We start from the raw sequence: 66,051 nt of genomic DNA, 5'->3' as shown, positions 1-66,051 counted from the left end.
GTCTCATGGCCTTCTCTCTCTTCACCATCCTCTGCACCATCGGTATCCTCATGTCGGCACCTAACTTTGTAGAAGCCATTTCCAAAGACTTCTTTACCTGAGAGCTTGAAACGTTCACATGCTTTAGCCAATAAATACACTACATTGTTTTTGAAATCTCACATTACAAGACACATACTTATATAAAATGATTGAATATTTGTCTGTGATATAGAGAGAGAATACATTATGTCTGCATAAATATTCAATTTACAAGATGTACAGTTTTTTCACATTCAACTATTTCCCTGCAGGATGTCATCTGGTGGAAAATCGTGTTGTATGTAACTGGCTTAGAGGAATCTAGGCCTTAGATGTTAAAGCCAAACAACACAGAAGAGGTAATAGCCAAGCCTTGTATAGCTTTATAAATACCAAGGTTACTTCAGTTGAATCCAATGTGTTTTAGTCCACTTGAGTAATTGTTTATTGGCTTCCCTTTATAACTCTCTCAGTTCAAAACGTTCCAAAGCTTTTCTCTGATGTGGTGTAAAGAACAATTGATGGATACCTTTGGGTTCAAGGTTTCTGTCAAAGTTATTGTTGGTTTTGTGTTTGTAGATCGTGTGGTGATATGTAGTGTGTAGTTTTCTGTGATTTGAAAATATCCATCACAAAACACCTTTTTGAGTTTTGCCAACTTTATTTCATCATCATCATCATCATTATGTCTACAAGAACAAAACACCATACTCCATCAGCATTATGTCTACATGAACAAAACACCATACTCCATCAGCATTATGTCTACATGAACAAAACACCATACTCCATCAGCATTATGTCTACATGAACAAAACACCATACTCCATCAGCATTATGTCTACATGAACAAAACACCATACTCCATCAGCATTATGTCTACATGAACAAAACACCATACTCCATCAGCATTATGTTTACATGAACAAAACACCATACTCCATCAGCATTATGTCTACATGAACAAAACACCATACTCCATCAGCATTATGTCTACATGAACAAAACACCATACTCCATCAGCATTATGTCTACATGAACAAAACACCATACTCCATCAGCATTATGTCTACATGAACAAAACACCATACTCCATCAGCATTATGTCTACATGAACAAAACACCATACTCCATCAGCATTATGTCTACATGAACAAAACACCATACTCCATCAGCATTATGTCTACATGAACAAAACACCATACTCCATCAGCATTATGTCTACATGAACAAAACACCATACTCCATCAGCATTATGTCTACATGAACAAAACACCATACTCCATCAGCATTATGTCTACATGAACAAAACACCATACTCCATCAGCATTATGTCTACATGAACAAAACACCATACTCCATCAGCATTATGTCTACATGAACAAAACACCATACTCCATCAGCATTATGTCTACATGAACAAAACACCATACTCCATCAGCATTATGTCTACATGAACAAAACACCATACTCCATCAGCATTATGTCTACATGAACAAAACACCATACTCCATCAGCATTATGTCTACATGAACAAAACACCATACTCCATCAGCATTATGTCTACATGAACAAAACACCATACTCCATCAGCATTATGTCTACATGAACAAAACACCATACTCCATCAGCATTATGTCTACATGAACAAAACACCATACTCCATCAGCATTATGTCTACATGAACAAAACACCATACTCCATCAGCATTATGTCTACATGAACAAAACACCATACTCCATCAGCATTATGTCTACATGAACAAAACACCATACTCCATCAGCATTATGTCTACATGAACAAACACCATACTCCATCAGCATTATGTCTACATGAACAAAACACCATACTCCATCAGCATTATGTCTACATGAACAAAACACCATACTCCATCAGCATTATGTCTACATGAACAAAACACCATACTCCATCAGCATTATGTTTACATGAACAAAACACCATACTCCATCAGCATTATGTCTACATGAACAAAACACCATACTCCATCAGCATTATGTCTACATGAACAAAACACCATACTCCATCAGCATTATGTCTACATGAACAAAACACCATACTCCATCAGCATTATGTCTACATGAACAAAACACCATACTCCATCAGCATTATGTCTACATGAACAAAACACCATACTCCATCAGCATTATGTCTACATGAACAAAACACCATACTCCATCAGCATTATGTCTACAAGAACAAAACACCATACTCCATCAGCATTATGTCTACATGAACAAAACACCATACTCCATCAGCATTATGTCTACATGAACAAAACACCATACTCCATCAGCATTATGTCTACATGAACAAAACACCATACTCCATCAGCATTATGTCTACATGAACAAAACACCATACTCCATCAGCATTATGTCTACATGAACAAAACACCATACTCCATCAGCATTATGTCTACATGAACAAAACACCATACTCCATCAGCATTATGTCTACATGAACAAAACACCATACTCCATCAGCATTATGTCTACATGAACAAAACACCATACTCCATCAGCATTATGTCTACAAGAACAAACACCATACTCCATCAGCATTATGTCTACATGAACAAAACACCATACTCCATCAGCATTATGTCTACATGAACAAAACACCATACTCCATCAGCATTATGTCTACATGAACAAAACACCATACTCCATCAGCATTATGTTTGCACCTGTACATAAAAAAAACTCAAACTGATTTAATTGCCCTTTTGTTTATTTACTGATCATTTCAATACGTCGTAGTGCTTGGCCTTATAAAGCATCCCTAGAAGATTAGTGACAGGTGCAACATGTCCTCCATCAGCCTGGTCTCATAGACTAGACGTAGCATAGTCAATATACATCCGGGACTCTCAAATGAGTATATGTTATGTTTGGTATGGTGACATAAGACTGTCTTGGATTTCCGTAAATAATCATATGAAATGCTCTAAGACCAGGTGGCCTCCATTCATGACATTCTCACTAAAGTGTTTGTTACCACTTGTTTTTGTTGTTGTTTATTTAACAGTTTTACGGTAGATGTTGTACATGGAGTTTGAGGACTGATTATGTCAGTGCATTCTCCCTCTCTAAAACACATGAATGGAATTGAACCTGTTTTGATTGAAGCTTCATCTTCTTTTATTCTATTATCAAGTATCTGTGCCACATACAGTTTATGTTTTGTGGACTCTCACAAATAAATGTATTTTTCTAGATGTGAACTACAATGTATCTTGATTTAATTACAGTTTCTTTATCACTTACTAAGTATGTGTAAAGTGGGATATTTACGCAGTATATTACAGTATATTGCTATACTTTCAGCACTTCAGTTCATCAATAAGAGCATAAACTTTATTACAGTATCACCTACATAACATATAATGGCCATATTGTCTTCAAACAGCAAGAGCAAACCTGATATGCTTCTATACCTGCATTGCTTGCTGTTTGGGGTTTTAGGCTGGGTTTCTGTACAGCACTTTGAGATATCAGCTGATGTACGAAGGGCTATATAAATACATTTGATTTGATATGGTGATCCCTCAGAAATGTAGTCATTGCTTATATGGGTATTCAAGAGCAGAAATAATGATCAGTAAGATATAAATTTACTTTATCATGACTTGATCTCCCATTTTAGGCTAATATTACAATGTTATGATTATGAATAGATAAAGCTGTTGGCAATCTACTTTTTGCAGTATATAGGATGAAAACATATTGCTATCAGGCTGTTGTGTTATTTTCTAATGTAATCCATTTTAAGAATCAGACTAAGTATAATGATTCTGAAATACAGCTCTTAAATGTCATTGTTTACAACATTGGGATGTCATTTGTAGCCAGCAGCATGTTATTTATTACATATAAACCACCTTTGTCAGATAGTCAGTGCTTGACCTGGGAAGGAGCTCACTGGACTGAGGACCGGCACCTAAATCTTTCTACTGCTGGAGCTCCTGTTCCTCTTATAGAATATTATCTCAAAAGTACTGTGGAGCTCCTGTTCCTCTTCTAGAATATTATCTCAAACGTATTGTGGAGCTCCTTGTTCGTCTTATAGAATATTATCTCAAAAGTACTGTGGAGCTCCTGTTCCTCTTCTAGAATATTATCTCAAACGTACTGTGGAGCTCCTGTTCCTCTTATAGAATATTAGCCTAAAAGTACTGTGGAGCTCTTGCGCCTAGATATTTAACAGTACCGGCACCCAACATTAGTACTGACACCTATTTCAGTCCAAGTCAAGCACAGCAGATAGTCAAGATTTCACTTGGAGCTCATTCAACAGAGCCATTATGCTAAGAAGGAAACTAAGTGGATTGTGCTAAATATTTGCTGAGTGTGACAAACCACCAACACCCATTTCTTAAATAAATCTTTGTTATCAAAAGAGCATTTGAGCACTGGATAATTTAATGCTGCAGTAATGGATAGGCATATTCCACTTAGTATTTTGGCAACCCTTTCCATAATCATACTGGCAGTATAATGTTGAACAAATCAGACTTGAGGTACTGGAACTATGGCCCATAAAAGGCATTGTAAAGAGTATTTGGTATCTACTATATAACAATGACATGCCTATAAAGTTTTATTCTCCCTGCAAGTACAATGATGAAGTTGAAATGTTGTCTATTGATTTCAGATTGAGGCCGAGGTGGGTCTACGACTGACAAACTTTATTTAGGCCTAGTTACTTACTGTATAAACATTTGTAAAGGATGATTTTTAAAATGATATTATTTGTGGCTATTTGATGTTCTCCGGTTAACTTTAGGTGAGCTAAACTTCTACATACGCTAGAAATGTGTATCTAACTACACCTAACTCAATTTTCAGGGAAAGTAGGGTTGCTTCCCAGGCTCCCACATGCTTTAGGTCTTGGATTGAGAATACCTATTGCATGCATTTGATAGCAGTTCACTGAGATGTTCATTCCATAGAGATGTATAGAGGACTCTAGTGCCCAAAAGCCTGGTTAAAAGTGGGCAGCACCATAGAGGACTTTCAACATTAAGTAGTCAACTGGATGGGACTTCCTATGGGTTCAGGAAGGATCACATAATTCCATCCAGGTCATCAGGAGGGATCAGCCAAATAATTATACTCCTGAGCAAACATTTCATAACTGCAGGTGGCATAAAATTGCTAACCTTGACTGTATACCTGTTGAGACAACACACTCCAGGTGGCAGTATGCACCCTTTCAGTTTATTTACCAAACGTTTATTTGCCCATGCTCTCACAGATGCCATAATGGGGCAGATACAATGTTGCAATCTCAATACATCTCTATGGGTCATTCTCACAGAGGTTTTGTCAATTCCTAAACTGCCACCTAGTGACTGTAATGCTGAATCAAGCTTATAGGCAAACGAGGCACGTGACTTGCTGTAATAAGGGTGGGGTGGCTAAAACGTACATTGTTGTTGCTCTGTATGATTGAAATGTTCACCTTCCGTGTGAATTGATTATATGCTGACATTTTCTAATTATTCGTATTGTGTGAAGTCATTGACATAATTTTCTGTCAAAGTTGGGAGGAACCTTCAGTACACTGTTTCTGGTGGGAAGGGATTCTTTGTTGCACCCTGCGTGCGCATTTGTTATTCAACCGGCTTATAACAGGAGTAGCTAACATCCTTATACTGAAATTGCCATATTAAAGTTGTTTTAACTTACATAATGTCGGATGCCTTGATTCAATGGTGTGTGGACCAGTTGCACCACAACTTTGGCTTGGAGGCCAGTGAAGACATAGTCCAGTAAGTAGCTAACGTTAGCTAAATGTTGATTTAAGATAGTGAGTTAGTCATTGCTAGCAAGCTAGCTGTCTGTCTTTTGACAGTTGCCCCTCTCTTGTTAAAGTTAATAAAATTGTCAACGACATCATTATTACTATTAGGTCTGTAAACGTGTCAATCTTTCCAGTTCATTCAGCTAGCAAGATATGTAGCCATTTGCACTTGCCTGCTAGCTAGCTAGCTTTTCCAGGTGGCCATATCTTAATGTCACTTCGTCAAAATCATAGTATAAGTTACTAAGCCAAAGCATGGACTGAGTGACTGACTATGAGATGGACGTAAATCAAGGTTTACCAAAGTAGGCCTAGCTGTCATAGGGCAACCTTTCAACAACGAGCTCCACTATCTAGGCTAGCTATAAAAGCGTTTCATTGACATTCTTCTCACTATCAACAGGTATATTCTGTCCATCGACAATGCGGACGAGATAGCGGAGTATGTTGGGGACCTCCTTCAGGGCACTGATGGAAGGAAGAAGCAGTTTATAGATGAACTCCTGGACAGATGGCAGCGGTCTCAGACACTGACTCCTGACAGCACTGGCCTGTTCCCCATAAACTCTCTGTCAGGAACAGGTAGGATGCCTTCCGTTGCCACATTGGCTCTGACCTGTTGTCTTATTGTTTGATATGTTTATTTTTAGAGTTATATATATATATATTTTATAAGTAGTTTTCTTGTCAGGCTATATGGTTCCTAATGCACAATGCCAACAGTACAATGGGAGTGAGTGTGAAGACTGTTGTAATGTCCATCCTGTCCTTGTTAAGTGACTGTCCAAACACAGTAACAAGTACATGCATGACAGGGAAAGCTAACCAGTATATGCTTCTCTAGATGCTCAAGACATGTCCAAGGACTCCCAGAAGAAATCCAAGCGCAAAGGCAGGAACAAGCAAGAGGTGATGGTTGTTAGCCAAGCAGAGCCTGAGCCTGAGGTGGTGAAAACTCCCATTGACCTAATGAAGGCCCAGGAGAGCGGCAGCTCCTCGTCACAGAAGAAGAAGAAGAACACATTTGTGAGCCTCTACAATAAAGAGGGCCAGGACAAGCTGGCTATCCTGCTGCCCGGGCGCCATTCCTGCGAATGTCTGGCCCAGAAGCACAACCTCATCAACAACTGCATGAGCTGCGGACGCATTGTGTGTGAGCAGGAGGGATCAGGGCCCTGCATCTTCTGCGGAAGCCTGGTGAGAAAACAACCCGTTTTAGATCACCTCTAACTTTATGTTTGTTTTATGTTTCCCCAGTAAGTTATTAGAATGCATGTTACTAATACAAATTCAATTTGGCCTCTTAGAGAAGTATTTTCCCCTGGTTTCGCATGTTCTTCTATGAATTAACCAGGTATGCACCAAAGAGGAGCAAGAGATTCTGCAACGAGACTCCAACAAAAGTCAGAAACTGCGCAAGAAACTTATGGGTGAGACAAGCCACCAGTAGTATCTATCTACATAGCATATTAGAGAGTTGTTGAAGTCGGAAGTTTACATACACCTTAGCCAATTACATTTAAACTCAGTTTTTCACAATTCCTGACATTTAATCCTTGTAAAAAGTCCTTGTCTTAGGTCAGTTAGGATCACCACTTTATTTTAAGAATGTGAAATGTCAGAATAATAAGAGAGAATGCTTTATTTCAGGTTTGATTTCTTTCATCACATTCCCAGTGGGTCAGAAGTTTACATACACTCAATTAGTATTTGGTAACATTGCCTTTACATTGTTAAACTTGGGTCAAACGTTTCAGGTAGCATTCCACAAGCTTCCCACAATAAGTTGGGTGAATTTTGGCCTATTCCTCGTGACAGAGCTGGTGTAACTGTGTCAGGTTTGTAGGCCTTCTTGCTCGCATACGCTTTTTCAGTTCTGCCCACACATTTTCTATAGGATTGAGGTAAGGGCTTTATGATGGCCACTCCAATACCTTGACTTTGTTGTCCTTAAGCCATTTTGCCACAACTTTGGAAGTCTTTGTCCATTTGGAAGACTCATTAAATACCAAGCTTTAACTTCCTGACTGATGTCTTGAGATGTTGCTTCAATATATCCACATCATTTTTCTCCCTCATGATGCCATCTATTTTGTGAAGTACACCAGTCCCTCCTGCAGCAAAGCACCCCCACAACATGATGCTGCCACCCCCGTGCTTCACGGTTGGGATGGTGTTCTTCGGCTTGCAAGCCTCCCCCTTTTTCCTTCAAACATAATGATGGCCTAACAGTTCTATTTTTGTTTCATCAGACCAGAGGACATTCTCCAAAAATACGATCTTTGTCCCCATGTGCAGTTGCAAACCGTAGTCTGGCTTTTTTATGGTGGTTTTGGAGCAGTGGCTTCTTCCTTGCGGAGCGGCCTTTCAGGTTATGTCGATATAGGACTCATTTTACTGTGGATATAGATACTTTTGTACCTGTTTCCTCCAGCATCTTCACACGGTCCTTTGCTGCTGTTCTGGGATTCTCAAGGAGACAGGGATTCTCAAGGAGACAGAATGCAGCTCCTTCCGGAGCGGTATGACGGCTGCATGGTCCCATGGTGTTTATACTTGCGTACTATTGTTTGCACAGATGAACGTGGTACCTTCAGGCGTTTGGAAATTGCTCCCAAGTTTGAACCAGACTTGTGGAGATCTTCAATCATTTTTCTGTGGTCTTGGCTGATTTCTTTTGATTTTCCCATGATGTCAAGCAAAGAGGCACTGAGTTTGAAGGTAGGCCTTGAAATACATCAACAGGTACACCTCCATTTGACTGTCAAATAGCCTATCAGAAGCTTCTAAAGCCATGACATAATTTTCTGGAAGTTTCCAAGCTGTTTAAAGGCACAGTCAACTTAGTGTATGTAAGCTTCTGACCCACTGGACTTGTGATGCATTGAATTATAAGTGAAATAATCTGCCTGTAAACAATTGTTGGAAAAATGACTTGTGTCATGCACAAAGTAGATGTCCTAACCGACTTGCCAAAACTATAGTTTGTTAACAAGAAATTTGTGGAGTGGTTGAAAAACAAGTTTTATTGACTCCAACCTAAGTGTATGTAAACTTTTGACTTCAACTGTATCTACATAACATAGTAAGGAGTTGTTTGAATTCTATGTAATGTCTGTGTCTCTCAGAGGGGGCATCGGAGAGGGGCTGTCTTCCACACCAAGAGGCAAAGATGAAGGCAGGGTTAGAAAAGGCCCTTCAACATAAAGACAAACTGCTGGAATACGATACGAACAGGTTGGGATGTAGTGTGCATGTAGCATTGATGTGATTTCACTCTCTCTGTTTAAAGTCTAATTCTTTATACTTTCTTCCTGATGCATTTGGAGGCTATGTCCTTTATATGTGGAGGCTGGGCCCTTTATATGTGGAGGCTGGGTCCTTTATATGTGGAGGCTGTGTCCTTTATATGTGGAGGCTGGGTCCTTTATATGTGGAGGCTGGGTCCTTTATATGTGGAGGCTGTGTCCTTTATATGTGGAGGCTGTGTCCTTTATATGTGGAGGCTGTGTCCTTTATATGTGGAGGCTGTGTCCTTTATATGTGGAGGCTGTGTCCTTTATATGTGGAGGCTGGGTCCTTTATATGTGGAGGCTGGGTCCTTTATATGTGGAGGCTGGGTCCTTTATATGTGGAGGCTGGGTCCTTTATATGTGGAGGCTGGGTCCTTTATATGTGGAGGCTGGGTCCTTTATATGTGGAGGCTGGGTCCTTTATATGTGGAGGCTGTGGGCTTTATATGTGGAGGCTGTGGGCTTTATATGTGGAGGCTGTGGGCTTTATATGTGGAGGCTGTGGGCTTTATATGTGGAGGCTGTGGGCTTTATATGTGGAGGCTGGGTCCTTTATATGTGGAGGCTGGGTCCTTTATATGTGGAGGCTGGGTCCTTTATATGTGGAGGCTGGGTCCTTTATATGTGGAGGCTGGGTCCTTTATATGTGGAGGCTGGGTCCTTTATATGTGGAGGCTGGGTCCTTTATATGTGGAGGCTGTGGGCTTTATATGTGGAGGCTGGGTCCTTTATATGTGGAGGCTGGGTCCTTTATATGTGGAGGCTGGGTCCTTTATATGTGGAGGCTGGGTCCTTTATATGTGGAGGCTGTGTCCTTTATATGTGGAGGCTGGGTCCTTTATATGTGGAGGCTGTGTCCTTTATATGTGGAGGCTGTGTCCTTTATATGTGGAGGCTGTGTCCTTTATATGTGGAGGCTGTGTCCTTTATATGTGGAGGCTGGGTCCTTTATATGTGGAGGCTGGGTCCTTTATATGTGGAGGCTGTGGGCCTTTATATGTGGAGGCTGGGTCCTTTATATGTGGAGGCTGGGTCCTTTATATGTGGAGGCTGGGTCCTTTATATGTGGAGGCTGAGTCCTTTATATGTGGAGGCTGAGTCCTTTATATGTGGAGGCTGAGTCCTTTATATGTGGAGGCTGGGTCCTTTATATGTGGAGGCTGGGTCCTTTATATGTGGAGGCTGGGTCCTTTATATGTGGAGGCTGGGTCCTTTATATGTGGAGGCTGGGTCCTTTATATGTGGAGGCTGGGTCCTTTATATGTGGAGGCTGGGTCCTTTATATGTGGAGGCTGGGTCCTTTATATGTGGAGGCTGGGTCCTTTATATGTGGAGGCTGGGTCCTTTATATGTGGAGGCTGGGTCCTTTATATGTGGAGGCTGGGTCCTTTATATGTGGAGGCTGGGTCCTTTATATGTGGAGGCTGGGTCCTTTATATGTGGAGGCTGGGTCCTTTATATGTGGAGGCTGGGGTCCTTTATATGTGGAGGCTGGGTCCTTTATATGTGGAGGCTGTGTCCTTTATATGTGGAGGCTGGGTCCTTTATATGTGGAGGCTGTGGGCTTTATATGTGGAGGCTGTGGGCTTTATATGTGGAGGCTGTGGGCTTTATATGTGGAGGCTGTGTCCTTTATATGTGGAGGCTGTGTCCTTTATATGTGGAGGCTGTGGGCTTTATATGTGGAGGCTGTGGGCTTTATATGTGGAGGCTGTGGGCTTTATATGTGGAGGCTGTGGGCTTTATATGTGGAGGCTGTGTCCTTTATATGTGGAGGCTGTGTCCTTTATATGTGGAGGCTGTGGGCTTTATATGTGGAGGCTGGGTCCTTTATATGTGGAGGCTGTGGGCTTTATATGTGGAGGCTGAGTCCTTTATATGTGGAGGCTGAGTCCTTTATATGTGGAGGCTGAGTCCTTTATATGTGGAGGCTGAGTCCTTTATATGTGGAGGCCGTGTCCTTTATATGTGGAGGCCGGGTCCTTTATATGTGGAGGCCGGGTCCTTTATATGTGGAGGCCGGGTCCTTTATATGTGGAGGCCGGGTCCTTTATATGTGGAGGCCGGGTCCTTTATATGTGGAGGCCGGGTCCTTTATATGTGGAGGCCGGGTCCTTTATATGTGGAGGCCGGGTCCTTTATATGTGGAGGCCGGGTCCTTTATATGTGGAGGCCGGGTCCTTTATATGTGGAGGCCGGGTCCTTTATATGTGGAGGCCGGGTCCTTTATATGTGGAGGCCGTGGCCTTTATATGTGGAGGCCGTGGGCTTTTATATATGGAGGCCGTGTCCTTTATATGTGGAGGCTGTGTCCTTTATATGTGGAGGCTGTGGGCTTTATATGTGGAGGCTGTGGGCTTTATATGTGGAGGCTGTGGGCTTTATATGTGGAGGCTGTGGGCTTTATATGTGGAGGCTGTGGGCTTTATATGTGGAGGCTGTGGGCTTTATATGTGGAGGCTGTGGGCTTTATATTTGGAGGCTGTGGGCTTTATATTTGGAGGCTGGGTCCTTTATATGACAGGAGTGAGATTACCTTCATATCCCCTCCCCCTGTTTACATCGACAGTACGCGACGAACGCAGGTCCTGGATGACGAGTCAGACTACTTTGCCACCGACTCCAACCAGTGGCTGTCGCCTAGCGAGCGCGAGCACCTGAGGAAGAAGGAGGAGGAGCTACGGGAGCTTCGCCACGCCTCCAGGAAGGACAGGAAGATCACGCTGGACTTCACAGGCCGACAGGTGCTTGACGAGGGAGAGAACAACAGTCATTACTACAACAAGTGAGTGAATGACTTGAAAACATCTCAATTCACACCACAGGAGGTTGGTGGCACCTTAATTGGGGAGGACAGGCTCGTGGTAATGACTGGAGAACAATAGGTGGAATGGTATCAAACACATGTTTTCCATGTGTTTCAATGCCATTCGCTTCGTTCCAGCCTTTATTGGGAGCCGTCCTCCCCTCAGCAGCCTCCCCTAATTCACACCCTACTTCTCATATAGTTTACTACTGCAGACCGGAGCACCATGGACTTGTTGATAGGACAACATGTCAGGTAGTGCAGAAACAGACTTAGTCCCAGGCTTAGTTATGTGAGTGCTTGGGTTACATAAACAAGAGTAGGTTTTTAATACACCCTTCAGACATTCACAACACAGTGATAACCTCCATTTCTCCTGGTAATGTATCCACACTGTTACAGCTAGAGGGGTTCACGTGTGTGTAGTTTGAAACGAGGCATCTAAAAAGCATCCTACTGACCACACTCCTTGGTGTTTTTAGGTTTGACGAGACGGTCAAGGCCCTCAACACAGGCACCAAGGGGAAAGCTCCCCAACACCCTGAGGGACCAGCGGGGCGGCAGCACCTGAGAGAGCTGGTCAACCCCAACATCGTACAGGCTGCACCCAAGGTAGGACACACACACACACAGTATTTTCTCATGACATGGTGGCGTGTCTGTTTACCCTGGTAAATCCCTCTAAATCAAAATCAAATCAAATTGATTTATATAGCCCTTCGTACATCAGCTGATATCTCAAAGTGCTGTACAGAAACCCAGCCTAAAAACCCAAACAGCAAGCAATGCAGGTGTAGAAGCACGGTGGCTAGGAAAAACTCCCTAGAAAGGCCAAAACCTAGGAAGAAACCTAGAGAGGAACCAGGCTATGTGGGGTGGCCAGTCCTCTTCTGGCTGTGCCGGGTGGAGATTATAACAGAACATGGCCAAGATGTTCAAATGTTCATAAATGACCAGCATAGTCCAATAATAATAAGGCAGAACAGTTGAAACTGGAGCAGCAGCACGGCCAGGTGGACTGGGGACAGCAAGGAGTCATCATGTCAGGTAGTCCTGGGGCATGGTCCTAGGGCTCAGGTCCTCCGAGAGAGAGAAAGAAAGAGAGAAGGAGAGAATTAGAGAATGCACACTTAGATTCACACAGGACACCCTACAGCTGCTAACATTTTGTCAACATAATTCTGTGAATCTCTACTAATTTCTTTCTTTACCATGCATCTCCAGTGGGTGGACGTGGGCAGTGGCCCTCGGAGATCTCATGATAAAGGTGTTGTTGGTACAGAGGGAGACGGCGCTGTTGGCCCAGAACGCTCCAGACTCCGGCTGCAGGACAGAGAGCTGCAGGAGATGGCAGACGGGGGCTGGTGCCTCAGCATGCACCAACCATGGGCCTCGCTACTGGTCAAAGGAATAAAGAGGTACAGAACACTCCAATAATGGGCCTCGCTATTGGTCAACAACATCCCTACTGGCCATGCTGTTGGTCAAACGCATCCCTACTGGCCATGCTATTGGTCAACAACATCCCTACTGGCTATGCTATTGGTCAAACACATCCCTACTGGCCATGCTGTTGTTCAAACACATCCCTACTGGCCATGCTATTGGTCAAACGCATCCCTCCTGGCCATGCTATTGGTCAAACGCATCCCTCCTGGCCATGCTATTGGTCAAACGCATCCCTCCTGGCCATGCTATTGGTCAAACGCATCCCTCCTGGCCATGCTATTGGTCAAACGCATCCCTCCTGGCCATGCTATTGGTCAAACGCATCCCTCCTGGCCATGCTATTGGTCAAACGCATCCCTCCTGGCCATGCTATTGGTCAAACGCATCCCTCCTGGCCATGCTATTGGTCAAACGCATCCCTCCTGGCCATGCTATTGGTCAAACGCATCCCTCCTGGCCATGCTATATCAGGAAGCACATAACACACTAACAATAGGCCCTGCAAAGACATTGAGTAGGAACAAAACACAACAATTATTGGTAAAAAGCATCACTATTGGTCTTGTTATTGGTCAAAAGGCAGCCTTTTTGACTAGCCATTACAAAGAAGTGTTACAAACTCATGTATGTAGTCCTCCGTAGCTCAGTTAGTAGAACCTGGTCCTCTGTAGCTCAGTTAGTAGAACCTGGTCCTCTGTAGCTCAGTTAGTAGAACCTGGTCCTCTGTAGCTCAGTTAGTAGAACCTGGTCCTCTGTAGCTCAGTTAGTAGAACCTGGTCCTCTGTAGCTCAGTTAGTAGAACCTGGTCCTCTGTAGCTCAGTTAGTAGAACCTGGTCCTCTGTAGCTCAGTTAGTAGAACCTGGTCCTCTGTAGCTCAGTTAGTAGAACCTGGTCCTCTGTAGCTCAGTTAGTAGAACCTGGTCCTCTGTAGCTCAGTTAGTAGAACATGGTCCTCTGTAGCTCAGTTAGTAGAACCTGGTCCTCTGTAGCTCAGTTAGTAGAACCTGGTCCTCTGTAGCTCAGTTAGTAGAACCTGGTCCTCTGTAGCTCAGTTAGTAGAACCTGGTCCTCTGTAGCTCAGTTAGTAGAGCACGGTCCCCCCCCCCCCGTAGCTCAGTTAGTAGAGCACGCCCGGTCCCCCCCCCCCCCCCCCCCCCGTAGCTCAGTTAGTAGAGCACGCCCCGTCCCCCCCAGTAGCTCAGTTAGTAGAGCACGCCCCCCCCCCCCCCCCCCCGTAGCTCAGTCAGTAGAGCACGGTCCCCCCCCGTAGCTCAGTTAGTAGAGCACGGCCCCCCCCTGTAGCTCAGTTAGTAGAGCACGGCCCCCCCCCCTGTGGCTCAGTTAGTAGAGCACGGCCCCCCCGTAGCTCAGTTAGTAGAGCACGGTCCCCCCCCCCGTAGCTCAGTTAGTAGAGCACGGCCCCCCCCCCCCCCCCCGTAGCTCAGTTAGTAGAGCACGGCCCCCCCCTGTAGCTCAGTTAGTAGAGCACGGCCCGCCCCTGTAGCTCAGTTAGTAGAGCACGGTCCCCCCCTGTAGCTCAGTTAGTAGAACACGGTCCCCCCCTGTAGCTCAGTTAGTAGAGCACGGTCCCCCCCTGTAGCTCAGTTAGTAGAGCACGGTCCCCCCCTGTAGCTCAGTTAGTAGAACACGGTCCCCCCCTGTAGCTCAGTTAGTAGAGCACGGCCCCCCCCTGTAGCTCAGTTAGTAGAGCACGGTCCCCCCCTGTAGCTCAGTTAGTAGAGCACGGTCCCCCCCTGTAGCTCAGTTAGTAGAGCACGGTCCCCCCCTGTAGCTCAGTTAGTAGAGCACGGCCCCCCCCTGTAGCTCAGTTAGTAGAGCACGGCCCCCCCCTGTAGCTCAGTTAGTAGAGCACGGTCCCCCCCCTGTAGCTCAGTTAGTAGAGCACGGCCCCCCCCTGTAGCTCAGTTAGTAGAGCACGGCCCCCCCCTGTAGCTCAGTTAGTAGAGCACGGCCCCCCCCTGTAGCTCAGTTAGTTGAACATGGCGATTGCAATGCCAGGACAGTGGGTTTGATTCCCGGGAACACCTGTATGTTAAAATGCATGACTGTAAATCAGTCTGGATTAAAGTGTCTGCTAAAAGGAATATGATGTGTGTCCAGGGTGGAGGGGAGGAGCTGGTACACATCCCACCGCGGCCTCCTGTGGATAGCAGCTGCAGCCAAGAGGCCCACCCCTGAGGAGGTCACTCAGGTGGAGAACATGTTCCTTCAGATCTACAAGAGAGGTACACACACACACACACACAATCTACCACTTTCTCTGGACCCCCCCCACACACACACGCGGTTACACACACACTGTTACACACAGACAGTCTACCACTTTCTCTACCCCCCCCCATACACACGCAGACACCAATCAATTAAAATATTTATTAGGATGTATGTAAACATACTGTTGACTCTCACCGACCACCTTCCTCTCCCCAGATCTTAAGTTTCCTAAAGACTACCCCACCGGCTGCCTGCTGGGCTGTGTCAACATGACGGACTGTCTGTCTCAGGAGCAATACAAGGAGCAGGTTAGTGTGACCACGTACCTTCCTACACACACGCTTCTGTACACTGGTACGCCTACGAACATGCCCGGACACTCCGAGCACTTAGCTCTCTGTGAAGGCTATGTGATATTCTCCTGGTTAGTGTAGGAACCACAGACACTTCTAACAGACAGACAGGACATAGTTTCATCCTGGCTGGCGTGACACGCCCAACACATCCCAACACACGTCTTTTCCCTCCCTCTCAGCCAAGAAAACAAACCAAGAGTCTGGAAAAATGTATGGAATTTTAAACTGTCTGTTCCCGGAATATTGTTTTTGACTGACGAGTGGCTCTTGTTCCAAGCGGTAGTCATCCTCTTAGATTAAACTGGGATGAAATGCTTTGTTCCAAAAGAATCCTGTCATTATTGTTTAAAGCAATGCAGAATTGGATTTTCAAAGTCAACATAATTACAAGGTAATAGGTGTCAGGTAACAGTTCCTGTGCCCCAGAATACCAAGGTAACCTGCCTGAATGACTACCAGTAGCACTCACATCTGTAGCCATGAAGTGCTTTGAAAGGCTGGTCATGGCTCACATCAACACCATTATCCCAGAAACCCTAGATCCATTCCAATTTGCATACCGCCCCAACAGATACACCGATGACACAATCTCTATTGAACTCCACACTGCCCTGTCACACCTGGACAAAAGGAACACCTATGTGAGAATGCTATTCATTGACTACAGCGAAGCATTCAACACCATAGTGCCCTCTAATCTCATCACTAAGCTAAGGACCCTGGGACTAAACACCTCCCTCTGCAACTGGATCCTAGACTTCCTGATGGGCCGCGCCCAGGTGGAAAGGGTAGGTAACAACACATCCGTCACTCTGATCCTCAACATAGGGATCCCTCAGTGGTGCGTGCTCAGTCCCCTCCTGTACTCCCTGTTCACTCATGACTGCATGGCCAGGCACGACTCCAACACCATTATTACATTTTCTGATGACACAACAGTGGTAGGCCTGATCACCAACAGCGATGAGACAGCCTATAGGGAGGAGGTCAGAACTTCATACCAAGCGGTGTCAGAGGAAGGCCCTAAAAATTGTCAACGACTCCAGCCACACTAGTCATACACTGTCCTCTCTGCTACAGCACAGCAAGCGGTACCGGAGCGCAAAGTCTAGGTCCAGGAGGCTTCTAAACAGCCTACAGTCTCTACACCCAAGCCATAAGACTCCTAAACAGCTAATCAAATGGCTACCCAGACTACCCAGACTTGACTCTGTACCGGTACCCCCTGTATATAGCCTCCACATTGACTCTGAACCGGTACCCCCTGTATATAGCCTCCACATTGACTCTGTACCGGTACCCCCTGTATATAGCCTCCACATTGACTCTGTACCGGTACCCTCTGTATATAGCCTCCACATTGACTCTGTACCGGTACCCCCTGTATATAGCCTCCACATTGACTCTGTACCGGTACCCCCTGTATATAGCCTCCACATTGACTCTGTACCGGTACCCCCTGTATATAACCTCCACGTTGACTCTGTACCGGTACCCCCTGTATATAGCCTCCACGTTGACTCTGTACCGGTACCCCCTGTATATAGCCTCCACATTGACTCTGTACCGGTACCCCCTGTATATAGCCTCCACGTTGACTCTGTACCGGTACCCCCTGTATATAGCCTCCACATTGACTCTGTACCGGTACCCCCTGTATATAGCCTCCACATTGACTCTGTACCGGTACCCCCTGTATATAGCCTCCACATTGACTCTGTACCGGTACCCCCTGTATATAGCCTCCACATTGACTCTGTACCGGTACCCCCTGTATATAGCCTTGCTATTGTTATTTACTGCTGCTCTTTAATCATTTGTTTTTCTTATCTCTTTATTTCCTTACCTGCATTGTTGGTTAAGGGCTTGTAAGTAAGCCTTTCACTGTAAGGTCTACACCTCTTGTATTCGGTGCATGTGACAAATAAAATGTGATTGAACAAGGCTAGTTAATATAATCTAATTCAGTTAGTTACTGTATGAACATGTAACTTTAGATTGGTGCTAATAGGTACGTAGCCTCACAGTTAAAGCATTGGGCCAGTAACCGAAGGGTCGGTGGTTCGACTCCCCAAGCCGACTATGTGAAAAATCTGTTGTTGTGCCCTTGAGCAAGGCACTTAACCCTAATTGCTCCTGTATGTTGCTCTGGATAAGAGCATCAGCTAGATGATTTAAAATGTAAATGTATCTGGTACAAAGCATAGCTTTTTTATAGCTTTGTTTGCCTTTTCCAGTCTTGACGTATTTATTTCATCTCAGCACTAACACACCTGATTCAAATAGTCCACTAATAATCCAGCTGAAGCAGAACACGTGTTCACCGGCTGGGCATCCCATAGAGAAACAGATTGTCAGAGGTACGAAGTAACTAACTACTCTTGTTACTGTAATTTAGTAGCTTTTCAGAGTACTTGTAAAAATATTTGTTGTAATTTTAGTTTTATTTCCCAGAGAGGAACCGGTTGGTGATTTAGGCTAGGGTGTAATTGATTCTACTACAATGACATCATTGGCTTTCCTCTTTTCCTCCCTACTGCTATACAACTTCTCACCAGCAGAGGGCGAACTGCACCACTTCAGCATCAACCCACAGCCAGCCATTTTACACTGACTGGAGGCTACAGCACAATCACCATAAAAGCACTGCTGAACCACAACACAATTCAACCCACATTACTCCCCTTCTCTATCGTCTAAAACACAAACGTGATCAACCAAACCCACATGGTATTAAGTTAACCCACGTTCCCATTACGTCTAGAGCAGTTAGATGAGATGGAGAGAAACGCTGTATTTCAGGGAGGCAGATTGACTCGCATCACCCTTTGATGTATAATGAATCAATCGGGTGCGCTGGTGCTCTCGGTGGTCTTTAATCTTTTGCCTTTCATGCTGTTTAAATGTGGAGATGCCTCAATGCCTGGATGGCCCAGTAAGGCCGTACCACTCCACCCCAAACCACTATGACTGAGGCTGCCAGCAGCTCTTTGAACATTGTACTCTTTCTAACATGGATTGATTGAAAGCTATGTCTGTTTTGTTTTAACCATGAGGAATGGGCATCTTTGTTGTTTTGGTTCGGTTTATTTAGAATGGTTTGGTGGTGGGGGGGGGGTTCCATCGGCTCCCTGTTCCTATGGAGGTTTACCACAGAGGTTTTGAGCTGGTTCTTTTCTATTATGTCAGCCATTATGTTGACCAGCGAAATCACTGTCTTAAAAAACAGGATGCATGTTGTTTTGTGTTCCGTGCGTGTCTGGGTGATTCCTTGAACAGTAAAAGACCCTGAGTTTAGGGATTTTCACAAAATGTAATCCATGGAAGGGTCCTTTTGAGGAATATGAATATCTGTCAAATGAGTGTGACCATTTAAAAATATAAACATGAATATTGAAAATATATATATTTTTTAGATTAGGTCATTTGTGTGTGTGTGTGTGTGTGTGTATGTATGTATGTGTATATATATATATATATATATATATATATATATATATATATATATATATATATATATATACACACACACACACACAGTGGGGCAAAAAAGTATTTAGTCAGCCACCAATTGTGCAAGATCTCCCACTTAAAAAGATGAGAGAGGCCTGTAATTTTCATCATAGGTACACTTCAACTATGACAGACAAAATGAGAAAGAAAAAAATCCAGAAAATCACATTGTAGAATTTTTTTAATGAATTTATTTGCAAATTATGGTGGAAAAGTTTATCTCAATACTTTGTAATATAACCTTTGTTGGCAATGACAGAGGTCAAACGTTTTCTGTAAGTCTTCACAAGGTTTTATCAGACTGTTGCTGGTATTTTGGCCCATTCCTCCATGCAGATCTCCTCTAGAGCAGTGATGTTTTGGGGCTGTTGCTGGGCAACACGTACTTTCAACTCCCTCCAAAGATTTTCTATGGGGTTAAGATCTGGAGACTGGCTAGGCCACTCCAGGACCTTGAAATGCTTCTTACGAAGCCACTCCTTCGTTGCCCGGGCGGTGTGTTTGGGATCATTGCCCTGCTGAAAGACCCAGCCACGTTTCATCTTCAATGCCCTTGCTGATGGAAGGAGGTTTTCACTCAATCTCACGATACATGGCCCCATTCATTCTTTCCTTTACATGGATCAGTCGTCCTGGTCCCTTTGAAGAAAAACAGCCCCAAAGCATGATGTTTCCACCCCCATGCTTCACAGTAGGTATGGTGTTCTTTGGATGCAACTCAGCATTCTTTGTCCTCCAAACACGATGAGTTGAGTTTTTACCAAAAAGTAAAATTTTGGTTTCATCTGACCATATGACATTCTCCCAATCTTCTTCGAACTGCTTTGCTTTATCTTGGCCAGGTCGCAATTGTAAATGAGAACTTGTTCTCAACTTGCCTACCTGGTTAAATAAAGGTCAAATTAAAATAAAAAATAAACATTCTGGATCATCCAAATGCTCTCTAGCAAACTTCAGACGGGCCTGGACATGTACTGGCTTAAGCAGGGGAGATAAGTGTTTCCAGTTTCAGAGATTTTTGTAGTTTGTTCCAGCAGAGAACTGGAAGGAGGTGGTGAAAGGAGGAATTGGCTTTGGGGGTGACCAGAGAGATATACCTGCTGGAGAGCATGCTACAGGTGGGTGTTGCTATGGTGACCAGCGAGCTGAGATAAGGGGGGACTTTACCTAGCTGGGTCTTGTAGATGACCTGGAGCCAGTGGTACTGACTGGTTTTCTGATCCATGCCCCTACCTTTTTTTTATGGTATCTGTGACCAACAGATGCATACTGTATGTACAGTGGCTTGCAAAAGTATTCACCCCCTTGGCATTTTTCCTATTTTGTTGCCTTACAACCTGGAATAAAAAATAAAAAAACACACTTGGGGGGGATTTGTATTATTTGATTTACACAACATGCCTACCAATTTGAAGATGCAAAACTGCTCCAGCTCCTTCAAGTTGGATGGGTTCCGCTGGTGTACAGCAATCTTTAAGTCATACCACAGATTCTCAATTAGATTGAGGTCTGGGCTTTGACTAGGCCATTCTAAGGCATTTAAAAGTTTCCCCTTAAACCAGTCGAGTGTTCCTTTAGCAGTATGCTTAGGGTCATTGTCCTGCTGGAAGGTGAACCTCTGTCCCAGTCTCAAATCTCTGGAAGACAAACAGGTTTCCCTCAATTTCCATCCATCATTCCTTAAATTCTGACCAGTTTCCCAGTCCCTGCCGATTTAAAAACATCACCACAGCATGATGCTGCCACCACCATGCTTCACTGTGGGGATGTTGTTCTCAGGGTTATGAGGTGTTGGGTTTGCGCCAGACATAGTGTTTGCCTTGATGGCCAAAAAGCTCAATTTTAGTCTCATCTGACCAGACTACCTTCTTCCTTATGTGGCTTTTGGCGAACACCAAACTTGTTTGCTTATTTTTCCTTTGAAGTAATGGCTTTTTTCTGGCCATTCTTCTGTAAAGGCCAGCTCTGGAGTGTACAGCTTAAAGTGGTCCTATGGACAGATACTCCAATCTCCGCTGTGGAGCTATGCAGCTCCTTCAGGGTTATCAGTCAAATGTATTTTTAAAGCCCTTCTTACATCAGCTGATGTCACAAAGTGCTGTACAGAAACAGAAGTCTAAAACCCCAAACAGCAAGCAATGCAGGTGTAGAAGCACGGTGGCTAGGAAAAATTCCCTATAAAGGCCGGAACCTAGGAAGAAACCTAGAGAGGAACCAGGCTATGAGGGGTGGCTAATCCTCCTCTGGCAGGGCCTGGTGGAGATTATAACAGAACATGGCCAAGATGTTCATAGATGACCAGCAAGGTCAAATAATAATAATCACAATGGTTGTAGAGGGTGCAACAGGTCAGCACCTCAGAAGTAAATGTCAGTTGGCTTTCAGAGTATCTCTACCGCTCCTGCTTTCTCTATAGTTGAAAACAAAAGGTCTGGGACAGGTAGCACATCCAGTGAATAGGTCAGGGTTCCATAGCCGCAGGCAGAACAGTTGAAACTGGAGCAGCAGCACGACCAGGTGGACTGGGGACAGCAAGGAGTCATCAGGCCAGGTAGTCCTGAGGCATGGTCCTAGGGCTCAGGTCTTCAGAGAGAGAATTGGAGAAAGCATACTTAAATTCACACAGAACACCGGATAAGACAGGAGAAATACTCCAGATATAACAGACTGATCCCAGCCCCCCGACACAAACTATTGCAGCATATATACTGGAAGCTGGGACAGGAGGGGTCGGGAGACACTGTGGCCCCATCCGACGATACCCCGGGGACAGGGCCAAACAGGCAGGATATAACGTTGGTTATCTTTGTTCCTTCTTTGATTATTGCCCTCCTTGTCTGGTCTGTGAGTTTTGGTGGGCAGCCCTCTCTTGGCATGTTTGTTGTGGTGCCATATTCGTTCCATTCAGTTTTACAATGGATTTAATGGTTCTCCTTGGGATGTTCTAAGTTTAGAGTGAACAATTGATAACCCAACCCTGATCTGTACTTATCCACAACTTTGTCCCTGACCTGTTTGGAGAGCTCCTTGGTCTTCGTGGTGCCCCTTGCTTAGTGGTGTTGCAGACACTGGGGGCCATTCAGAACAGGTGTATATATACTGAGCTCATGTGACACTTAGATTGCACACAGGTGGACTTTATTTAACTAATTATGTGACTTATGAAGGTAATTGGTTGCACCAGATCTTATTTAGGGGCTTCATAGCAAAGGAGGTGAATACATATGCACGCACTACTTTTCCGTTTTTTAGACTTAGCAATTTGGACTATTTTGTGTATGTCCATTACATGAAATCTAAATGAAAATCTATTTAAATCACAGGTTGTAATGCAACAAAATAGGAAAAATGCCAAGGGGGATGAATACTTTTGCAAGGAACTTCCCAGTCATGTCAAATCCAAAGATTAAGACCTAATTAATTTATTCCAATTGATTGGTTTCCTTGTATAAAGTAACTCAGTAAAATCTTTGAAATTCTTGCATGTTGCGTTTTATGTTTTTGTTCAGTATATATTGTTGAACATCATATGTTCTACTACGGGCATGCCAAAGTTCCAGAGTGGGATTTCTGCTACTTTTAGCATTAACAGAGGGAATGTGAAAATGGATTCAAAATGGTCGCCCTCTGCTGGGGATTTGCAGGATGTGTAATGATACAATTAAACGGAGGGCTGTGATTGGTTATATTGACTACTATGCTCATAACTTTAGAGTATATTATCTTCAACCATATATAGAAAAATGTGGCAAATCAAAAATGATTTATTTTCAATATTCATTTGTATATTTTCTCAATTATGCTCTAAGATACAAATGTCAAATATACAGTATGTCAACAATCCTTCCTCCATAGGACTATGGATTCCATTTTGGGAAAATCCCCCAAAATCCTGTTTATTTTTTTAATCTAGTTTGGTGACGATGCACCCTGTCTTTAATTGACCTGGCTGTTTGTTTTATTTCCCCGGATGCGATCGGGACAGTGAAAACATCTGTGACTGCATCTCTGCCACCCCTCCCCTACACACACACACACAAACTCTCACTCACCCCCTCATACACACACACATTAGCTCTAATGAGATATTGGCACACTTATTTTTTTAATGAGATATATAAACTGTGCTGGTGAAATGTAATTGGCTCTGATTACTTTGCTGTATGGGTGATTCTGAAGTCCGTGTGTGTTGGAGGTGACTAGACAATGGCAACAAATCACTCTTATTTGTTTAACTTTTACAATCAAATTATATATTTTTCATGTATTTTTCCTGTTTTAAATGGTTCAGTGTAGCTGGAGTGACCTAATAGGTGTCGTACATGGAAATAGGATAACCTACATCTGGGAAATGTACTAAACCTTGAGACTATTTGAATAGGAATCTTTCCCTTTGTTCAGTCGTCTTTCTCTCACCTTCCCAACCTTTTCAGGGCCATAAAATCATGTCGGGGGCTGTGTGACCGCCCTTTCATCTGTGTGTGTGTGTGCGCTTGCAGAGAGGTACACAAGGCAGCCATAAATAAAAGCCCATTTCAATGTAGCCTTTCAGGAGAGGGAGGATGAAGTGGAGACCAGCTAGAAACTACACAGGACTAGAGTATAACCTAAATACTGTATCATCCTTCGAGTAGTGTAAATAAATACGTAGGAGTGTGTGGATCGCTCTCCATTACCTTCACACTAGTCATTTAGCCGTAGCCGCCTGTTTTCCCATGTTAGATAATGGGAGTTAGCATAACGTGGCTAGAGCTGTAGCAAGCCCGCTCCCTAGAGCCGCCGTGTGTGTGGCAGGCAGGGGATTTACTGTGTTGTAGGGCTGGGAGTTGCCAGGGACCTCGCAATATGATATTGTCACCATACTCGGGTGCAAATTCGATATGTATTGAGATTCTCACGATTGTATATGTATTGCAATTCGATGTTCCAAACATATTGCTGCTGCAAAGGGACAAGGAGCTCTGAGAAAACCAGTTCTGATCAGTCCTGGAAATAAAAGTGCTGAAAACAAATTGCCTCCGTATTTAAAAAGATGATCGAGAACAAGCTAAGTAAAATACTGGAATATTGGTGCAGGTACAGAAAACTAGCACAAAAGTAATATAGCGATATTGTCAACACGATACAATATATCATCAAACGTAATATCCCGATATGTAACTGTGTCAATGTTTTCCCCCATCACTACTGCCATGGCAGGAGGGGAAATGATGCTTCCTCAGTCCACACGAGGCTTACCGCCCACCTCACTGTAACCTGCTCCCGGGTATCAACAGCCTGCGGAGGGAAGAGGAGAGGGAGGGAGGATTGGGTTGGGAGAGAGGTGTGGGGGGGGGGTCGAGGGGGAGGATGTAGGGAGGAAGGAATTGGGGAGTGGTTGACTAAGGTGGTTGAAGTGACAAGGGTGAGGGAAATGGAGGATGGAGGGAGAATAGAGAGAGGGGGGTGGATGGAGGGAGAATAGATAGAGGAGGAGGGGTTGATGGAGGGAGAATAGATAGAGGAGGAGGGGTTGATGGAGGGAGAATAGATAGAGGAGGAGGGGTTGATGGAGGGAGAATAGATAGAGGAGGAGGGGTTGATGGAGGGAGAATAGATAGAGGAGGAGGGGTTGATGGAGGGAGAATAGAGGAGGAGGGGTGGATGGAGAGAGAATAGATAGAGGAGGAGGGGTGGATGGAGAGAGAATAGATAGAGGAGGAGGGGTGGATGGAGAGAGAATAGATAGAGGAGGAGGGGTGGATGGAGAGAGAATAGATAGAGGAGGAGGGGTGGATGGAGAGAGAATAGATAGAGGAGGAGGGGTGGATGGAGGGAGAATAGATAGAGGAGGAGGGGTGGATGGAGGGAGAATAGAGGAGGAGGGGTGGATGGAGGGAGGGAGAATAGATAGAGGAGGAGGGGTGGATGGAGGGAGAATAGATAGAGGAGGAGGGGTGGATGGAGGGAGAATAGATAGAGGAGGAGGGGTTGATGGAGGGAGAATAGATAGAGGAGGAGGGGTTGTTGGAGAGAGAATGGAGGGGTGGATGGAGGGAGAATAGATAGAGGAGGGGTTGATGGAGGGAGAATAGATGGAGGAGGGGTGGATGGAGGGAGAATAGATAGAGGAGGAGGGGTGGATGGAGGGAGAATAGATAGAGGAGGAGGTTGTGGATGGAGGGAGAATAGATAGAGGAGGAGGGGTGGATGGAGGGAGAATAGATAGAGGAGGAGGGGTGGATGGAGGGAGAATAGATAGAGGAGGAGGGGTGGATGGAGGGAGAATAGAGGAGGAGGGGTGGATGGAGGGAGGGAGAATAGATAGAGGAGGAGGGGTGGATGGAGGGAGAGAGAATAGATAGAGGAGGAGGGGTGGATGGAGGGAGAGAGAATAGATAGAGGAGGAGGGGTGGATGGAGGGAGAGAGAATAGATAGAGGAGGAGGGGTGGATGGAGGGAGAGAGAATAGATAGAGGAGGAGGGGTGGATGGAGGGAGAATAGATAGAGGAGGAGGGGTTGATGGAGGGAGAATAGATAGAGGAGGAGGGGTTGTTGGAGAGAGAATGGAGGGGTGGATGGAGGAGGGGTTGATGGAGGGAGAATAGATCGAGGAGGAGGGGTGGATGGAGGGAGAATAGATAGAGGAGGAGGGGTGGATGGAGGGAGAATAGATAGAGGAGGAGGGGTGGATGGAGGGAGAATAGATAGAGGAGGAGGGGTGGATGGAGGGAGAATAGATAGAGGAGGAGGGGTGGATGGAGGGAGAATAGATAGAGGAGGAGGGGTGGATGGAGGGAGAATAGATAGAGGAGGAGGGGTGGATGGAGGGAGAATAGATAGAGGAGGAGGGGTGGATGGAGGGAGAATAGATAGAGGAGGAGGGGTGGATGGAGGGAGAATAGATAGAGGAGGAGGGGTGGATGGAGGGAGAATAGATAGAGGAGGAGGGGTGGATGGAGGGAGAATAGATAGAGGAGGAGGGGTGGATGGAGGGAGAGAGAATAGATAGAGGAGGAGGAGGGGTGGATGGAGGGAGAGAGAATAGATAGAGGAGGAGGAGGGGTGGATGGAGGGAGAGAGAATAGATAGAGGAGGAGGGGTGGATGGAGGGAGAGAGAATAGATAGAGGAGGAGGGGTGGATGGAGGGAGAGAGAATAGATAGAGGAGGAGGGGTGGATGGAGGGAGAGAGAATAGATAGAGGAGGAGGGGTGGATGGAGGGAGAATAGATAGATGAGGAGGAGGAGGAGGGGTGGATGGAGGGAGAGAGAATAGAGAGAGGAGGAGTAGATGGACAGGGGGAGGTGGGGAAGTGAGAAGAGTGAAATATGTATGGGAAAGGTATTTGCATTAAATATGTATAAAGGCGTTATAAGTCCGTATGGACAGGGTTGTGAGTGAGGTAATGACAAGGTAAGGAATGAAGTAGGGGGTGTGTTTATTATTAAGGACAGAGAGGGAGACAGAGAGAGGATAAAAGGGGATTTGATTGAGAGAAAGAGAACAGGCGAGTGTTTTTGAGTGATTGAAGGAAGGAGTAGGTTTCTAACATATAATTGCCAGTTATTACCACTGTGCAGCAAGCATTCATGTAGGGCTGTGATGGTCATGGTATTTTGGATGACGGTAATTGGCCACAGTAAAAAAAAATATAAACAAGCCCACTTTCTCATCTCCTCCGCTCCTGACTGCATGTGCTGCCATAGAAATAGAATGAATAGAACGGTCATCCCCATTCAAGTCAAAGACGGCATAATGGCTGGACTGGCAGCCATTGTGAGTGTACCCTTTAAGGAGCAAACCAGGAAGTAAAGTATGTGCTGTGATTTGTTGATTTCAACTCAATTTGAGAGCGAGGGAGAGACTGACTTTCATATGCACAAAAAGCTTATTTCTCTCATTTGGTGCACACATTTGTTTATATCCCTGTTAGTGAGCATTTCTCCTTTGCCAAGATTATCTATCCATCAGACAGGTGTGGCATATCAAGAAGCTGATTAAACAGCATGACCATTACATAGGTGCAACTTGTGCTGGGGACAATAAAAGGCCACTCTGAAATGTGTAGTTTTATCACACAATGCCACAGATGTGAGGGAGCATGTAATTGGCATGCCAACTGCAGGAATGTCCACCAGAGCTGTTGCCAGAGAATTTAATGTTACTTTCTCTACCATAAGCCGCCTCAAGTTGTTTTAGAGTATTTGGAAGTACGTCCATCTGGCCTCAACTGAATACCACATGTAGGTCGTAGCTAGATGTTGTATACTTAAACAATAAGGCCAGAAGGGGTGTGGTATATGGCCAATATACCACGGCCGTATACCACACCCCCAAGGTGCCTTACTGCTATTGTAAACTGGTTACCAATGTAATTAGAGCAGTAAAAATAAATGTTTTGTCATACCTGTGGTATATGGTCTGATATACCACGGCTGTCAGCCATTCAGGGCTTGAACCTCCCAGTTTATAATACTGTATGCATCCCCAGTATTTAGAAAGAACTAGTGATGGAGAAATGACTGTTGTGTTGGCTACACAATTTCATTCCACTTCAAAAATATATTCACCCCACAGTTGCTGACAAATACAGTATTTTTAAAATCACATCAAGTTATTTAGACAAAGTAGTTTAACATAATGTCCCACATCTACATTCACTATGCGTAAATGATCTATGTCATGTGTGTGTTTTCAGATTCACTGCTAATTCATAGCCTAGGACACCCCAAACTCCAAACCGCACACCCACAATCTACCCCGCCAAATAGATTGGATCGATCCAAGCTCTTAATAAGAGCCAGATTTTTCACACCGTTCCCTAGCTTAGCCTGCCTTAGCGCTGGGTTAGCGACCGCAGGGCAGATAGTCTAATCTGGCATGGTTAAAGGAGATATATGTAGAGACAAAGCTAGCTCCTATTTCTCCTTTTAGTGGAGCTGAGTGCTCTATTGATCTCTATTGACTGACCACGGGCCGGGTCATGTGGACTTGCAATTTGTGTTTCAGCAGAGGTTCCACAGTGTGTGTGTACGATGTGTAATGAGTGTATGAGGAAGAAAGAGTGTGCGTTTGTCTTTGTGTTGCTAATGTATCATAAGAAGATCTAAGTATTCAGACATTCATATGTTACAATGTGAATAGCTACCTAGCGTGTCATTAGGTTAGTCGGTATAACCACAAGTCATGTAGCTTTCATCAGGGCTGTTCATTATGTTATAGTTGTTGTTATGACTTATTAAGCAGTTAGAACAACAATTGGTCTCCATTTGGGATTTTCCTGTCTGTGTCCTATAGTGTTTCCAGGGCTGACCTCCCAGAGTGTCTGTGTCCTATAGTGTTTCCAGGGCTGACTTCCCACAGTGTCTGTGTCCTATAGTGTTTCCAGGGCTGACCTCCAGAGTGTCTCTGTCTGTGTCCTATAGTGTTTCCAGGGCTGACCTCCAGAGTGTCTGTGTCCTATAGTGTTTCCAGGGCTGACCTCCAGAGTGTCTGTGTCCTATAGTGTTTCCAGGGCTGACCTCCAGAGTGTCTGTGTCCTATAGTGTTTCCAGGGCTGACCTCCAGAGTGTCTGTGTCCTATAGTGTTTCCAGGGCTGACCTCCAGAGTGTCTGTGTCCTATAGTGTTTCCAGGGCTGACCTCCGGAGTGTCTGTGTCCTATAGTGTTTCCAGGGCTGACCTCCAGAGTGTCTGTGTCCTATAGTGTTTCCAGGGTTGACCTCCAGAGTGTCTGTGTCCTATAGTGTTTCCAGGGCTGACCTCCCACAGTGTCTGTGTCCTATAGTGTTTCCAGGGCTGACCTCCGGAGTGTCTGTGTCCTATAGTGATTCCAGGGCTGACCTCCGGAGTGTCTGTGTCCTATAGTGATTCCAGGGCTGACCTCCGGAGTGTCTCTGTCTGTGTCCTACAGTGTTCCCAGGGCTGACCTCCCACAGTGTCTGTGTCCTATAGCGTTTCCAGGGCTGACCTCCAGAGTGTCTGTGTCCTATAGTGTTCCCAGGGCTGACCTCCAGAGTGTCTGTGTCCTATAGTGATTCCAGGGCTGACCTCCGGAGTGTCTCTGTCTGTGTCCTACAGTGTTTCCAGGGCTGACCTCCAGAGTGTCTGTGTCCTATAGTGATTCCAGGGTTGACCTCCGGAGTGTCTCTGTCTGTGTCCTACAGTGTTTCCAGGGCTGACCTCCGGAGTGTCTCTGTCTGTGTCCTACAGTGTTTCCAGGGCTCACCTCCGGAGTGTCTCTGTCTGTGTCCTATAGTGTTCCCTGGGCTGACCTCCCACAGTGTCTGTGTCCTATAGTGTTTCCAGGGCTGACCTCCGGAGTGTCTCTGTCCTACAGTGTTTCCAGGGCTGACCTCCGGAGTGTCTGTGTCCTATAGTGTTTCCAGGGCTGACCTCCCACAGTGTCTGTGTCCTATAGTGTTTCCAGGGCTGACCTCCCACAGTGTCTGTGTCCTACAGTGTTTCCAGGTCTGACCTCCGGAGTGTCTCTGTCTGTGTCCTACAGTGTTTCCAGGGCTGACCTCCCACAGTGTCTGTGTCCTATAGTGTTTCCAGGGCCGAACTCCAGAGTTGCTCTCCTCTCCTTGTTAGTGCGTCCACAAGCTCCAACTGATGCCAACGTTTCCTTGTGCAGTAATGCAATATTTATATGCTGAAAAGCCTTCCTGACACACACACACACAGTGGTTATATGGGAGACAGGTTAAAGTCATACTATCCTATTTTTTCCCCTTCTCTGTTTCTGTAACGTGTGAATCTTCAGCTGCCCCGCTGTCTTTCCCTGTCTTCTCCTTTATCAGCCCCCGGAACATATTGTCTTTCCCTGTCTTCTCCTTTATCAGCACCCGGAACATATTGTCTTTCCCTGTCTTCTCCTTTATCAGCACCCGGAACATATTGTCTTTCCCTGTCTTCTCCTTTATCAGCCCCCGGAACATATTGTCTTTCCCTGTCTTCTCCTTTATCAGCCCCCGGAACATATTGTCTTTCCCTGTCTTCTCCTTTATCAGCCCCCGGAACATATTGTCTTTCCCTGTCTTCTCCTTTATCAGCCCCCGGAACATATTGTCTTTCCCTGTCTTCTCCTTTATCAGCCCCCGGAACATATTGTCTTTCCCTGTCTTCTCCTTCATCAGCCCCCGGAACATATTGTCTTTCCCTGTCTTCTCCTTTATCAGCCCCCGGAACATATTGTCTTTCCCTGTCTTCTCCTTTATCAGCCCCCGGAACATATTGTCTTTCCCTGTCTTCTCCTTTATCAGCCCCCGGAACATATTGTCTTTCCCTGTCTTCTCCTTTATCAGCCCCCGGAACATATTGTCTTTCCCCGTCTTCTCCTTTATCAGCCCCCGGAACATATTTTCTTTCCCCGTCTTCTCCTTTATCAGCCCCCGGAACATATTGTCTTTCCCCGTCTTCTCCTTTATCAGCCCCCGGAACATATTGTCTTTCCCCGTCTTCTCCTTTATCAGCCCCCGGAACATATTTTCTTTCCCCGTCTTCTCCTTTATCAGCCCCCGGAACATATTGTCTTTCCCCGTCTTCTCCTTTATCAGCCCCCGGAACATATTGTGTTTCCCCGTCTTCTCCTTTATCAGCCCCCGGAACATATTGTCTTTCCCCGTCTTCTCCTTTATCAGCCCCCGGAACATATTGTCTTTACCTGTCTTCTCCTTTATCAGCCCCCGGAACATATTGTCTTTCCCTGTCTTCTCCTTTATCAGCCCCCGGAACATATTGTCTTTCCCTGTCTTCTCTTTTATCAGCCCCCGGAACATATTGTCTTTCCCTGTCTTCTCCTTTATCAGCCCCCGGAACATATTGTCTTTCCCTGTCTTCTCCTTTATCAGCCCCCGGAACATATTGTCTTTCCCTGTCTTCTCCTTTATCAGCCCCCGGAACATATTGTCTTCTCCTTTATCAGCCCCCGGAACATATTGTCTTTCCCTGTCTTCTCCTTTATCAGCCCCCGGAACATATTGTCTTTCCCCGTCTTCTCCTTTATCAGCCCCCGGAACATATTGTCTTTCCCCATCTTCTCCTTTATCAGCCCCCGGAACATATTGTCTTTCCCCGTCTTCTCCTTTATCAGCCCCCGGAACATATTGTCTTTCCCCGTCTTCTCCTTTATCAGCCCCCGGAACATATTGTCTTTCCCCGTCTTCTCCTTTATCAGCCCCCGGAACATATTGTCTTTCCCCGTCTTCTCCTTTATCAGCCCCCGGAACATATTGTCTTTCCCCGTCTTCTCCTTTATCAGCCCCCGGAACATATTGTCTTTCCCCGTCTTCTCCTTTATCAGCACCCGGAACATATCGTCTTTCCCCGTCTTCTCCTTTATCAGCCCCCGGAACATATCGTCTTTCCCTGTCTTCTCCTTTATCAGCCCCCGGAACATATCGTCTTTCCCTGTCTTCTCCTTTATCAGCCCCCGGAACATATTTTCTTTCCCTGTCTTCTCCTTTATCAGCCCCCGGAATATATTGTCTTTCCCTGTCTTCTCCTTTATCAGCCCCCGGAATATATTGTCTTTCCCTGTCTTCTCCTTTATCAGCCCCCGGAACATATTGTCTTTCCCTGTCTTCTCTTTTATCAGCCCCCGGAACATATTGTCTTTCCCTGTCTTCTCCTTTATCAGCCCCCGGAACATATTGTCTTTCACTGTCTTCTCCTTTATCAGCCCCCGGAACATACTGTCTCTCCCTGTCTTCTCCTTTATCAGCCCCCAGAAATATTGTCTCTCCCTGTCTTCTCCTTTATCAGCCCCCGGAAAATATTGTTTTTCCTGTCGCGGCTGTGAAGGTGGATGTGGCTGTTAAGAATTAAATTTCACTAGGAACAGGCTTCATTATCTTTTGTATGTGTGTCTCCACGTGCGTGGGCGCGTGAGGGAGAGGCTTTGAACACTCACCCCAATTTGTAGCCACACGCACACACACACACACACACACACACACACACACACACACACACACACACACACACACACACACACACACACACCTCCCTCCATTCTGTTTCCATGCTAGGCAGTTTGCCATGGCAGAGAGAGGTCAGACAACATGTGATTCTGCAGTGGTGGTGTGGAATGCATTCAGCCCCAGTCCCCAGGCTCTGAATGACAACCAGCCAACCCAGCCCAGCCAGCCCAGCCCAGGCCAGCCAGCCTAGCCAGCCAGCCTAGCCAGCCAACCCAGCCAGCCAGCCAGCCAGCCAGCCAACCCAGCCCCTCCCAGCCCAGCCAACCCAGCCAGCCAGCCAGCCAGGCAGACCAGCCAGCCAGCCAACCCACCCAGCCAGCCAGGCAGACCAGCCAGCCAGCCAGGCAGCCCAGCCAGGCAGCCCAGCCAGCCAGCCAGGCAGCCCAGCCAGCCAGCCAGGCAGCCCAGCCAGCCACAGGTCTACAACACCAGGAACAATACATATGTCCATCTGCTGGACTAAAGTGGTTGCACTACTTATAGTTTCACTAGCGTTTTCAGAACCACTAAATTACACGCCTTTCAGTTTCAGGGAGGAAAGTCAGTTAGTGTTTGGTCATATGCCCAGTTCTGTTCGGTTTTTGTTTGTTAGTGCGCTGAACCAGACTAATAGTCATTGATGGATTTTGCTCACTGTGTCCTTCCTACTTAGGATATCCAAAACCGTCACATCAAATGAGTTGTCTTTGATGTTTTAAAAGCTCAGTCTTAGAATGCTGAAGACTATTATACACAATAAAAGAGAAGTAATTGAATTCCAAGATAGATTATGGATTTGGATGTTCAACAGGTTCAAAGAAACTAATTAGGTCCACTGACAGTCAGTACATTCGTTGCCTTTTGATTCTGAGTATAGTCCAATTGTGATGGAAGCTGAACTATCACTTTGTCATTCTACTTGACTGGTAACATATTACAATGGTAAAAGCAATTAGAACCTTTTGATTCATCTTACCAAAGTATCATATCTTTAGTTATTTTATTCTGTATACTCATCGCTGTAAGGATTTTAGTCCACTGTTTACTCAGCTGTTGAAGAAATGCCTGGACTAATAGCTTTCTGAGTTTTTAGGATATCATTGTTACAAAAATCTAACACCTCCATTTAATTTAACACCACAATCTCTGTGCCTTCCCAGAAATCAATGTTCCCTTTCTCTCTAATAAGCTTCAAAGAAGCAGAGAGACAGTTGCCATTGTTTTCAGTTTCCACGTCTGGTGTTCACAATGGATGCCCCAAAAATGTTTCCCTGTAAGGCCTACGTCTTTGTCAGTTTTCTGCTTGGAGTTGGGAAAGGAATGGTCCCTGACCCAGTCCAGAAACAACCCCTAGCCTCCACCAACTAGACACTTACTGTACATCTGAAAATAATTGGATAGATATAAGCAATATGGTAGTTGGGTCCACCTTGCCCTCTGATAAACTAAGTGCAACTTCCGCTATATAGCTAACACCCATCCAATCTTCTCAGATCATACACAAATGCATAATGCCTCTGCTAGGGGCTGTTTCTAGACTTGGCCTAATGCCTCTGTTAAGGGCTGTTTCTAGACTTGGCCAAATTGTGGTGTAGTCGGCAAGTGTTTGGCATGGTCTGGAGGACGTCCATCTTTCTTGCTGGGACAGTGGAGGATTAAGGTAGGTATGCTTATGTGGAGGTGCTGCCATTGCAGAATGTTGAAATGATAAAAAATAGCCGCCATGCCTGGAGCTTTTTGAGCTGGTATATTGTATTCACTGGTAGGCTGGTCCTGTCGCCCAGGCTGGTCCTGTCGCCCAGGCTGGTCCTGTCGCCCAGGCTGGTCCTGTCGCCCAGGCTGGTCCTGTCGCCCAGGCTGGTCCTGTCGCCCAGGCTGGTAGGCTGGTCCTGTCGCCCAGGCTGGTAGGCTGGTCCTGTCGCCCAGGCTGGTAGGCTGGTCCTGTCACCCAGGCTGGTCCTGTCACCCAGGCTGGTCCTGTCACCCAGGCTGGTAGGCTGGTCCTGTCACCCAGGCTGGTCCTGTCACCCAGACTGGTCCTGTCACCCAGGCTGGTAGACTGGTCCTGTCACCCAGACTAGTCCTGTCACCCAGGCTGGTAGACTGGTCCTGTCACCCAGACTAGTCCTGTCACCCAGGCTGGTAGACTGGTCCTGTCACCCAGACTAGTCCTGTCACCCAGGCTGGTAGGCTGGTCCTGTCACCCAGGCTGGTCATGTCACCCAGGCTGGTCCTGTCACCCAGACTGCTGCTTGTTCCCGTGTCACAGGATCAGGCCCCCAGTCTTACATCTGTCTGACATTTAGCTCCTTTGTTTGTGTCAGCGTTCCGTGGGTGCGTCACGACATCATTTCAGCTCAGAGGACAGGGCTAGACAGGCTGTGTGTGTGTGTGTGTGTGTGTGTGTGTATGTGTGTGTGTGTGTGTGTATACACGTGAGGTGTGTGTGTGTTTTGGCACATGGCGGTGCGCGCGCACACGTGTCTCTGTATATATAATGTCCATGTGTGTGTGTAATGGAGCAGGAGGCATCACCTTGTCAGACCTCCAGCTAAGCAGCATCACCGCTACAGGCATCTGTCTTCATGAGGGAGGGAGCGAGGGAGGGAGGGAACTGGCTGGCTGTACCGCTGCTGCAGGGTCAAGAGATTACAAACTCAATTGTGCTCCTCAGGCGAAGGTTTGTCTGCTCAGCAACTTCCTCCCGGTGACAGATGAGAGCGAGGGAGGGAAAAGGAGGAGAGGATGCCCCGCTGCCTCGTCCTCCTCCAGTCATCCTCCTCTCTCGCCCTGTGTGTGTCACAATCTGAGGCTTGATGACCAGACAGCCTCTCCTGTGTACCACCTCCACTCCAAAATAGCTTCTCCTGTACCACCTCCACTCCATTACAGCTTATCCTGTACCACCTCCATTCCAACACAGCTTCTCCTGTACCACCTCCACTCCAACAGACCTTCTCCTGTACCACCTCCACTCCATTACAGCTTCTCCTGTACCATCTCCACTCCAACACAGCTTCTCCTGTAACACCTCCACTCCAATACAGCTTCTCCTGTACCACCTCCATTCCAACACAGCTGCTCCTGTACCACCTCCACTCCAAAACAGCTGCTCCTGTACCACCTCCACTCCAAAACAGCTGCTCCTGTACCACCTCTACTCCAACACAGCTGCTCCTGTACCACCTCCACTCCAACACAGCTTCTCCTGTACCACCTCCACTCCAACACAGCTTCTCCTGTACCACCTCCACTCCAACACAGCTTCTCCTGTACCACCTCCACTCCAACACAGCTTCTCCTGTACCACCTCCACTCCAATAACAGCTGCTCCTGTACCACCTCCACTCCAACACAGCTTCTCCTGTACCACCTCCACTCCAACACAGCTTCTCCTGTACCACCTCCACTCCAATAACAGCCTGTGGGAAGAGCTCTGTCAAACCAAGAGGCTCTATGTAACCTGGACACTTCGTATATTTTTTTTCTCTTTTTCCATTTTCACATGTATAGATTCACATCTTTTCTTTCATCTGTGAGCTAGCAGCCAGGACAGAGAGACCGAGAGCCAACCACTTCCCACAGGGGCTGAGTGAACACAGATGGGGGACTCTTTTCCTTTGGCCCACTATCAAAGCTAACACTCACCTCAGGAGAGAGACGTGTTCATAAACTCCCTCTCTATCTCCATTTCCCTATTATCAAATCAAAATGTAGCCATGAAATGGTTTGTTAGCTGACTGAAATCCAATCCATTTCGCTGACAGTATTGCCACTAAAGGAGGTGGATTTGTGATGGGGATAAAGGGAGATTGTGGAGGAAAATAACAAGTTTTAATGCTCAAGATTCCCTGGAGTTCTTTGAAGTCTGGTTTTGAAAGCAGACATGGTAATTGTCCCTGGGGGAATTCACGTGTGTGTGAAGTTGGGTAAAGCCGTGTGCTAGGTAAAGAGGTTGTCTAATGCAGTGCACATGTACAATAGTATGCCCACTAACACAAATGTACATTCAACACATGTACAATACTCTGCCCACTAACACATCAAATGTACATTCAACACATGTACAATACTCTGCCCACTAACACATCAAATGTACATTCAACACATGTACAATAGTCTGCCCACTAACACATCAAATGTACATTCAACACATGTACAATACTCTGCCCACTAACACATCAAATGTACATTCAACACATGTACAATACTCTGCCCACTAACACATCAAATGTACATTCAACACATGTACAATACTCTGCCCACTAACACATCAAATGTATTGTCTTTGATGTTTTAAAAGCTATGACATTCAACACATGTACAATAACTTTTTGTCCAAGTGCTATCTGGTAACTTTTTGTCCAATTGCTATTTGGTAACTTTTTGTCCAATTGCTATTTGGTAACTTTTTGTCCAAGTGCTATTTGGTAACTTTTTGTCCAATTGCTATTTGGTAACTTTTTGTCCAATTGCTATTTGGTAACTTTTTGTCCAATTGCTATTTGGTAACTTTTTGTCCAATTGCTATTTGGTAACTTTTAGCCCAAGTGCTATTTGGTAACTTTCTGTCCAAGTGCTATTTGGTAACTTTTTGTCCAAGTGCTATTTGGTAACTTTTTGTCCAAGTGCTATTTGGTAACTTTCTGTCCAAGTGCTATTTGGTAACTTTTTGTCCAAGTGCTATTTGGTAACTTTTTGTCCAAGTGCTATCTGGTAACTTTTTGTCCAAGTGCTATTTGGTAACTTTTTGTCCAAGTGCTATTTAGATGTTTGGTATAGGTTTACAGAGACACGTTTCTCAAGTGCATCATCGTTATTCTCTAAATAGTCAAAAGAAGAGATGTTGAATTTACAAATATTCGACACATAGTAGGTTAAACACGGTATTTTCCTTCTCTGTCAGAACCTAGTAGACTTCAGACAGAGAGGTAACTGTAGGCTTATACTGTAGATCAGACCCAATGCCAGGAGCGTTCCAACAGTGGGAAAAGTTGTTGAGTCTAAAAACACTGTGGGTGTTGTGAGGCCGTCCTGTTTTCTTGCCGTTCGAGGCCCACCACAGGAGGTGAAGTCATAAACAGGGCTGGAAAAATGGGACTTCGCTATGCGAGGCAACTGGTGTAAATCTTCCTGTGCAAACACATGACTTCATTACACCTGTCATCACTAAAGCTAAATTGCTAATGTGTCTCTTGCTAGCTCTTCACTGAGGCTCTCTGCGATTTGAATCGTCATGTTTGTGGAGCCCTGAGGTAAAATAAATAAACCATGATGCTCCGACCCACTTGTCAAACTACAGGAGCTTTAGAGTCCCTGTGCAGTCAAAAAATAAATGAAATGTTCTTGTGTTTTATATAGTTGTCCACACGGAGTTGGGATATTACTGTAACATTTTGAAAATGATGATAATGTGTTTTTAGTGTCAGCGGTTTGAAAAGACCGCCTAAAATGTCAGCCTGTTTATGTGGGCTGACATCACCAGGCAGTAAATAAGTTAATAGACCAATACGAGAGTTCCAGACCTCTCTGCCAATAACAGCTAGTTTTCACTTTCCCCTCCCCTCTCAAAACACTGACAGACAGTTCGAGATAAATTATTGCTTGAGCAATCTTTGCGAAGAAGTTATTTCTGCTTCCTTTTGACCATTTTAATTGAAAACGATCACAGTAAGGTACTTCATTGTTACCCAGAATTGATTTGATATTGAGATAAAAACGACTCCATTGGACCTTTTTACAGCTTTAATCTTTCATTAAAACAATAACAAAGTGGTTCTGTTAAAAAGCTGAGGGATGGGCCTGGAGAAATGTAACATTGGAGAAGCAAACATTAGAGTTCATATGTTGGGTTCTGATGGGGTGTGACAGTTGAACTAAGCTCATGAGACATAAGTTATGTTCTTAAAAACAATTGTATAAAATGTGTATATAGCATTAATGTATAAGTCAAAAAATGTATGTCGTAACTAATGATTTTACATTTTACATTTCAGTTTATCAAACACTCTTATCCACAGCGACTGACAGTTAGGGCATTCATTTTAAGATAGCTAGGTGAGACAACCACATCACAGTCATAGTACAAAGTACATTTGTCGTAAATAAAGAGATTATCAGCAAAGTCTGAGCTAGTAGGATAAGTAAGTGCAATGTTGTTGTTGTTTTTTTTGGGGGGGGGGGGTGGGGGGGGTAAGACTGAGATGTGTTATTTAAGATACTGAAGAGGGAGGGTTTCAGATGTTTTCAGAAGATTGGCTAGGAGGCTGCTGTCCTAGCATCAGGGGGAAACTGGTTCCACCAATGGGGTGCCAGGACAGAGAAGACCTTTGATTGGGCTGAACGGGAGCTGTTTCAGTTCAGCAGTTAAAGAGGACAATGTTAGCTTTCATTATCAATTGTGTCATAGATACAACTCAAAACCAAGTCTTGCGTGCGCTAGCTAGCTACTCCATTTATGTTAGCGTTAACAGTCAGTCTGCCAGGAGAGACTATGTAATAAGTCCATTTATAATTATCCACATAAAACAGTCTTTGTTCTTCAGATAAACTTAAATCAACACCAGAGGTCCCAGTATGGCTATATTGGAAAGAAAAGTCCTCATGTTTAGCCTGGGTATGTAGCTGTGTTTTAGCAGTCGAGCGGACTGACACAATGGAATAATTGAACGACCCTCCTTGCCGGCTCAGAGCTCCTAATAAACAGACATGTCTTTCCTCGGCTTGAGGATATTAATAATGTACAAAATGAGTCCGTGTTGGACACTCTTAGATAATTAATGTGCACTCTCCTACTTGACACCGGTTGATTCTGTGGCTGAAGGACAGTCTGTAATACAGCAGTTTCATATTGATGTGGATTACTTTCTCATAATGTTCTTGTGGTGAAAGTTGTGGCAATGAAGATGTTCAGCCATTCAACATAAATGTGTTGTTATGCTACTGAAGGAGTGTTGTCAGCTTCTTGGCAATTTCAGACTTGTTTGGGTGCTTCCTGTTACTAAAGCAAATGGTTTATAAAGATGGAATCCTTAAGGTGGTCAGTCACTTTGTTCTTCAGGATGTCTGCCTTCTACATATACTTACCTTTACTAGTTTTTCCACCGCTCCTTGACTTTGTAATTTGTTCAGAAACATTAAATGTAACACATTTTAAAAGATTTCCTAGGAGCAGTCCGAATAAACGGCTACAAAGCTACAATCAGCTGGATGAGAATGAATGGGTGGAACAAGAATGACTATATTGAAGCTCAGTGATCTGAAAAGTCACCCTCCACCACTATCATTTCTTTTAGCTTGAAGTGGGTTTACAGTGACGACACAGGTCACATGACCCATCAACGGGACTCAGACCAGTGCTTCTGTTTCTTTACTCTCAGTGTGAAACCAGCCTTGACAAAGCCTTAGTATTTTGGTTTTTCACTCACTCTCTCTTTTTTTTTCTGTCTTTGTCTCTCTCTGTTTCTCTCTTTCTATCTTTCTCTTCTGATTTCTCTGCCTCTTCTCTCTGTCTCTATCCATCTCTGTCTCTCCCTCTCTTCCCACCCTCCCTCTTTTTCCCACCCTTTGTTAAAAGCCTCCTCCACAGCTCCCTGCTCCTGTGGCTCAGTAGCTCCCTGCCAATGAAGGCCTTTTTATTGGGCTGAGATTGAGTGCAGCCAAGCGGGGCCCGACCAGGCAGGGCCAAAGCCACAGCCACACAGGCCCATTACCACCACCGCTGCCGCGCAGCGCCTGGCCTCAGAGAGAGAGAGAGAGAGAGAGAGAGAGAGGAGATTGCTTGTCTCTGCCTCCCCTAATTGCCGACAGCAGCTGAAAAGGACCAGGGAGAGTGAGAGGGGGGGAGGCAGAGCAAACAGTATTGGCTTGTTCACCAGTCATAGACCAGCAGCATGGACTCATACAGCTTATAGGGCTCTTGCTGTTCTGTTGGAAGCCCAGAGCTGTGTTTTTCTGTAGTTTTGGGCCGTGCAGGGTGGAGTTCACCCTACTTGTTGATCTGATGTCACGTTAGCAGTTTACCTACTTGTGATTGAGGTTTGTGTTTGACGAGGGTGAACTGCTCCTAGATCTGTGCCGAGGGCCAAATTCCAGCCTTTGGGGGCCTTGGTGCACTTTCTCTGCCCCTTGAATGATCCTGTAATATCCTCCTCACCTAGCCAACATCCCCGTCCTGCAGAGTATGTCTCTGGTCTCCAATGGACTCTGTGAATTTCATATTATTACAGGCGCTTATTGTTGCAGCCCGCTGGCAATATCCCAGCAAATTGAAAAGAATGGGCCGTTTATTAACTTGGCTGAGGCGGATGGCGAGGCTGCAAGCCATTTTTTTCCTTTCCTTTTCCCCCACTGTGTTTATAGGGGGTTGTTTTCATTCAAGAGCCTCTCTTTTCTGAAATGTCTGTACTGTAGGGAAGGTGGCTAACCCACCACTCACCACCTGGGAAACTATTATTAAAGAGCTGCAGTACGTTGAGCCGCGGAATCCTTAGTAGACTGAAGACTCTCAAAGAAGAGCTGTCTAGTTAACTGTGTCCTCTCCTTGAACACCCAGAAACACTTTTTTAATGAGGGTATCGTTGCAAAACTAAAAGAAGGTGCCTGTAACATTGCTGAGAGAGTTGCCATTGTCAGTGAAACCATAGCAACATTGGCAGCAGTCAAACCTGCCGGTGCCCGCTTGCTAACGATTTGGAAATTCTCCAAACTTTTGGAAGAGTTGCACATTTTGGACACATCTTCCCAGTGTTTGTGACTGTGAGAGAATTAGCACGAAACTAGCAATTGAACACTTGAGCCAGTTTGAGGTCCAATCTGCCCTCATATTTTCATCAAGACTAAGACATTTGCATGATTCGAGACAGAAGATTTCGAGAACCTAGACTCAAAACTCAATCGTTTTTTTTAATATACTTTCTTTGTTGGGATGCAGTTTAATTTAAAACATTAGGGCAAACTGTACAAATGTGGCTCTTAATTAAAAATGTTAAGCTTTTAATGATGTCAAACCTTCAGTGTGTACGAGGCCTACGTTATCAGAGAGGTTTTGGAATATGGAACAATTAAGGTTTTTATGGAGTCAGAGTTGTATCCCTTTGTTAGCGTGTGTATCTTGACCTCATTAGATCATGCCTGATGCATTTGGAGTGTTTGAGTGAGCCACTGCTACGGCCCAATGTTTCATGCCTTTTTGATTAGCATGGTATGGAAACAATTAGACTCGGGGAGGGGAGGCAAAGCCAGCTCGATTCGACAGCTTTAAAAGCTAATTGGCTAATGGAGGATGAAAGAGCGGGCGACCGGCTTCGTTTTTGACATGAGCTCACTCAGACGCTGGATTCAGCTACTCTCAATTCATCTGGATTTAGACGGACCACCACAACCACCATTTTGTTTTCCTTTCAAAACCTGGAAAAATACTACTACTACCATCTCAAAGCTGAATGTGCTTACACACTCCCAAGTTAGCTTTAAGTGAGAATATTCAAGCACGCATCACAGCAGGCGAAAACACATGTAAGGGAAGCGTTTGACGTCTTCTGTAATGGACTGGCTGCACCGGTCTTATAAATACACCTCCTCCATACCCAAGTGGAACAAGGAGGCCTCTCTTCCTACAGACTGACGTTCATAATTGCCGTAGTGGGATGCTTGCTTTAGGATATGGGCTATTTCCCCTGACTGAGATGATAGAGGAGGGATAGCTATACAGTATGATATAGGACTTCCATCTTTTCTGTGGACAACCCCTGTGTTCGCTAACCCCCGTAACCACTCGGAATGTTGCAAAATTGGTGAGAGATTTATGGCGCTACTCTCCCACTTTAGCAGAGAAGCACTCAAAGGTTGAACCTCACACTTCGCTACCGGAGTGTCATTCAGAGCCGGTCTGCAAAACACCATCACCACTAGTGTGTTTCTATCGGGTTCTACAACAAGCCGCCACTGTGGAATCCCTGTTGAGCTTCAGAGGGTGTTCAATGATGTTTCATCACATGTGGTTATTATGGTCAGTTCAGCGTTGACTGGGAAGTGTAATAAGCAGCCCCATCACCTCTCCCAGTTTGTCAGGAACGACACAAACTGTCTGTCTTGTCGATTCTCCTAAAAGCCCTGGATTAGTCACAACCTTCAGGGCTGCTCTTAAGAGAGACAGAGGGGGTGTAGAGGAAAGAAGCGAGCCGTCATGAAAAGCCGCCGCTTCCTGATTTCGCAGAGATGCAATCACGGCACTATCTGATAGACGTGCTGGAGGAAATTGGATGAGCTGAGAGCTGCTCCACCTGGACAGATTGGAAAGATGACTCCTTTGTCATGAAAGTGTCAGTCAATTCCCCCTACTGTCAACTGAACAACCAATCAGAGGGAGGGAGAGATGTTTCTTCTTTCCAGGGCTCCATGCTTTGCAGTGGGAGTGTTAATTGTACTGTCTGGAGCAGCTAGGACCTGAAAGAGATGTCATATTGTGTAAATAATAAAGCTGTCACAGTAGAGAGATGATTACAGCTGGAATAACAAGCTACAACATGATGATACCAATTTGATAACACTTCATTTTAAGGGTCCATAGTAAACCATTTGTAAGGCATTTACAGTTTGCTCACCATTTACAAATCATTACTCCCACATGTGTAAATGTTAGTAAGCTAGTTATTCAGACATGAATATATATTTCCTTTAACATCCTGTGTTGTGTGCTTGTTTTTGATTTTGACCAGGTACTGCTGGAATGGCTACCAATAACATGGCCTTCGTTTTGTGAGAAATTACACTGGTCACTCAAAACATTTCTGAAGTATTTAAAAAATATTAGTAGGACTCAATTTAGATTAGGGACTGCAAAAATAATTGACTAATGATTTAGTAAATGGTTTAATAATGTGGGAGTAATGATTAATACATGGTGAACACACAATTTATAAATGCCTTCTAAATGGTTTATTATGGAACCTTATAATGAAGTGTTACCAATTATTTAATTTCCCCCACATCCAGCCCCTCTCTTTTTTTCTACCACTATGTCTTTATAAAATCATGTTTTGTAGAACAGATGAAGATGTATGTAGAATGATGATGATGTTTGTAGAACTGATGAAGATGTATGTAGAATGATGATGATGTATGTAGAACAGATGAAGATGTATGTAGAATGATGATGTATGTAGAATGATGATGATGTATGTAGAATGATGATGTATGTAGAACAGATGAAGATGTATGTAGAATGATGATGATGTATGTAGAATGATGATGATGTATGTAGAACAGATGAAGATGTATGTAGAATGATGATGTCATGTTGCGTAACCCCTCTGATGATTGTGGTGTCTCAGTGTCGTGTTTGTTTCATAATGTCATGACAAGTTATAAGGTGTTACGCCACCCTTTCCACAGGGATGTAGAGATTCCATGTAAACATGCTTCAATTAAAAACCCTTTATTCCAGGTTATATTGCTTTCATGTCTATGGTATTACTCTGATAATAACAGGTTCTATCTACCCTTTCATGTCTATGGTATTACTCTGATAATAACAGGTTCTATCTACCCTTTCATGTCTATGGTATTACTCTGATAATAACAGGTTCTATCTACCCTTTCATGTCTATGGTATTACTCTGATAATAACAGGTTCTATCTACCCTTTCATGTCTATGGTATTACTCTGATAATAACAGGTTCTATCTACCCTTTCATGTCTATGGTATTACTCTGATAGTAACAGGTTCTATCTACCTGTAGGTTCTCTGTCCTTCCTGACCAGGATGTATCAGTCTAACAGCAATGAAGGTTCCCTGTGTCACCACTCCTGTCTGTCCTTAGGAAAAGCAGTGCTCTGACTGTTTCTGTGTTTCCTGCAGTTTCCTCAGACCTGCGAGGAGTCTGGCTCTCCGTTCGTCTTCGTCTGCACCAACCCTCAGGAGCTGCTGGTGAAATTCCCCATGAAAGGGAAACATAAGATCTGTAAGTGCTGCGTCTTTCTGTGTCACAGAGTAGATCCCAACAAGTCTGGTTGAGCTTTCTGTGTCGCAGAGTAGATCCCAACAAGTCTGGTTGAGCTTTCTGTGTCGCAGAGTAGATCCCAACAAGTCTGGTTGAGCTTTCTGTGTCGCAGAGTAGATCCCAACAAGTCTGGTTGAGCTTTCTGTGTCACAGAGTAGATCCCAACGAGTCTGGTTGAGCTTTCTGTGTCACAGAGTAGATCCCAATGAGTCTGGTAGAGCTTTCTGTGTCAGAGTAGATCCCAATGAGTCTGGTAGAGCTTTCTGTGTCACAGAGTAGATCCCAACAAGTCTGGTTGAGCTTTCTGTGTCGCAGAGTAGATCCCAACAAGTCTGGTTGAGCTTTCTGTGTCGCAGAGTATCCCAACGAGTCTGGTAGAGCTTTCTGTGTCACCGAGTAGATCCCAACGAGTCTGGTTGAGCTTTCTGTGTCGCAGAGTAGTAGATCCCAACAAGTTTGGTTGAGCTTTCTGTGTCGCAGAGTAGATACCAACGAGTTTGGTTGAGCTTTCTGTGTCGCAGAGTAGTAGATCCCAACGAGTTTGGTTGAGCTTTCTGTGTCGCAGAGTAGTAGATCCCAACGAGTTTGGTTGAGCTTTCTGTGTCGCAGAGTAGATCCCAACGAGTTTGGTTGAGCTTTCTGTGTCGCAGAGTAGTAGATCCCAACGAGTTTGGTTGAGCTTTCTGTGTCGCAGAGTAGTAGATCCCAACGAGTTTGGTTGAGCTTTCTGTGTCGCAGAGTAGTAGATCCCAACGAGTTTGGTTGAGCTTTCTGTGTCGCAGAGTAGTAGATCCCAACGAGTTTGGTTGAGCTTTCTGTGTCGCAGAGTAGTAGATCCCAACGAGTTTGGTTGAGCTTTCTGTGTCACAGAGTAGATACCAACGAGTTTGGTTGAGCTTTCTGTGTCGCAGAGTAGATACCAACGAGTTTGGTTGAGCTTTCTGTGTCGCAGAGTAGTAGATCCCAACGAGTTTGGTTGAGCTTTCTCTGTCGCAGAGTAGTAGATCCCAACGAGTATGGTTGAGCTTTCTGTGTCGCAGAGTAGATACCAACGAGTTTGATTGAGCTTTCTGTGTCGCAGAGTAGATCCCAACGGGTCTGGTTGAGCTTTCTGTGTCGCAGAGTAGTAAATCCCAACGAGTTTGGTTGAGCTTTCTGTGTCGCAGAGTAGTAAATCCCAACGAGTTTGGTTGAGCTTTCTGTGTCGCAGAGTAGTAGATCCCAACGAGTTTGGTTGAGCTTTCTGTGTCGCAGAGTAGTAGATCCCAACGAGTTTGGTTGAGCTTTCTGTGTCGCAGAGTAGTAGATCCCGACGGGTTTGGTTGAGCTTTCTGTGATGGAACAAAATTCTCACACAAGCGCTGCATGTACACACACACACACACACACACACACACGCACACGCACACACTGTATACACACAAACAAACAGGTCTTGTGCAAAAATTAACATGTTTTGCAAAATATTTTTTTAAATATTAATGCGCTCACAAAGTCTCTCAAAGAGCAATCTGTAAAGACAAGATGTTGATGTCCGGTTGCCCAGGGGATGTGGGAGACTGTAGCTACTGTAGTGTCAGTGTTGTTAATGTATGGTGTGATTTCTAATAGGTCAGAGCACATTCCCCCGCTGTAGCTGGGGATGTACCTGCAAGCTCTTTTGTTCATTTTTGACAAACTCCTGAGACATGAAGGGTTGTTTATGTCCCCCTCTCCCGTCTCCGGTCCTTTAAGATGGATGGCGGGTCTTTGGGAGATTCAAGGTAAAAGACTAGCACTGCCCTTGATCAGTAGAGGAGGATTTCAGTTGTATTGTGAAGGGGTGAATTCAAGCAACAGCCCAGAGGGTTAAGGTGCTTGTGCTCATAAAAAACAACAATAGATATATCATCTGAGGAAACCATTTAGTCATAATTCTGTATTTGCTAACTGGTTCCACTCCCATTGATTTGCACGGAGTTATGCTAATGCTAAGCTGTGAGCTAACTGCGCTAACCCAAATCTTAGATCCCTGACGTTGAGTCCATATACCACTAAGTCTAGGCATCCATTCTAAACAGTAACATGTATATTTTGAATGCACTATCCCTTTAATACATTGAATAATGCCTTATTACCTTTATATTGAGTGTAACCTGTAAGATATCCAACTAGTCCCCAGACAGTTAATTTCTAGCACACTATCGGACCTGTCATCTCCTCTTTATATCCAGCTAGTATTTCACCCTCTATTACTCTGCAGCCTCTGAAGGCTCAGAACCATCTCCAGGGAGACCACCTGTGAACCCCACACAAGTACTAGGGGGGTTGGTGTCTGTGTGTTTCTGTGAGTCAAAAGGGGGGAACCTGCTGTTAGAAGCTGGCTGAGTATTTAGAGGGTTAGCTGCTGGAGCCAAGCAGACATTCTGTATCTATTCACAGTGTCTCTCTCTGTCACTCTCAGTTTCTGTGTCTCTCTCACTCGCTCTCTCAATTCAATTTAATTACATTTCAATTCTCTGTCTCTCTCCCTCTCTCAATTTAATTCAATTTCAATTATCTTTCTCTCTCTCTCTCTGTCACTCTTTCTTTCTTTCTTGTCTTCCGCCTGGGTTGCCTCCCTAACACACAGGGTCAGGGGGCTACTGCCGCCACTCTTGTTCAGGGAGGCCCAGTGGGACTGTTCTTCAGCCCTCCACTGTGTTAGACGGAAAGGACCTCTTCTCTTGTCCAGCTAGCTGCCTCAGACCTGACGGGGCAGCAGAGCGGTAGAAGGATTAGCCAGGAAAGGACCTCTTCTCTTGTCCAGCTAGCTGCCTCAGACCTGACAGGGCAGCAGAGCGGTGGAAGGATTAGACAGGAAAGGACCTCTTCTCTTGTCCAGCTAGCTGCCTCAGACCTGACAGGGCAGCAGAGCGGTGGAAGGATTAGCCAGGAAAGGACCTCTTCTCTTGTCCAGCTAGCTGCCTCAGACCTGACAGGGCAGCAGAGATTAGACAGGAAAGGACCTCTTCTCTTGTCCAGCTAGCTGCCTCAGACCTGACAGGGCAGCAGAGCGGTGGAAGGATTAGCCAGGAAAGGACCTCTTCTCTTGTCCAGCTAGCTGCCTCAGACCTGACGGGGCAGCAGAGCGGTAGAAGGATTAGCCAGGAAAGGACCTCTTCTCTTGTCCAGCTAGCTGCCTCAGACCTGACAGGGCAGCAGAGCGGTGGAAGGATTAGACAGGAAAGGACCTCTTCTCTTGTCCAGCTAGCTGCCTCAGACCTGACGGGGCAGCAGAGCGGTGGAAGGATTAGACAGGAAAGGACCTCTTCTCTTGTCCAGCTAGTTGCCTCAGACCTGACAGGGCAGCAGAGATTAGACAGGAAAGGACCTCTTCTCTTGTCCAGCTAGCTGCCTCAGACCTGACAGGGCAGCAGAGCGGTGGAAGGATTAGACAGGAAAGGACCTCTTCTCTTGTCCAGCTAGCTGCCTCAGACCTGACAGGGCAGCAGAGCGGTGGAAGGATTAGCCAGGAAAGGACCTCTTCTCTTGTCCAGCTAGTTGCCTCAGACCTGACAGGGCAGCAGAGATTAGACAGGAAAGGACCTCTTCTCTTGTCCAGCTAGCTGCCTCAGACCTGACAGGGCAGCAGAGCGGTGGAAGGATTAGACAGGAAAGGACCTCTTCTCTTGTCCAGCTAGCTGCCTCAGACCTGACAGGGCAGCAGAGCGGTGGAAGGATTAGCCAGGAAAGGACCTCTTCTCTTGTCCAGCTAGCTGCCTCAGACCTGACAGGGCAGCAGAGCGGTGGAAGGATTACCCAGGAAAGTACCTCTTCTCTTGTCCAGCTAGCTGCCTCAGACCTGACAGGGCAGCAGAGCGGTGGAAGGATTAGCCAGGAAAGGACCTCTTCTCTTGTCCAGCTAGCTGCCTCAGACCTGACAGGGCAGCAGAGATTAGACAGGAAAGGACCTCTTCTCTTGTCCAGCTAGCTGCCTCAGACCTGACAGGACAGCAGAGCGGTAGAAGGATTAGCCAGGAAAGGACCTCTTCTCTTGTCCAGCTAGCTGCCTCAGGCCTGACAGGGCAGCAGAGCGGTGGAAGGATTAGCCAGGAAAGGACCTCTTCTCTTGTCCAGCTAGCTGCCTCAGACCTGACAGGGCAGCAGAGCGGTGGAAGGATTAGCCAGGAAAGGACCTCTTCTCTTGTCCAGCTAGCTACCTCAGACCTGACAGGGCAGCAGAGCGGTGGAAGGATTAGCCAGGAAAGGACCTCTTCTCTTGTCCAGCTAGCTGCCTCAGACCTGACAGGGCAGCAGAGATTAGACAGGAAAGGACCTCTTCTCTTGTCCAGCTAGCTGCCTCAGACCTGACAGGACAGCAGAGCGGTAGAAGGATTAGCCAGGAAAGGACCTCTTCTCTTGTCCAGCTAGCTGCCTCAGGCCTGACAGGGCAGCAGAGCGGTGGAAGGATTAGCCAGGAAAGGACCTCTTCTCTTGTCCAGCTAGCTGCCTCAGACCTGACAGGGCAGCAGAGCGGTGGAAGGATTAGCCAGGAAAGGACCTCTTCTCTTGTCCAGCTAGCTGCCTCAGACCTGACAGGGCAGCAGAGCGGTGGAAGGATTAGCCAGGAAAGGACCTCTTCTCTTGTCCAGCTAGCTGCCTCAGACCTGACAGGGCAGCAGAGATTAGACAGGAAAGGACCTCTTCTCTTGTCCAGCTAGCTGCCTCAGACCTGACAGGACAGCAGAGCGGTAGAAGGATTAGCCAGGAAAGGACCTCTTCTCTTGTCCAGCTAGCTGCCTCAGGCCTGACAGGGCAGCAGAGCGGTGGAAGGATTAGCCAGGAAAGGACCTCTTCTCTTGTCCAGCTAGCTGCCTCAGACCTGACAGGGCAGCAGAGCGGTGGAAGGATTAGCCAGGAAAGGACCTCTTCTCTTGTCCAGCTAGCTGCCTCAGACCTGACAGGGCAGCAGAGCGGTGGAAGGATTAGCCAGGAAAGGACCTCTTCTCTTGTCCAGCTAGCTACCTCAGACCTGACAGGGCAGCAGAGCGGTGGAAGGATTAGCCAGGAAAGGACCTCTTCTCTTGTCCAGCTAGCTACCTCAGACCTGACAGGGCAGCAGAGCGGTGGAAGGATTAGACAGGAAAGGACCTCTTCTCTTGTCCAGCTAGCTGCCTCAGACCTGACAGGGCAGCAGAGCGGTGGAAGGATTAGCCAGGAAAGGACCTCTTCTCTTGTCCAGCTAGTTGCCTCAGACCTGACAGGGCAGCAGAGATTAGACAGGAAAGGACCTCTTCTCTTGTCCAGCTAGCTGCCTCAGACCTGACAGGGCAGCAGAGCGGTGGAAGGATTAGACAGGAAAGGACCTCTTCTCTTGTCCAGCTAGCTGCCTCAGACCTGACAGGGCAGCAGAGCGGTGGAAGGATTAGCCAGGAAAGGACCTCTTCTCTTGTCCAGCTAGCTGCCTCAGACCTGACAGGGCAGCAGAGCGGTGGAAGGATTAGCCAGGAAAGGACCTCTTCTCTTGTCCAGCTAGCTGCCTCAGACCTGACAGGGCAGCAGAGCGGTGGAAGGATTAGCCAGGAAAGGACCTCTTCTCTTGTCCAGCTAGCTGCCTCAGACCTGACAGGGCAGCAGAGATTAGACAGGAAAGGACCTCTTCTCTTGTCCAGCTAGCTGCCTCAGACCTGACAGGACAGCAGAGCGGTAGAAGGATTAGCCAGGAAAGGACCTCTTCTCTTGTCCAGCTAGCTGCCTCAGGCCTGACAGGGCAGCAGAGCGGTGGAAGGATTAGCCAGGAAAGGACCTCTTCTCTTGTCCAGCTAGCTGCCTCAGACCTGACAGGGCAGCAGAGCGGTGGAAGGATTAGCCAGGAAAGGACCTCTTCTCTTGTCCAGCTAGCTGCCTCAGACCTGACAGGGCAGCAGAGCGGTGGAAGGATTAGCCAGGAAAGGACCTCTTCTCTTGTCCAGCTAGCTACCTCAGACCTGACAGGGCAGCAGAGCGGTGGAAGGATTAGCCAGGAAAGGACCTCTTCTCTTGTCCAGCTAGCTACCTCAGACCTGACAGGGCAGCAGAGCGGTGGAAGGATTAGACAGGAAAGGACCTCTTCTCTTGTCCAGCTAGCTGCCTCAGACCTGACAGGGCAGCAGAGCGGTGGAAGGATTAGCCAGGAAAGGACCTCTTCTCTTGTCCAGCTAGCTGCCTCAGACCTGACAGGGCAGCAGAGCGGTGGAAGGATTAGCCAGGAAAGGACCTCTTCTCTTGTCCAGCTAGCTACCTCAGACCTGACAGGGCAGCAGAGCGGTGGAAGGATTAGCCAGGAAAGGACCTCTTCTCTTGTCCAGCTAGCTGCCTCAGACCTGACAGGGCAGCAGAGCGGTGGAAGGATTAGCCAGGAAAGGACCTCTTCTCTTGTCCAGCTAGCTGCCTCAGACCTGACAGGGCAGCAGAGATTAGACAGGAAAGGACCTCTTCTCTTGTCCAGCTAGCTGCCTCAGACCTGACAGGACAGCAGAGCGGTAGAAGGATTAGCCAGGAAAGGACCTCTTCTCTTGTCCAGCTAGCTGCCTCAGACCTGACAGGGCAGCAGAGCGGTGGAAGGATTAGCCAGGAAAGGACCTCTTCTCTTGTCCAGCTAGCTGCCTCAGACCTGACAGGGCAGCAGAGCGGTGGAAGGATTAGCCAGGAAAGGACCTCTTCTCTTGTCCAGCTAGCTACCTCAGACCTGACAGGGCAGCAGAGCGGTGGAAGGATTAGCCAGGAAAGGACCTCTTCTCTTGTCCAGCTAGCTGCCTCAGACCTGACAGGGCAGCAGAGCGGTGGAAGGATTAGCCAGAAAAGGACCTCTTCTCTTGTCCAGCTAGCTGCCTCAGACCTGACAGGGCAGCAGAGCGGTGGAAGGATTAGCCAGGAAAGGACCTCTTCTCTTGTCCAGCTAGCTGCCTCAGACCTGACAGGGCAGCAGAGATTAGACAGGAAAGGACCTCTTCTCTTGTCCAGCTAGCTGCCTCAGACCTGACAGGACAGCAGAGCGGTAGAAGGATTAGCCAGGAAAGGACCTCTTCTCTTGTCCAGCTAGCTGCCTCAGGCCTGACAGGGCAGCAGAGCGGTGGAAGGATTAGCCAGGAAAGGACCTCTTCTCTTGTCCAGCTAGCTGCCTCAGACCTGACAGGGCAGCAGAGCGGTGGAAGGATTAGCCAGGAAAGGACCTCTTCTCTTGTCCAGCTAGCTGCCTCAGACCTGACAGGGCAGCAGAGCGGTGGAAGGATTAGCCAGGAAAGGACCTCTTCTCTTGTCCAGCTAGCTACCTCAGACCTGACAGGGCAGCAGAGCGGTGGAAGGATTAGCCAGGAAAGGACCTCTTCTCTTGTCCAGCTAGCTACCTCAGACCTGACAGGGCAGCAGAGCGGTGGAAGGATTAGACAGGAAAGGACCTCTTCTCTTGTCCAGCTAGCTGCCTCAGACCTGACAGGGCAGCAGAGCGGTGGAAGGATTAGCCAGGAAAGGACCTCTTCTCTTGTCCAGCTAGCTGCCTCAGACCTGACAGGGCAGCAGAGCGGTGGAAGGATTAGCCAGGAAAGGACCTCTTCTCTTGTCCAGCTAGCTACCTCAGACCTGACAGGGCAGCAGAGCGGTGGAAGGATTAGCCAGGAAAGGACCTCTTCTCTTGTCCAGCTAGCTGCCTCAGACCTGACAGGGCAGCAGAGCGGTGGAAGGATTAGCCAGAAAAGGACCTCTTCTCTTGTCCAGCTAGCTGCCTCAGACCTGACAGGGCAGCAGAGCGGTGGAAGGATTAGCCAGGAAAGGACCTCTTCTCTTGTCCAGCTAGCTGCCTCAGACCTGACAGGGCAGCAGAGATTAGACAGGAAAGGACCTCTTCTCTTGTCCAGCTAGCTGCCTCAGACCTGACAGGACAGCAGAGCGGTAGAAGGATTAGCCAGGAAAGGACCTCTTCTCTTGTCCAGCTAGCTGCCTCAGGCCTGACAGGGCAGCAGAGCGGTGGAAGGATTAGCCAGGAAAGGACCTCTTCTCTTGTCCAGCTAGCTGCCTCAGACCTGACAGGGCAGCAGAGCGGTGGAAGGATTAGCCAGGAAAGGACCTCTTCTCTTGTCCAGCTAGCTGCCTCAGACCTGACAGGGCAGCAGAGCGGTGGAAGGATTAGCCAGGAAAGGACCTCTTCTCTTGTCCAGCTAGCTACCTCAGACCTGACAGGGCAGCAGAGCGGTGGAAGGATTAGCCAGGAAAGGACCTCTTCTCTTGTCCAGCTAGCTACCTCAGACCTGACAGGGCAGCAGAGCGGTGGAAGGATTAGCCAGGAAAGGACCTCTTCTCTTGTCCAGCTAGCTGCCTCAGACCTGAAAGGGCAGCAGAGCGGTGGAAGGATTAGCCAGAAAAGGACCTCTTCTCTTGTCCAGCTAGCTGCCTCAGACCTGACAGGGCAGCAGAGCGGTGGAAGGATTAGCCAGGAAAGGACCTCTTCTCTTGTCCAGCTAGCTGCCTCAGACCTGACAGGGCAGCAGAGCAGTGGAAGGATTAGCCAGGAAAGGACCTCTTCTCTTGTCCAGCTAGCTGCCTCAGACCTGACAGGGCAGCAGAGCGGTGGAAGGATTAGCCAGGAAAGGACCTCTTCTCTTGTCCAGCTAGCTGCCTCAGACCTGACAGGGCAGCAGAGCGGTGGAAGGATTAGTCAGTGTTGACACTTTACTTAAAGGTCTGCTGACTTAAAGGTCTGCTAGTAAACTGCTTATGAACGTTGACTTATTTAGAAACTATTTACTAATAAACTATTTACTATTAAACTATTCACTATTACATGATTTACTATTAAACAATTTTCTATTAAACAAATCAACTATTTAATATAGAAACCTATTTACCGTTAAACTATTCACTAATAGTTTACTATTATGACTAAACTATTTAGCTTTATAATGACTCCCTGTCCACCAAGCAGTATTGCATTCAATGCTGGTACCCATGGAGAGAGGAGAGGTGTTGTGGTAAATATGGGATATAGGAACCAAGAGAGATGGGTAATTAGACTGGTCATTAGGGAGAGACTGGTTGTTAAACTGGTCATTAGGGAGAGACTGGTTATTAGAGTGGTCATTAGGGAGAGACTGGTTATTAGAGTGGTCATTAGGGAGCGACTGGTTGTTAAACTGGTCAATAGGGAGAGACTGGTTATTAGAGTGGTCATTAGGGAGAGACTGGTTATTAGAGTGGTCATTAGGGAGAGACTGGTTATTAGAGTGGTCATTAGGGATAGACTGGTTATTAGAGTGGTCATTAGGGAGCGACTTGTTATTAGAGTGGTCATTAGGGAGAGACTGGTTATTAGACTGGTCATTAGGGAGAGACTGGTTATTAGACTGGTCATTAGGGAGAGACTGGAAATTACACTGGTCATTAGACTGGTTATTAGGGAGAGACTCGAAATGACCCTGGTCATTAGACTGGTTATTAGGGAGAGACTCGAAATTACCCTGGTCATTAGACTGGTCATTATGGAGAGACTGGTCATTATAGAGAGACTGGTCATTATGGGTCCTGCAGAGTAGTGACATTCAGAAGGGGAGAATGATGAGAATTCTTCATTGAGGTGTGGCTGGATGTTCAATGTAATGTACACTGGATAGAGCCCATTGTGGTGTGGGTGACTGCATGCGTGTGTGTGCATAGATCAATGTGTTTGTGTGTGTCTGTGTGTATGTTTACAAACTGGGGACTTTCCTCTGATTGTACCCATTCATCCACACACTGTAACGACCCCAGCCAACCACTTCTGTCGGAGCTGAAGGTCACCCCGGCTGTTTAGAGCTATCAAACAACCTGACAAGTGCCCCCCCCCCCTCTCTCTCTGTCTCTCTGTCTCTCTGTCTCTGTGTCTCTCTGTCTCTGTGTCATTTTTTCTCTCTCTCTCTTTCTTCCTCTCTCCCTCCCCTCTTTCCCTCTATTTCTCTCTCTCTATTTCTCCTCCCCTCTTTCTCTCTCTGTCTCACTCTCTCTCGTGAGATACTGCAGAGTGCTGATCCAGACCCTTCATCTGCTTGCTGGCTACTGCAAATGTTCCAGTCTCTCCAGTTACCAGCCTTTAGTGTCTAACTGATCTCCTTAAAGCGTGTGACCCAGTCATCCTGAACACCTCTCCGTTTCACTTGGTTTCATTAGGACACTATTCACTTAGCTTTATGTGCTTCGGATGACATGTGAGGTGAAAATCTGGTCTATTCTCTCTCTTCGCTCTCTCTCTTTCTTTCAAACACTCACACACACACACACACACACACACACACACACACACACACACACACACACACACACACATCATATAAGTAGGTACATCAGATTTCTCACAACACTTGCATTTGCCATGAAATGCATTTGGATACTTTACATGCCCGGGGAAGAAAAAGGAACCTGTTTATTTGTACATTGTGTCAGCGAGGTGTGAGTGAGTACCACAGACAACTGTCTCTGAGAGTACGCTTCCTTGTTTGCCCTGCGTTTACTGCCGTGTACACAAAGAGCCCCTTCCAGCTGTCTTGTCACAATCCCATTTGCATCCATGTTGGTGAATACATTGACAAGCACTGCAATATGTATGGCTGCTGTCCCCCAGGTTACACAGATATGGAAGTGGTTTGATAATCCCACTGAAGTGAAGTGGAGGGGGGGGGGGGGGGGGGGGGGGTTGCTCCAGTAACCATCCTACCTCACGGTAGGCTCTTTGTTTTACCACGTTGAAAACACAGTGCCATGGGATTGAAACAGAAAGCCAATTAGCTTAACCAGCGTCCAGCCTTTTCTCCGGAGGGGGTCCTTGCATTTTCTACCTCTTTTTACTCCTCCGCCGGGAGACTGAAGAGGTTAGCGAGAGAAGAAAGTCCTCTTCTTTTGGTTATTTATTTATTCATGGATTTATTTAATATTCATGATTTTTCCAGGACTATCTGGCTGCAGAGGGGAATTTACTGCTCTGGAGGCGACGGACTGGGAACGAAATCACGTTTTAGCTCCATTGAGCTTTGTGGATGAAGGGAAGGGAAAAAAGAGAGAGAGGGAGTGAGAGGAGGGTTTATGTGTTCTCCAGTAAATGGGAGGTAGGCCTGTAAGGTGACAGGCTGTGTTTATTACTGATCTGTCAGCCGGTTAATGGGTAGAGGAGAGTGGAGCAGAGCAGCTCATATAGAGGCCAGGCTGGAACTGCATGGCAGGCAGAGAGTGAGCTCTCAACAGTGGTCTGGATTCATAGTACCACTCTGGCAGACCCAGTCTTCAAGGTTGCTTCCACAGTCCCCAAAGAATAACATAACCCCATCGCTTTCTCTACATTCTCAACCGACATTCTCCCCCAGACTTTATTTTCAGTTTCCCCCTCTCCCTCATATAACAGGCAGAGAGAGCTCTTAACAATGGGCCTCAATGCTAGTAATACTAACAGAACCAATGATGGTACTACTAACAGAACCAATGATGGTACTACTAACAGAACCAATGATGGTACTACTAACAGAACCAATGATGGTACTACTAACAGAACCAATGATGGTACTACTAACAGAACCAATGATGGTACTACTAACAGAACCAATGATGGTACTACTAACAGAACCAATGATGGTACTACTAACAGAACCAATGATGGTACTACTAACAGAACCAATGATGGTAATACTAACAGAACCAATGATGGTACTACTAACAGAACCAATGATGGTACTACTAACAGAACCAATGATGGTACTACTAACAGAACCAATGATGGTACTACTAACAGAACCAATGATAGTACTACTAACAGAACCAATGATGGTACTACTCTAACAGAACCAATGATAGTACTACTAACAGAACCAATGATGGTACTACTCTAACAGAACCAATGATAGTACTACTAACAGAACCAATGATGGTACTACTAACAGAACCAATGATAGTACTACTAACAGAACCAATGGTGGTACTACTCTAACAGAACCAATTATAGTACTTCTAACAGAACCAATGATAGTACTACTAACAGAACCAATGATAGTACTACTAACAGAACCAATGATGGTACGTACTACTTACGTAACCCATGACGGTACTACTAACAGAACCAATGACGGTACTACTAACAGAACTCATGATGGTACTAGTCTAACAGAACCAATTGTAGTACCACTCTAACAGAACCAACGATAGTACTACTGAACAGAACAGAACCCGAGTCCAAGGCTGCTTTACAGTACATCCACCTCTCTCCCCTTCTGCTAAACCTTTCTGTGGTATTGATCGGGCTCAACGCTGTGTAGGCGGTGTGATTAATTTCCTTGATTAGGAAGAGATTACCCTGCTGTGGGGAGTTAGTGCTGGCCCTGCTAGAATTCATCGCACTTAGGCTGCTGCCTTGTTTTTGTTAATTTGTCAGGTCAGAAATCAAGGATCAATCGCTAGTTGATTTGCCTAGTTCAAGTAGCAATGGGGGGTGAGGATGTTATTACGGGCACTTTCAATCTGACTGGTCACAGTAGTTGACATTGAGTGGGCAGCGATTGGTCTCATTTGTTTACAGATTCTGTGTCTGATTGTGAAGAATTGTGTTGTTACTAGTAAAAGGACTGTGAAATGGGTTGTGTGACATGATCCACTTGGAATCGTGATTGCCGTATCGTAATCTATTTTCTGCCGTGGTATATTTTGTGAGCTTACAATACTTATCCCTATTATTTAATGCACCCACCTTTTTTAAAGCAATTCAATTCATGTATGAATTATTTATAGAGTTGTTTTGATTCATGCGTAGTGTGTCAATGTTCATGTACAAACTGCATGTTGTGTTATTTACAGCTGACTGTGTTGGCCACACTGTGTAGCTAAAGCATCAAAATCCAGACTTCACTAAACTGTTTACCCAACATGCTCATTCACCACATCTGCCAGAAAGATCAACATTACTCAAGTCCTTCATCAGCTTACTGTCTCCAACCTGCCTCTCCTGAATACAAAAAAAACATGTGGCTACTTGTGATTCTCACTCACTTAAAGCCTCTTCTCCATTTTGAGAAGACCGACGCAATAGCTATTGTTGTCATGGAGACCGCACAGTCCATGTTTAACGGGCTGTTTTTTTTACAGTCCAAGAGAAGACTATGCAAACAGTGAGCTGTGTTTGCCCTGTGTGGTTGAGCAGTGATCCAGGAACGCGCTCAGTCGACAGTTCCCCGGGACTCCAAACAGACCATGACTCCAGTCCTCATTATAACAGTGGGACGGACCAGCTGAGGACCGAACATAAATAATGCAGAGAGAACCAGAGTTCTGCTGACAAACCCTTCCCCCTTGACCACATGGTTGAACCCCTAGCCCTGGAGGGCATGGTAAAGACATCCCTTACGACACCATACCACACCGTTATGACACTCTATTCCTGTGACTGACATATTTTCTACCTCCTCTCCACGGGGCCCTATATGGGGTTTCCTATGGATGTGGGCACGGGCCCACAGCTTTGGCTCTGAAAAATAACCCACAGCAAAAAAATCTAATTCTTTATCTTAATTTGATCCTAATTTACTCCGACAGTCGCAATGAAAAGTGTGAGATGAAAGAGTTGAAATTCCAATGAAGAGGTAATGACCATGGCGAGTCGATAGTGATATTGGTCTTACTCTGCTGTGTGTTTTCCCCATCTCCCATCAGTATGTTTAGCTTGGTCTCTCTTAAAATGTAGACTGTTTCCTACTTTGTTACCAGAGGCTAGGGCCCTTGACTCACTGCCACCAGCCTCTGCCAAGACAGCCTTTTTAAGCTGTGATAAAAAATTTACGAGAGAGAGAGAGAATGCTATGGTGGAGAACAGAGGCCACATTCGGAGAGAAGCAGCTGCTCCCTGATAGCGGTTGGAAGGTCTCCTCAGTACTCGGCAGTGTTCTGCTCTCCCCATGCCCACCATGAATATTGCATTAGCCCACTACAGGGCCCCTTGTGTTTGCCCCCCAAGAGAGGAGAGTAGAGCAGCCATGGTACTGGAGCGTACGAGGAGTCAAGCCCACTCTCCCCCACACCGCCAGGCCCATCCACATTTAGCTTGCACAGGCAGACGCTCCAAACTCCAGACCAGCTTTCCATCAGCATAATCTCCCAGACTGACTCAGAGGACTCCTGTCTCATAATGTGTCAACCTCAATTATATTAATGTGCGCACCCGAGAAAAATGTCTGACATTTGCTGCCATTTACAGGACGAGTAACTGTTTTCTGGCTGGTGTTTTTTGCTCCAGTTGAGTCGTCTTAGAGGCCCTTTTGAAATAAACCACATATTGGCTCTGTGTTGACCCGTCTCCCACTGATTAGCTAAAGAAACAAAGCTTTGGTAAATAGCAGCACCGAGGCCACAATTATGTCAAAATACTATTTTTTTTGTTCATATAATCTCCACAGCAATTGAAAATTGGCACCTCCTTTGAACAAGGTCAATGATGGTACAAGTGAAGAGGCGAGCCTAGCTGGCTGTTATTAGCTATTAGCCTAATTCCCTGGCCCTTAAACACAAACACCTGGAGGCCAAGGGCAGTCCTGACCGTGAGGTCAGCCCCTGTTAAACTGGAGCTTTCGTCTCGCGAGCTCCCTCCTTCCCCGTCTCATCCTCCTCCTCCATAGTGTTTCATTAGTGTTTCACCGACTCCATTACCCTGCTGTAATGTGCACTTAGCCGCCTAATCTCCATGCGGCTGACATGTGACTCCCCCAGTGCACTTTGCACACCTTCTCTCATTTGAACAGGGGACATCCTCTGAGAATGCCAATTTACTGGTTAATGCAGAAGAGGCATGTGTTCCTTCCTCGCTATCGCTCACCTTCCTGTTGCTGCACTCTGTCACAACCCCCGCCTTAATTCTTACCTCATTTAAAAAAAAATCTGTTGTATGTCCTCGTTGCTGTTTCCGCTCAAGGCGTTATTTTCAATGCTAATGAGGCACAGCAGTGAGCAGCGGTTTGTGGCGAGGGAAGCTGAAACGATGGTGATATGCTAATAAAACCAGTTCAAACACGAGCGATTCTCCTCAGTAAAGCTAAAGCGCTACATGCTGTTATGCTTGAGGTCAGTGTGTTCACTTCAGCACCGTTCTTCACTTTGTCCTACAACCCATGAGACCTGCAAAAGGAGGACCAGTAATTGAAGAAAGCGCATGCTTTCTCAAGACTAGCACTTAAAAACAGTTCAAGGGTTCAAGCTACCTTGAAGAGGTAAACAACTTGTTCTGGGTTTTTGTTGAAGGCATAGGTTTTGCCTGTCCATCTGTGTTTACCTCAATGGCTTATGTTGTCTCTATGCATCATGCTTGCTAGCTGCACTTTGCCCACTCTCACTGGGAGCACATGCCCAGAAAGTAGCCATAACTCTCTCTGGTAGTCTAGGAGATGTGCTGATCTGTCCAAGCTCTTGGATAGGTTTGGAATTCCATTTGTAAGGGTGGCAGGTAGCCTAGCAGTTAGAGCGTTGGGCCAATAATCAAAAGGTTGCTAGTTCAAATCCCCGAGAGCCAGGGTCGCCGTTGATAATGGCAGACCCTGGCCGTGACCCCATTCTCCAAGAGTGTCTCGGGAGGAGTTGGCATAAGCACAAAAACACATTTCCATTTCACACCTGGGAGACTTGAATCAATTCTTCCCATTAGGAAAACAGTGAAGCTAATAACATAATGTTGAAGCTAAACACCTGCAGTGAGGCTAGTATATGTACATGTGTGAAATAGGACAAATTTAAGCATCTAATTATTATTAAAAGCCCCCAGCAATCAGGCCAATGTTTCTGGCATTCCCTATCGCTAATTAACTGGAACCAGCAAAGCTTTCCTCTGAATCTCGACTGGGTTGTGTCTCTTCCAAAAGATCTCATGTCCCAGTTTAGTATCCCACACAGTTTTTCACACCAGAGATATAGCCACAGATCGAGACCGTAATCACTGGGAAATATCACATCTTTTCCCTCCATTTTGACAGTTCACATTGCAGAGATGTTCAGCTCACCAGCCTGTGCATCTGAAAATAATCTCCTCCGTCTTGACTTGTTAGAACAAAATGTGGGAACCCAGAGGGGTTCTCCACTGAGTCAGCGATGAGGGAGGGAGATGTCAAAGACGCTGTGGCTCTATTTCAAACCAGTTCCACCTGCAGGCAGCTAAGTAGTTCCTGTTGTTTAGCTCGCCACAGCTAAGGCCAATGAAAAGAATGCCGTGACAAGAGCTAAAGCATCGACTAAGTAAACTGATTAATGCGTAACTGTGAGCAAAGTTGGCCCCAGGTAGTAAGCTACATCTGTTACAAATGACTTCATAGATGTATGGAGAGAGACTTAAAATGGCATGATGTCAGCTAGCCTCACTGCAGGTGTTTAGCTTCAACATTATGTTATTAGCTTCACTGTTTTCCTAATGGGAAGAATTGATTCAAGTCTTCCTTTTGCTTGTAGTCTGTTGTCACCCACTTTTTGAATGATATGGAAATGCATACATATGTCAGTCGGTAGAGCATGACACTTACCATGCCAATGGTGTTGAGTTGGATTCCCGATGGGGACACCCATATGTACAGTATGCATGCATGACTAAGTTGCTCTGGAGAAAAGAGTCTGCTAAATAACACAGCATACTACTATAGCATCTAGTTTCCTTTCCCAGATGATTCTATTGTTATTATTATTATTATTATTATACTATTAAGCAGCACAACTTGTCACCAAAGTATCATCATATAAACTAATATATAAACTTTAGCCCTAAAGACTCTTTAGTTCTACTTTACACTTGTGGCGTTAGTCTAGTTGTCATATCAGCCAATATATCAAATTTATCCCAAAAGACTCTTTAGTTCTACTTTACACTTGTGGCGTTAGTCTAGTTGTCATATCAGCCAATATATCAAATTTATCCCAAAAGACTCTTTAGTTCTACTTTACACTTGTGGCGTTAGTCTAGTTGTCATATCAGCCAATATATCAAATTTATCCCAAAAGACTCTTTAGTTCTACTTTACACTTGTGGCGTTAGTCTAGTTGTCATATCAACCAATATATCAAATTTAGCCCTAAAGACTCTTTAGTTCTACTTTACACTTGTGGCGTTAGTCTAGTTGTCATATCAACCAATATATCAAATTTAGCCCTAAAGACTCTTTAGTTCTACTTTACACTTGTGGTGTTAGGCTAGTTGTTGCGTTGTTCTAACAAACATGTTATCTCTGCTAATATCTGTTCTAACCAACTTAGCCCAGGATCAGGGACCTGAGCAGGATAATCCCTTGTCTGGCTCCACCCACCCACACCCCCTCCACGTTGGGCCAGCAAGCTGTCTTTGTACCATGCATCCTGAGTTGGGCTGAGGTGTGGTGGGGGTGCTACTTAATATAAATGTCTTAGAAACAACACCCTTTTCCTCACTTTATAGCTATGCTAACCTCTTTTAAAGCTAGAATCCTTAGTTGCTACATCCACTTTTGGCCTGAATAAATGAATGATATATACCCATTGATTCTTGAAGACTATAACTTTTTCAGTAAAGGCCTTATGAGCTTAGTTCAACTGTCTTACCTCCATCATAATCCAATATATAAACTTGTTTCACGCCAATGTTTGTAAACAACGTAAATGCAAACTAACAATGCACAGCCTCAAAATATGGTTAAAACTATACATTTGGTATCACGGATGGTCAGTCCTTGCATCCATAGCTCTGTCTATTCATTTGAGTGGTTACATTTCTCCAGCCCCGTCCCTTAGCTTTTTAGAGAAAACAAGGGGAACAGAGCACACTTTGTTATTGTTTCAATGAAGGATTCTAGCTTTAAGCTAGCAATTAGCTATGCAGCGAGCGTCTAACAATTGTAACTGTTACTTACCGCAAGTGATCTGGTACATGCTTCCTTTCTTCCTGCCTTCCTTGACGCAGTCACTGATCCAACATGATTGGAATGGTGAAAGCCACATTACTTGCTCTCACCCATACTATCGGGTAAGATCTGTGAATACATGAAGACATATTATTTTGGAGGGTCTTTAAAAAGCTGCAGACTCTGTACATGTGTCTGCTTACCCTACAATAACTAACACATAAACCTCCATTGATGTGACTTGTAGACAAGAGCTAGCTTTCTGAAGAAGGCTAGTTGCTACACTCTAAGAAAAAAAGGTACCATCTAGAACCAAAAAGGGTTATTCGGCTGTCCCCATAGGAGAACCCTTTTAAGAACCCATTTTTTCCCCAGATATAACCCTTTGAGGTAGAACACTTCAGGGTTCCATGTAGAACCCTCTCCACAGAGTGTTGTACATAGAACCCAAAAGGTTTCTGCCTGGAACCAAAGAGGATTCTACCTGCAATCAAAAAGGTTTCTCCTATGAGGACAGCCTCAGGAACCCATTTCAAACCCTTTTTTCTAAGGGTGTAGATAACCTACAAATCATACCGTGTGCAACAATTTCCTAGTCCAATGTAAAAAAACAACAACAACAACAAACAGTTCTTGTCTTTCTTGGTTGCAGTGTGTTCTTCCAACGTTAGAGTGCTATCAAGACTGGTGTACAGTACATGGGAATAGATTAGAGACCTGAAGACAGGGGTTTTAGAGAAGGAAAGGTGGTTACAGACTATCAAGACTGGTGTACAGTACATGGGAATAGATTAGAGACCTGAAGACAGGGGTTTTAGAGAAGGAAAGGTGGTTACAGACTATCAAGACTGGTGTACAGTACATGGGAATAGATTAGAGACCTGAAGACAGGGGTTTTAGAGAAGGAAAGGTGGTTACAGACTATCAAGACTGGTGTACAGTACATGGGAATAGATTAGAGACCTGAAGACAGGGGTTTAGAGAAGGAAAGGTGGTTACAGACTATCAAGACTGGTGTACAGTACATGGGAATAGATTAGAGACCTGAAGACAGTGGTTTTAGAGAAGGAAAGGTGGTTACAGACTATCAAGACTGGTGTACAGTACATGGGAATAGATTAGAGACCTGAAGACAGGGGTTTTAGAGAAGGAAAGGTGGTTACAGACTATCAAGACTGGTGTACAGTACATGGGAATAGATTAGAGACCTGAAGACAGGGGTTTAGAGAAGGAAAGGTGGTTACAGACTATCAAGACTGGTGTACAGTACATGGGAATAGATTAGAGACCTGAAGACAGGGGTTTTAGAGAAGGAAAGGTGGTTACAGACTATCAAGACTGGTGTACAGTACATGGGAATAGATTAGAGACCTGAAGACAGGGGTTTTAGAGAAGGAAAGGTGGTTACAGACTATCAAGACTGGTGTACAGTACATGGGAATAGATTAGAGACCTGAAGACAGGGGTTTTAGAGAAGGAAAGGTGAGATTTAAAGACAAATGGCAATAATAAAGAGATGAGTTATAAGAGTTCAGAGTATTTCCGTTGTATAAACTTTGTTAAATGTCAAGGAATTTAATGTAATAGAGGAAGCTGCAACAAGCTAATAATGAATGTATCTGTTGAATTTCAATTGTCAAAAAGGGATATTTGTTCTCAGGAAACGTGGATGTAAAACAGGTGGAACTGGTTAAATAAGATATGTCTCTGGTGAACTCAAAATAGTTGTGGCTTTGGAATCTCCTCACAAAGAGTTATAACCTACACCTTTGTATTTGAAGTCGGCTGAGAAGACTAAAGACAACTCTTAATGTTTCAATAAATGGTTTATTTGGAAAGGTGTCTGGGGGATTGTAATAATCCTGCAGCCTGTGTTTTATTATTAATGGAATGCATTTCCTCTCTGAACATTCATCTCACTCCTTACTGGATTCCTCCTCCTCGACTGTTCAGCAGACGTATTTATTACGGCCGGACTATACCAGTATCACGATGCTCGTTAGTATCATGGCAAGGAAACTTCTTTAGGAAAACAGCCCTAATGTTGGAAACAAACATCATTATGTCATCCAGAGTCACATGTATTTATTTTCCATCTGTAGCTCACACTATTTGACATACAACAGGTTTTTAAAGGACTACAGAGTTTGATCTGCTTCGTGTTTTCATTTTTCCCATGGATTCTTTTTGTTGACACTGGTATCGTCACATCCCAAATATATTCAAGAAAAATGTGCTTTCACATTATAAATTGTTCGATTCTTTATAAATCCATCATTTGTTTTTAGTAATCAATTATCTTTAGGGTTATGACATGTTATGTTTGATATTTTCATTTGAGTCATTTAGCAGACGTTCTTGTCCAGAGCAACTTACAGTTGCTGCATTGATCTGAAGATAGCTAGGTGAGACAACCACACATCACATATCATATCAGGTACATTTTCCTTCAATAAAGTAGTTATCAGCAAAGTCAGCGCTAATAGGAGAAGGTAAGTGCAGGTTGAGATATATTTTAATATTTCAAGTTTTAAAAATGCAATTTGGTGGATCATCACTTCAAACCGATGGTTGAGAATCTTCCATCTCATGTCAGACACCAGCCACATGATCCCACCAGTACTTATCTAGTGCTTGGGCATGGAATGGTTAGGCTAATGTTCATATTGAGTCATTTGGTCATTGGCTGTATGTTGGGTGCATCTTGTCAAGTAGTTAATGCATTGACATATTGCATTCTATTATGTAGGGCCGGGACGATACTAGTAACGCTATATTGTTTCCATGGCAAAAATGAAAACAAAAAGAAGATCAACCTCTTTGGTCCTTTTAAAAACATGCTGTATGTAAAATATTGTGTGCTATAGCTTGGAAAATAAATAAATGTGACTGGCAACATAATGATGTTTGTTTTCAACATTAGGGCTGTTTTTTCTAAAGAAGGTAAATCCGCTTTGGGGTTTGTTTGCTCGCCACGATTACTAAGGAGTATCACGATACTGGTATGGTCCCAGCCCTACTGCAGTACTATGGTAAGCTGACGTTTGTGTGTCCCCAGTATGACTTGTTTAAAGACAGTAATTGGCTTACGGAAGATAACGTACACAATCAGACTGTTTGCTTCAAACCAAAACTACCAGAACCAGCTGAGTAGACAAGTAACAGCAGATTGACCTTGGGGTCAACGTTGATTAAGCAGGCTTATGGAGCGAACCAGTTAGCTCTCAAGCATATGTTCTGCCTCAGCCTGTTTTTGCTGCATCAAGCAAAAACAATTAACCAACCAACTGAAATTGTCACGGCTATACAGTACCTCCCATCTGTTTCCTCCTCCTGCATGATACTTCCTTACATGCTTTTTCACCACATAATGTTAGCCTGCAAAGTCCGTGTTTGTAGACGGATGTCAGCTTCTTTTTATAGACCATATACAGTACCACGTGCCACACTCGAAACGTTTCTGACATGTGACAAGCAGGTCCCTTGGGGTTGCCCTCTGAAGTTTTACTTTGCTAGCTAACTGTGTTGGTTGCCCTCTGCCTTGCGTCACCGGTTTATTTTTCTTCACACACCACCTAAGAGCAACTGAGCTTCCGGAACACTATGTACGCAAGTGTCAGTCCCAGCTGAGCCTCTCTCACAGTGGGCTAAATGAGCTACTTAACGCCCCCAGGCTTGCAAATAACCTGATTACCAATGTCTGTAAAATGATGTTGCGACAAAATGCTACTGATGCTGACAGTCCTTTATATTGTTTTGGAATTTGG

At 45.4% G+C, this 66,051-nt stretch overlaps 2 protein-coding genes across 2 annotated transcripts in view; both read left to right on the top strand.

Annotated features, from left to right (window-relative positions):
- The window catches only part of LOC109876751 (neuronal acetylcholine receptor subunit alpha-7), a 68,785-nt gene extending 66,955 nt beyond the window's left edge, over window positions 1–1,830 (top strand). Inside the window, exon 10 of the mRNA XM_031812948.1 lies at window positions 1–1,830. This exon is cut by the window's left edge and continues 433 nt beyond it. Within this exon, the coding sequence (XP_031668808.1) occupies window positions 1–101 (101 nt within the window). The 3' untranslated portion in view covers window positions 102–1,830.
- A 3,645-nt stretch (window positions 1,831–5,475) lies between these two features.
- Window positions 5,476–57,904, top strand: LOC116359677 (activating signal cointegrator 1-like). The gene is made up of 12 exons (XM_031812947.1): window positions 5,476–5,815; window positions 6,251–6,429; window positions 6,692–7,044; window positions 7,202–7,277; window positions 8,976–9,084; window positions 11,710–11,925; window positions 12,429–12,558; window positions 13,171–13,364; window positions 15,518–15,642; window positions 15,848–15,939; window positions 44,306–44,408; window positions 57,534–57,904. Exons 1-12 carry the CDS (start codon window positions 5,736–5,738, stop codon window positions 57,695–57,697), a joined length of 1,821 nt encoding a protein of 606 aa, XP_031668807.1. The 5' UTR covers window positions 5,476–5,735; the 3' UTR covers window positions 57,698–57,904.
- The last annotated feature ends 8,147 nt before the right edge of the window (window positions 57,905–66,051 follow it).

This window comes from Oncorhynchus kisutch, unplaced genomic scaffold, assembly GCF_002021735.2.
Source record: "Oncorhynchus kisutch isolate 150728-3 unplaced genomic scaffold, Okis_V2 Okis03b-Okis08b_hom, whole genome shotgun sequence".
Taxonomy (NCBI): Eukaryota; Metazoa; Chordata; class Actinopteri; order Salmoniformes; family Salmonidae; genus Oncorhynchus; species Oncorhynchus kisutch.
The sequence above is the reverse complement of the archived record's forward strand: the minus strand, read 5'-3'. Positions and strand labels throughout refer to the sequence as shown.

Excerpts from the sequence above, each read along its gene's own strand:
- LOC116359677 (XM_031812947.1), top strand. The coding sequence starts at position 5,736 with ATGTCGGATGCCTTGATTCAATGGTGTGTGGACCAGTTGCACCACAAC. Across the intron at positions 7,278-8,975 it reads ACTGCGCAAGAAACTTATGG|AGGGGGCATCGGAGAGGGGC; the intron begins GTGAGACAAGCC and ends TGTGTCTCTCAG. Across the intron at positions 11,926-12,428 it reads AACAGTCATTACTACAACAA|GTTTGACGAGACGGTCAAGG; the intron begins GTGAGTGAATGA and ends TGGTGTTTTTAG.